Raw genomic sequence first — 65,103 nt, 5'->3', positions numbered from 1 at the left:
ATTATTCAAATAGGTCTGAACTGCACAAACAGAGTAGTTTATGCGGCCTCTATCCTCCATGCTTTTCATCATGGCTAGAAGCAGGAATAACCAAGGAGTGTAGTCTAAGCTGGGTTTAAGCTTCTGTGTGCAGTTTTCCAGTTATCCAGAGAGGGTTAATGGAAGGACAAAGTGTTGCCTTGTTATCACCTACTTATTGTAAACTTCAGGCTCAAACACTTCTAGCTCCTATCATTGTAGGGCACAACCAGTTCAAAATTTGCTTCTTCTTTGCCAGAAATCTCATTCATTTTCAAAACAGGTTACTCATAAAACCTGTTTTACAGCAATCGTTTTGGAGACCACTCACCGTTCTTGAGTATAAAAGTGTATTTTTAAGTCTCATGGAACCAAGCATTTTTCTTGCCAGCTTTGTGCTTGTCTCTAGGTTCAGGACTGGAACTGCAGATAAAGAGACTGGGCACCAGGTATGCACAAATACCACAGTGTCAGGTTTAATAGTAAAACAGAGCTTGCATTAACAACAATGACAACGTCCATAATATGGGATTAAGTTACATCAGAATGTAACACATCTGAAATTTTCTCTCCTCTACATTTTTTTCCCCATATCCTTTTGGGTCTCTGTGTATATAGTTTTCCTCTCTTAGAAGGGAAATACTTGCCCACTTCCTGTCTGCTTCCAAACTACAAGATGGCTTACTGTCTCTGGCTGCTCCAGCACCTCTTTTCAATGGCAACCTCAACAGTCACTGCAGTAATAATCAGAATAATGATCACTAAAAGGGCTGCCTTCCTTTTCTTAGGGCTGCCTGCCCTTACACAAAAATCTATATCTGCAGGAGCATCACCCAGCCCACTCACAGGGTGGGTTGAAAGTATCAGTGCCAGAAATGTGCAAATTTTTTTGCATGGGGCTACCAGGATTTTCTCAGACCTGGGAGCAATTCCTTCTCATATGTCTGTCCAGTTGCTGGCACTGGAGACAAGCAGGAGCCCTGGATGGTGTACACCAGCATAATTTTCTATTTGGACAGTGATATCAATGTCATGGTGCACATACTATACAAAGAGAGTTAAAAAGAGTAATTGAAAGATTAAGTGTGAAGCCATTGAAAGCTGTATTTTAAAGTTCCAGTATTACTATTAGTATTAAAATGTAAACTGACAGAGGCCCAATTATGAACAGTTATTTTATTATATAAAATTACTTTTTTTGGCCTTTGTAAAGCCCTCATTTCTGCTTTGCCACAGGATCTGTCTTCATGGCTTCTGGTGTCAGCAGGATCCTGAGCCTCCTGATGAGGAATGGATGAAAAGAGCAGAAAGGCTTGAAGCCTAATGGGGAATGGCAAAGCAGACTCTGCCAAGTGGTCTAGCCTGCTCTTGTGGTAATATTAGACAAAGCTTCAGTAACTGAAAGAGACTCCAAACCTGCCTTTGAAACTGAAAGTGGCATCTGGGGACCGAGAAGACAGTGAGTACATTTTTAGGAAGATAAAAAAGGATGGGTGAGACAGGAGAACTTTTCTGACAGACAGGTGAGTTAATAATTCTTGTATTTGCTTTCTTCACAGTTTTGATGCAAAAATTTGCTGGTTGTTTACACAATAAACCTTAGCATTCAGTATACCTCATAAGACTGTCTAGTCAAATAAAAAAAAAATCTTCTGTACATTTATTTGGCTGGTAGTACATGGACTACTTCAGACCAATACGTTATACCATCTTTAAAACCTCATGAACAATGTGCTTGCATTGGTATATTGGTATATTTTCATTGCATTGGTATATATTGGTATTTTTGTATATTACCAAAATATTGGTATGTTTTCCTTAATGTCTGGCATGATGAGATGCCATGAAGGCCTGAGCTTTCTCATGAGAAGGAAGGTACTGCTTTCTGGGAACAGGGAAAATTTTAATACAGAATGTCTTTGATTTCCAAAAGTGAAAGTGGCATTTGGCCCACAGGTAGCAGAACTGTAGTCTAAAAATTCAGGAAAGTAGACCTGTCCTGATATCAGCCAGACCATTCAATGTGCAACAATTCATTTCAGTTTGATTTTTTTCACATTATCAACGTAATTCCAGATGCAGAACAATGAATTTAGTTTTCAGATGAGATTAGTGACACCTGAATAATGTGGAAAATCCCTAATAAATGCCCAGGTAGAAGGGAAATCAGAACACTCTTTTCAAATCTGACAGAATCAATTATTTCTCCTTACAAGTGACCTCATAATATTAGCGTATTTTTCCTAGTCACCTGTCAAGCAGCTGTACATAAGACCATGACATATCATTCTCACCTTCAGCAACGTTGCTGAAGGAATATGAGATACTTTCCATACACTGATCATCATCAGCCCAAACAGTTTTCATTTTTAATCCCACATTTAATCAAAATGGAAGTGATCAGAAGAAAATATCAGAGAAATTGTTCAGACCACACTTGAGAACATTCACCAAGAGGGGTGTAAAGTAAAGGTAAAAAGATGTTCTCTTTGAAAGTACTTCTGGGGCAGGGCAGAAAATGATTCCAAGAGCAGAAGATACAAATACACCTTACCAGCTCACTCTTTTTGATGGTCGTAAGTATCTGTGTTACAAAAGAAAGCTACAAAACAGTGCAAGGAGACAAACTAGTGATGCAGTCAAACTTTTACCTGCCTACTCCCCAGAGTAGAAATGAAACCTATCAGTGGAAAAGGTTTTTGATTTTCAACTTTTGGCCATTGTCAGCAGTTGCTTTCTGTTATACTGGCAAGCTCAGTATTTGGTGTTCATGCACTGCTTTAAATATTTGAAGTGGGACACTGTGCAGCAGCTAGAGGACAGCATCCCTCTGTGCTCAGTATTGTACAAATACAGGATCAACACATCAAGACATCTCTTTGTCTAGGAGATTACAATGCAGGGAACTGACCGGAGATATTTCATTGTCCAGTTAAGGCCCAATTGGCAGTGATGCTAAACCCTAGAGAAAAAATTAATCACGTATGTCACTCCAGCTGTACCTGTATGCTTATATCAATATGTATGTTGCTCTGAGCTTGACCTGGCCTGGGCTGGCCTTGCACATGAAGGAAAGAATCACCATATGTCAAAAAGGTTGCTCCCAGTACCATCCTTGCAGCTGTCTGGATACTGGGCCTAAGTAACCTTTGGGATTCAGCCCAAAGCTTTCCTGCAAAAACAGGTGAAGGCTGGGCCTAAAAAAAGGCTATTTAATGTTGATTTAGCAATAATGGTGAAATCATTCAAGGAGGGACCCATGATCTGTGCAGATGGACAAAGCAATGCGCAAAGCTGTGATCTGCTGTCAGACTGAAAGAAAAAGAATTCTCTTATGCACTGTAGATACTCTTCACCTGATTTAATTTTTAATAGAAATGTTCCTCTTCAAGTGCTATGAGCAATACAAGTTTAATGTGAACTTAGAGGACCATGCAACACAAGTATAATTGACTCACTATGATCACTCTTTAGATATTTTTTCCTTTTTCTTAAGTCTTAATATTTCATTCTTGATGGAATCAGAAAATTACAGAGAGCTGGAATGTGACATAGCTGTAAACTAGTGTGAATTCAACCCAGTAGCCAATACTGAAATTGGATTTGAATTACTGCACAAGTAATTGCAGATTATAAAACTGGAATCAAAGAGCCATGGTAAGACATAAACCACCTGCAGGTCATAGGCAAAGGAAACCAGAAATGGTGTTTACAGAGGTCAAAGGTTTACATTTTAAAGTATCACTGTATAGAGGAACAGAGGTCACTTTTTATGTTTGTGGCATTGCTCTGTAAAATTTGAGTTTGTTTTACATGCAGGTTTGGTATCTTTCCACTAAGTAGTCTTACAACTGAAAAACCAAATGAACATTATTTACATTGAACATCTGAACTGTTGGCCTGATACCGACACTCTTTTTAAGCACAAAGTAGCTTACTTTCATCTTCTTTCTCTGCTTGTGCTGCTTTACCCCATCAGTAGTAAACAATGAGGAAAGCTGCAACATCCTGTAGTGACTATAACACATCCTCCCCTTAATTACAGGTTTATGTGGTCAAAGCCCATCATCTGAACGGGTAAGATTGAATTCCATGACTGCTGAATTGGACATACTTTGAACTGAAATAAAAGTGGTGAGGTGTCTGTGCTTATTAGGGCTCCTAGTAGAAGTCTTGGTGTCTTATGGAAAGGCAGTGTTACTGTCGTCTGTGGTGTTTTCTGGAGGTTAAAACTGTGAAAACAGATGAGAAACAATACTTGCTCTATCAAGCAGACTAAAGTTCATAAATCTAATGTACTGGGAAAAGAACATCACAATTTAAAAAATGTGGCCCAGTCCCAGTTTTAGGGAGTAGATCAGGGGAGATGAAGTCATCACATCCTCACACAGGAAAATGAACAATGTTATATATTGCATATAAAGATTCAAAACAGATTATTTTTCTCTTAAAAAGATATCAGACCCAGAAGCTCTCCTATCTCTTTGAACTTGTAATTTCTCTTTCTGATAAAAATTTTTAGTCAGAAAAGACAGAACAAACTTAGTATTTTTTACATCTTTTTGCAAAGAAGGATGGCTTCACAGCTGTTTCTTGATCCTGCAAACAGGTCTGATTAAATGCATAGGAAGAGTATAACTTCGTAATTTTGGGTATTAGTCCTTACCCACAACAGTGTGAAACAGAAAAGTGCTTAGTCACAGTCTGGATCTGTTGTTCTATTTTCAGCTTTAGTAACAACATTTTGTTATTCTTGATAATGACATTAATTTTTTTTCTGTATTTCAGTGTATTCACCTTGAAACAATTATAGTAATTTTCCATTACAGAACAATGTTAGAAATACTGACTTATGCAAAGTGTTTTGAGATGCTCTTAGGAAAGGAGGTATAGAAATCTGTACAAGAAGATAGCTGGCAAGAAACACCAGCTTATGTTACCACCACCACCTGTGATGCCATCATCTCACAGTACACTCTTTTCTCCTTTCAATTAACACATCTTAGCTTATACCTTATCAAAATATTTGCACAGATGCAAACGTGAACATGGCCCTCAGAACTTTCTTCAAGGAAAAATGTTTCCTTGTGGAGAAAACTTATTAACAGTCAAAGCAATGATGGAATCAGCACTTGGGGTAACTCCAAAACCACCTACTCAAACTCACAAGGAAGAGAGTTAGACACAGATCCTGGTGGCATAATTAGTATTTCCTCTGGCTTGGCTCTTGTTATTTCCGTTCACATCTATTGAAAGAAAAAAAAAAGTTTTAAAGCTTTGATTGTATTCCCCAGCAAAGCTGATTTCCATTTTGCAGGAGATTTTAATTTCTTTTATATCCACTACCAGGCTGACAAAATCAAATGACAGCTTCTAATTCCTATTTCCCTCTGTTGACATCACCAGCAGATACAAATTTGGGAAAGCTGCTTACATCATTCAATTCAATTGATATGCTGGTGCTGTCCCTGGGCTGAAGAATGTGTGTAACTATGTATGTTTGCTTCTCACTGTCCTTTCAGCAAAGGAAGTGGAAAGGAGACTGGAAAGAAAGGTAATTTTTAACCTATTCATCTACTTCCTTCTTTCTGTGCAGTTTTTTCTGCCTGATATATAGAAAACTAGGGTGTGTTCCAGTTAACACCTTTGTGAGTAATAAGAAGGTCTGTATATAGGAGATAAGCAGGTGGACACTAATCATGTTTTGAGTTTATGTTTTGTGTATGCTTCTTCTTGGCCCTACTCCTCCCTTCATTCTTTAATTTATAGAAGCATGTAACATACAAAAAGCACTCACACAGCCAGGCTCCCAGTGCATATGGTAGAAAAGAATGAAGGACTAACCATTAAACCACCTTTCATTTAGTAGTGTCTACATTAGGAATACCTTGTTAGGCACATTGACAACAACATTATCAGGCACAAAAAAACTTACACAAATCCACTTCAGTTTGGCCCTAATTTCTGAGCATTGTGTGTATTAAAGACTCAAAAAGTCCTCCCTTAAACTTAATTGAGAAAGGACACAAGACACACTTTTATAAATATAAACATATGTTGTTTCTGATGAACTGATTTTGAATTTTGCATATTTGATTTGCATCAAAAAAGAGGAAGAGACACATGCTGCTGTGTGACTTTCATTGTAGCATTGGTATCATACCCTCCACTTCTCCAGATATAAAAGGTAGTTTAGGCTGCTTTTTGTAAATATATAGGTGGGCAGTATTTGTGCTGATATTTTGGTGTATGACTGAATTACATGAGGGGCAGCTCCTAGCTGCTGATGGGGCAGTGCTGTGTATGCCAGCTCTATCTGTGCATGGCTCTAACGGGAGGAAGCAAGAAGCAGCAGAGGGTCTCTGAACAGAAAACTAGGAATGGGAGCATCCTTGCTCAATGCGTTTAAGGGGATTTAGTAGTCTGGCCTGAGCTTTTATCACAAACTTCATCATATATCTTGGTAGTATCAGGCCCTTGTTTTATTGCAATAGTGGAAACTTGCAAAAAGTAAATTGTCAGATACAGTGAAAGTATGACAGAACTGTCCATAGACACCCAACTGAAGGTAGCACTGAGACTGCAACCATACACTGCAAGATGGACACACAATGGGCAAAAGGAAAGAAAAGTTCTTCATCTCTCACCCTCTCAACCCACTGCCCTGCATAACCTCCCATAATTTGAAGCAAGACAAGAAAGTCAGCATTTTGCACTCTCCAACAGCTTTGACATGACAGGTATGGTGTTTTCTTACCCACAGGATTGCCAAGGAAATCCGCCCTAGCAAAAGTGCAGAAGTTTTCAGTATAAGGAGGTGGGGTGCAAAAAATGGCTCCTAGGCAAAGTTTGAAATGACTCAAGCTGAAACAAAATGTAAAGCAATTACTGCCTGGAAAAAAAAAAAGATCATGCTGACATTTAGAGGCCACAGTGATAGTATCTGTCCCTTCCCAGGCTGACAGAAGAAGCCTTGATTTCATCACAAAATTATTTTATTTTTGTTTGTTTGATATTTAGTATATCCTTTACTTAGACGTGGGGGGTAGTAGGATGGATTGTCTTTTCTTCAGCTTTTATGCTGAGAAATAATTGCTACTCCAGAAAGGTAATTACATACGCCATTGTTTATACGCATAATAAGCCTGGAAAAGCATGTTCTACAGAAAGAAAAAAAAGAGAAAATCCTGCTTTCACATCATGGTGGAACACTATGCAAAGTGACAGATTGCCACAAATAGCATTCAAACACTTGCACAGTAGTGGTTGATTTTTCTTCTGGGGAAGAGGGGGAAGGGATGAAGGCTATGGAATAGGTTGGAAAAGGGAAAAAAAAGGAAGACAATTTTGTCCAACAGCCATAGTAACATTCACAGTGGTTTTTTACTGTCTTGATTGCTGCTAAATGAACCTGATCTTTAAGTTGTTTTTAAAGTCACTGCCTCAAAGGGACATTTTCTGTTGCCATCTTGTGCAAATACCACTTCTCCTAAAGTGGTCTTAATTTGAATTGCTTTGAAAGCAGACCAGATAATCTGCTAGAATATATTGTGGCATGATGCATCTCCTCTTTGTGTCCTTAGTACCACATAGAAAGTGAATTTAGCTCAGAAAAAGACAACTAGTCTCTTTCCCCCCTTCCCATCGTAATACAGTGAAAGAATAAAACAAACAGTGTGCTCTGATGTCAAACACATTTCAAATTTTTTTTAATGCAAAATATATATTTCTTCAAAATATTGAAAGTTTCAGGGCTGAACAAAGAAAAGAAATGCATATGTATTTTGATATTGAACCAAGCATTGTTAGATGCTGAAGCAATTCATAGCAAGGCTATTCTCTGTGGCAGTGTCCAGCAAATTGCATGAGCTGCTTGTTAGGCTTGACAACAGTGTTTTACCTAACAAAGGCCTCAACAGCTCAGAGAAGCAGAGGAATGTCAAAATGAGCACATTTCACACACAGATGTGTGACCATTATAGTCTATAAGGAGATGCATGGGGTGGAGGGAAGAGGCTGGATGCTGGGAAGGCTAACAGTTAGCAGAAGGGACATGGCCCTGCTGACCACATTTAATCAACCTTTCTGTAAACAATTCAACATTTTCATTGTTCTCTGAAAACTAATAAAGAGAAACAAGCACTTTTCATTCATCTTGAAGTAATTTTCTGTCAGGTTTGAGCCCCTTGTGGCTTACAGCTTGTGCACTGCTAGCTGTGTGATACAACAACTATTTCAATTTATTTTACAAACTCTGGCCATTCACATGTCAGTTAGTGCTCACCAAGCCAGCATCTGAAATTGTGCAGTTAACGAGTTTTACAACATTTCTATCAAGAGAAACTGTTTAGCATAACTGACTCTTAAGGAGTTATTATACCTCTAAAAATCCATTTTAAGGGGCATTATTTAAATAAAATAGAAAAACGGTTCACTGCCTTTTAAAGGGGCTACAAAAAAAGTCCATCAGATCCAGTGCAGTAATCCTCAGCTTAAAGTACTCTTGAGAGCACTTCTGGGAATTATCAGCATAATGAAATGTTTTGTGAAATGTCCAGATAGATTCCTCTACTCAACAATTTTACTGCACTATATTTATTTTCCCTCTAGTTTTTAAAGAAGTTAATTTTGAGGTGATGGTTCTACATTGTGTAGATTAACTGAATGTATTTTTGTCAAGGCTGTAGTATAACCGAGGGGTTCAGTCTGTGTACAATCTATATACATTTGCACAGCAAAAAAAAGGGTCAAGCCCTTTATGTTATTATCAGCTCTAAAAGGGTTAAATCACAATGAGGCTTATGCAGATTTGCATTTCTCTTGTAGCACATTTTTCTTATACTTAACAACTTTCTTATCCAGTGGCACCTACAAAATACTATATTGAAAATAAGTCTTAAATTGCTCAAAAGAGCTCATAAAAATAAAATTCATTCTGAACTGCTCTGAAAAGGAGAAATTTATTAATTTTAACTTAAATAATAGATACCTTTTAACTGTAGCAACTAATGATCCAGAACTGCTAATACCTGGAGTTCACAATGGTAGAAACACTGCAGCATTTATGTGCGTCAATCTCAGTATCTTAAACCACCCATGTTTATGATGTAAATTAATCACCATTCCTGCCTAGAATGAGCAGTGGTAAGAGAAAAATTATATTACGGTACAATTACAGATACAGTAGGCACAGTATGCAGGTGTACATATACAATATACAACACAATATACATATACAATATACAACACACAGATAGAAGCAACACATATGCAGGGTTTTACCTGGTGTTATTTCTTCAGTAGGACAACAAAAATGGTAAAGGGTTTTGAGGGGAAGCTGTATGAGGAGCAGCTGAGGTCACTGTGTCTGTTCAGCCTGGAGAAGAGACTGAGGGGAGACCTCATCTTGGTCTACAACTGCGTCAGGGCAAGAGGAGCAGCAGGCACTGATCTCTTCTCTATGATGACCTGGGGCAGGACCCAGGAAATCACCTGAAGTTGTGTCAGAGGAGGTTTAAGTTGGATATTAGAAAAAGGTTCTTTTTTATTAGAAGGTGACTGGAGACTGGAACAGGGTCCTCAGGGAAGTGTTCACAGCACTAAGCCTGACAGAGTTCAAATGGTCTCACAAAGTTCAAGAATGACAATCCTCTTGGGCACATGTTGTGACAATTGGGGATGGTCTTGTGCAGGACCAGAAGTAGGACTTAATGATCCTGATGGTCCCTTGCAACTCAATATATTCTGTGATTCTGGGATCAGTTGTATCTAGTTCTCCTAAAAGGCTCAGTATTATGTGTCAGCCAAAAAAAATTTGACTTGACTCTTCAGAGTTTTTACATTCATTCTAAGACAAAGAGACTAACACCATCACACCTTGAGATCTTTCAAAAGACACAGTAACTTTCATGCACAAGACACCTAGACAATAATTTGTGGTCTTGGTGCCCTCTCAGAGAAAAGGTATAACCTTTCCTGAAGGTATAAGCTTTTCACAATCACTGTAGGCAGTCCTACAGTAGTAGTGCCAAAGAAGCTGCCTTTCAGAATCTACTGAGACAGAAAGGCATGACTTCCAGACCAGCAAACCTACGATTGATCAACTATACTGAGACACTGGATGCTTTCCTAGCAGCTGAGTTTCAGCTCATTTCGTAAGATGTCAAACATTTGGGCATGTCTGTACATATTAAGTTTTAAACTGTCACTGACAGAGCTGGCTAAAGCAGTGGACTTTTTTATGACTGAAATCTTTATTGGAGTGGTGTCATGCTCCTTAGCACTCTGCTTAATGCCTTGGTACATCAAAACACATAAAGCAGGAGAAAAAGGAGAGGGTTTTAAAAATATGCTCAAATTTATGTTAGAATCAGTAAAAAACTTAACTACATTTAAAAAATGTAAATTAGTATGAGTGGTTGTACTACTGAAAGGTACAGAGAGATGAAAGCCATCAGCTTTCCAGATATTAAAGATTTTGACTCACTGTGTAAAAAAAAAAAAAAAAAAAAAAAGAGAGAAAACCAAGGAGGAACAGAGCAGAAGTGAATTTTTTAAGACTGATCACACGGGCAAAGCAACTGAAGGAACAAGAGAGTGAGCTGAACTTAATTCTAGTGACACTTTACAATTGTATACATTCATGCTTAGTTGTAAGCTTTCTGCATGGTCAACCAGTAGATGCTGCAGCAGGAGCACTAAAGGTCTGCTAGAAAGAGGCAGAAACAGGCCATTAGGATACTCTTCACAGTCCTCCCATATTTATAGGATGACTTCTCTTTACAAACCCCACTTCCTTCTGCTTCTTGGCCTGAAGAGAGTTTTGATAGGCAATTCAGAGCTGTATTATCAATCAAAGGCAACAGCAGGAGGCCTAAAATGAAAAAAAAAGAATGTGTAAGACCTTTTCTGCTGTGTGCTGGGGAGATGTGTAAGAGGCAAACTATTAAGTGGATAGGAGGTGGCATGACTGCAGTCATGTATTTTAGCACAGTTAATTACTGTCATGTATTTCCTATGAGTTTAACTAGTATGGCAGCAGGATTTCTTTGTGACCTCATTATTTATACATAATGTTGACCAAAATGGAAGCAAATATTTTTTGACCATGCACAGAGATTTTTTGTTCTGGAGTGAGGGTCTTTTGCTTTTGGGGAAACATCTAAGTAAAATAACAATAAAAAGAAAAAAAAAAAAGATGAGTTTTAGGTATGATAGATTAATTTGTGACAAATGAAAAGTCTGTAACTGATTTTTTGTGCGACCAAAGACTTGATGTAAGACTCCACTGATTTTTCATTTGTTCATATGGGTTCAACTTTTTGCACAGGAGTTGTTTCATTTTTCTCTTTTCCAAAAGGACTTGTTTTGCCCCTGCAATAACATACACATTAATTTACAGGACACTCTAATAGGTCTTGGAGATATACAGGCTTGAAAGGGTCTAAGCTGGGATGCAGACAACCTTTGACTATACCTTCCTGCATGCCTGTGTGGGGTAAAGTCCCTACATATGAGCTGTGGGTGGGAAGCACCTGGTTCATTAATTATTTTACTGAGAACTAGCTTGGCTATCCTTCAGCCCACACTGAAGTGTACTAAAGTTTGGACATCTCAAAGCTCTAAAATATGAGAGAATATTATTATTTTAATTCTGTATCTATAGGAGCAGCCAGTCTTTTGGTCCATATTCCTCTGCACAGCTGGGCTAGCTGTTTTCTGTTCTATTCCCAGAAAAACACTTCCATTATAAAGAGGCATGGTTAATCAGGGAGCATGGTCAGTAGAAAGCTGCATAAGTGTGTTCCTACCTCTCTAGGAAAATTGTTGTCCTTGTTAAGCCTTTTCCCCTTCAGAGAAGGCTTGTGAATGTTTTGCAACACCATGACTGAATCAAAAGAATAATGTTAATGGCAAGCAGAATTATTGAGACACCATAATTTAGACTTAGGTAGACAAGTCTACAAACTATTTTAAAACAGTAAATATCACAGAGAAATAACTCAAATCTGAACATATGCAACAAAGATGAAGTGAAGAAGACATTTATATTCACAGTTTCTGTCCCTAAGTTGGTGACAATCTAAACGCCAAATTCCCTCACATTAAGCGGAGCTATGTATCAGGATAATGAGATGCAAGCCCACATCAGTGTGGTACCATGACTAATAATATCAACAAGCTTTGTTTTAAATAATTCTGACCTTTGATAGGGAGAAGTAAAACATGATGAAGAAAAAGTGGAAAAATTGCATTTAAAAAAATCAAATGCTTTCTTTCAGCTAGTCTTTTATATAATGTCAGATGACTGAGGCTGGATTTCCCTGACCTTTTGGGCCATGATGATACCGTTTTTGCCATGAATCCAAAATTTCATTCACAGACTTTTAACACAGCTTCTCCAGCCTGTGTATTTAAGTCTGATTGATATAATAATCTCTGTAAGAGCTGGACATGCAGCCTACCTCTATTACTCCCACAGATGCATATAAAAATTAAGACGTTACAGCAAGACTAGCCTTTTTTTTTTTTTTTTTTTTTTTTTTACCCTGGCTTCCAAGAAACAGAGCTTTTTTTGGCCATGGAAAGATTATGGACATATCCAAGTAAATTTGAACTCATTAGTTAATTGCAGCTGATTTTCTAAGGGAATGGAAAGGATTGTGAATCTAACAGCAGAGCAAGAAACTCTGCATCATATCTCAACAGTGATATATTCAAATGACATATATGGCAGGTTCTTTCCTATCATATTGATTTATTAATATCTATGTCAATTGCCAGGTATTCTCCCATTTGTTTCTGAATAATTTCAACATCAGTCATTTTGCCCATGGTCCCTTTACCTTCTCTTCCTCTCTTCAGCCAAGTCAAGCACAACTCAACAAAAAGACTAGTTTCAGCCTCATGCTATCAGTTGCTGTAAAATGCAAGATTAAGCTTGAATTCACAAAGAATCTTGCTACTTCATAGGCATGGTGATCTGCTTACTTTTAAAAGGATGAGATAAAAGGATATATAACTCCCATACTTCTGTAACCAGTTGCACCAATCACAGACAGCAGAAATTATGTGTGATTGCCACTCAATAAAAAAAAGTTCATGAACACAACCTACCACAACAGCTGTTGGAACCTGTTGAAAATGCCCTATAAAAATACAAAAAAAAAAAAAAAAAAGCACAGTGGATTCTACATTACAGAATGAAGAGGTGGGTGAGTGGAAGAAAAGAAGAAGAAGAAGAAGAAGAAGAAGAAGAAGAAGAAGAAGGAGGAGGAAGAGGAGGAGGAGGAGGAGGAGGAGGAGGAGGAGGAGGAGGAGAAGAAGAAAAAGAAGAAAAAGAAAAAGAAGAAGCAGCAGCATTGGAATCTACCTTGAGAACCTGGAAGCTGGAACTTGGGAAAAGATCAACACCTCAGTTAACACAAAATGCGCAGACAAATGTTAGGGAAACTTCTCTGAGATGCAATGATGCCTAGTACAAACCCTCTGCCATCAACTGCTTTTGGGTGATTTGCCAGTGGATTGGACATCCATGGGGCAGTCCTGGAGTGGAGTCAGCCCTGCAAGAACTGTCAGAAATGGAACTGGGTGGAGGAGCAAAATTGAGGATTACAAGTCATGCTTTAATAGATTTCTGTCATCAAAATCATCCTGGTGTGTGAGAAGCTTTTGACAGCACACTGACAAGGAGACTGAGCCACACATTTCTGGGCTAGACCAAAGCCTTTCTCACCTCAACTGGCATTGAAACTGTTGAGATACATTTCCTCAGGCAGGGAAACACCCTGTTTGTTTGGATACGGCCATTTTCTTCAACTAAACTAGTATTTCTGCTTTCACTGAGTGCAGGATTCACATGCTTTCATCTCTCTGTGGGAATTTTCTTCATATGAATTACAATGGCATGACTGATAAAGTGATTTTCTTGGGAAGGTTTGCAAGTCAGACAGAAGCCTTAGCTAGCAATCACTTGAGTAACATTAATGTCCTAGAATGCTAGTTCTTGGTATTTCAGGAGTAGCTTTTATTAACATTCTGTATGTCACCTACGTACCTCAGATGACAGTGTTAGCTGTTCTATTCAGATTAATTGCAAAACTCAAAGTCTTGAACTTCAAACACATAGTTTTGCATTGTGAAATCCACAGTATCTTCAAAGTAAGAAGAGACTGCGGACACTTATTTGACATTGCTCCCATCTTATAGTCAGTCAAAGCCTATAATCATAGTCACATTGTGCTATTGCTCATTGACAAATTCTGTTCTCTGGGACCTATCTAAAGCTGGGAAGGTATCTATTCCTCTGCTCCTGAAGAAGGCATGATTTGAGGAGTATCAACAGGAAGTACAAGGGGCTCTAGGATCTACTACTCACTGCCCAGTTACAGAAGTTCACACTAAATAATCAGATGAACTGACGGAGATGTCTCAAGTGCTCTGACCACACTGAGGCAGGCACATATTGACTTCAGTGGTCTTGGACCAAATTCCTTCTTCTCTGTCAGTGGAAATATGAAAATGGGTGATTTAGTAGCCTCCTAATTACCTTTGATCTTTAGTGTTCTCAGACAGGGGAGAGAAAAGGGGAGTAGAAAGATTTCCTGCAAATTGCTTGTAAGCGTGTTGTCTTCACTCTAACAAGTCCTTGCAGTACTTCATGTGCTTTGGCACTACTTCAGCTGAAGGCAAAACGTGTGTTTGGAAGATGCATCTATGGCCTACAAACATGTGAACTGAATCTATGTGTTAGAGCTTGAGCAGAAGGTCGAATTCAGGTTTCAACATTTCATAGATAGGTACTTCACAGAGGTAACCACAACAAAAAATGTCAGGAAAACACCAAGAACCAGACAAAATCAAATAGTGATTTGTCTGTTAAAACAAGTGTAAGCAACTTGTATTATGCTTTTTTGGGTTTTTTTTTGGCGCAATTCCTTTTGAAAGACCAAATATTAGGCCTTTCAAAAATAGGGAAAAAATTGCCCCTTCAAATGGTAGTACATACATCTGTGACACAGGGCTTTCTTAAAAGTGATCTGCCCAGCTGTACATTGAACTACTCACAGATGCAAGATATGCTACTAATTTATCACACCACATGGTTCTGTGATGCTGTAAGTACTTTTTAATGAAAGTTGTTCTAAATGACGTCTCAAAGAAATAGGACTAACTTTCTTAAACATCTTGATGCTTTACACAAATACTGTAGTGCTGCCTATGTATAAAGTGTGCATCAATTTGCCTGACTTATTTTACATTTATTTTATTAAAATGATGTGAATGCTTCATGTAGACTCTTAAATAAATATATTGTCCTTATACTAATTTATAAACTTGATTAATAGATTAAATTTTGCTAGATTTTTATATATGCGCTCTTATTAAGCTTATAAAATGATAAATTAATTTTAAAATGGCAGTGTTTTGTTCAACTTAAGACAGTGCACAAGATAGTATACATCTAAAAAGTCAAGGGGTAGCAACCAAACATGTATCGATTACTGAAGTAATCCTTTTTGAAAATCACAGCTGGCTTTATAATTGTCTCTGTGTTAGATGCTAGATATTGTTAAATATTGTTTACCACAAAATAGGTCCACTCAGGGTGTAAAAGGTGAATGTGTGGCTTTCTCAAAGTCCTGTGCAACAATTCCTATACAAACTCTGAAAACGGAACTGATAATATATCAATGATTACAATACAAATAAGTTAAATATTACAGCTAATTTTCTCACTGAAATATAATCCAGGGATTAGCAACAATGGCAAATCTGTTTTATTTGCATTTAATTTGTACCTTCACACTATTATCTCCCATGTTTTAGTTTCAGGAAATGTGGTTCAGGCTATTATAACCACATTTCATGGTGCAGTTGCACTGTTATTTGAGCTCTATGCTAGGAAATGACTTACTGAAAAAATAAAGCCAGCATACTTTAATTATTTTAGAGCTGTGTCTGAGTACAAAAAAATAGTACAGCATATATTTAATATGGAGCATGGATTAACAATTTTATGAGACATAAAATCTATTTATATCATTTTCTATTTACAAATCAGTTATATATCTTTCAACAAAAGAAATGCCTATAGTGTAAAAATGAATAAGGAGAACATCAAACTAGCAATCATGTAAGCAGTAAATAACATCTTAATTGGCCTGGAATGCTGGAGCTTGATTTTTTTGAAACTAGGTTTTATTTATTGATCTATATGGCATATTTATCTTTCCAGTGATTTGTACAAGTCTATACCCTTTTCTAAATATTAGATCCATGTATGGCTTTATACTGCAAATGCCATTTTGGGAAATAGCTAAGTAGGAGAATTGTTGCTTCTAGAAAAGCCATCCATTTAAAAACTTTCACTGAGGCAAGAATAACTTCACAGTTTTTACACTTTGTCTCCTGATAAAAAGAAGGGGGCAGAGGGAAGGGGAAGAAATGTTGCTATTATGCAGTTGCCACCCAGTGAATGCTTCAACAATCCTTTAGTCTTTGCTGGTTTGGCAGTGACAAGAAAACAAGGAAGGATCCCATGTGCACTGGGAACTGCCTTTTAAATGCTCCTGCCTATGTTCCTTTCACCAGGAAGACTAGCAGGCAGAAATGGGTATGGTGGGCTTTATACATGGTTTGCAATCTCTGGATTTGGTTCTTCTCTTTTGGAGCTCTTCAGGAGCTTTTGTGCAGATTTGTCCTTAATATCCACACCATATTTCAAGTCACACAGCACTTCACCCCACGCTTCACACAACACCATACAGCTGAGAACTGGCAAATTCAAACTTCCTCCACCACGGTATCTGCTGGGGAATTCTTCTTCTTGCTGAAACATAGGTGTCTGCTGCTAAGTCAATACACTAGAGGAAGAGGGAAATTTATCAATGATTCTCTTCTTTCTTATAAAAATGTAGCTGAAAATGTCACTGTGGAGATACTGCTCTGTTGCTTTGCTTAGGATTTCAAAACTCTCGTCCTTAAAACTGCTTCTGCTGTTGATGGTGGAAAAAATATTTACAAACAGCAATTTTGCACTTGCCCATCTTCTGTGTTTATGAAAAGTGGTGATATAAACATGGAAAAGATTGTGCTCCGATAGCTGTCATTGCTCTAGTATAACCTTAGCTGTCTGGAAATAGCTAATTAAATTTTTTGGTCTGTCTTTTAGAGAATACATTTGCATTTGACATAATTAGTGGTAGGCAGATCCAGCTATATCCAGGGGGAATCTCAAGACAACTGCTTTGCTGACTATTAGTGCTTAATTTCTGAATGTCAAATCCCGCACATCTTAATTTCTAGAGAATAAGCTCAATTGAACTTGCTCCCCAGTTATGCAAAAACCGTTCAGATAAAACCAAGTGGACACGAATGTAATGAATGTGGTTATTAAATTGTTTCAATTGAAAGAACCCTATTCTTATACCATCATAATGGGAACAATTTATCCCCACTGATCAGCCTGTCTCTTTTTTCTGAGCTCTCTTTGATCTTGAAGCATATTGCAGTGGTGTGTCCTATTGAAAAGCAAAACTGGGGCAATTTTAATGCTTTTGTACCTTACCAGTGCTCTATTTTTTCGCTGTTTAAAAATAGCTGTTAATTATAAGTGCAGTTTAAATGTCTCAAGTGACCCAGAAATGCAGGTTGGAATGAGACAGATTGTGTGTCTCATATAAAACAGATGTACTTTCACAGAGCATCCTGAATTCAACCCTCAATATGTAACCTTCTCTAAGGTTATTTCAGTCAGGTATTGAGCTTGTCTAGCTTTTAGATATAAAATCCCACACATTTTGAACAATGAAAACAAAACTTCATCTGTATTTACCTCAAGAAGAAAAAGCCTCTTTTACTGTGTGAGTGTATTTTGCTAGTGGTGGCTGATGGGATGAGGGTATTTCCCTTCGACTCCAGAGACTCAGGAGATTGTATACCTCATTTAATGTCCAACTCTTCTGCCTCTTAATGTAATAAACCTCATGCCCTTAAAGAACATTGAGTGGTAATAAATTTTCAGGAGATCATCTTATTTTGACTGGATTAAGCACTGTACAAGTACCAGCAACACCTTGCAGATAAAAAATTTCAAGCTTCTCTGTTTTAAGGCACTCAAAGTAATTTTTTATTTTCTCTTCTGCCAATGTTGCTTTTAATTTCTGTCTGCGATTACGTTCATCAAGACAAGTCTGAAAAGTAGGGTGTAAATAAATTAAGGCAAGACAATGTTTTACTGGAGGGCCAGAACATATCAGTTATTTAGATGTCTATTTATTTATATATTGTTAGGCAGCAATTTACAGACATTTCAATTCACTGACAGGACTTGGTTTCAACTTTTTGATTAGAATAGGCTGTCAAGTGTAATGAGTTTTCTGAGCTCTCCTATATCCCTGAAGATTAGTGGTACACATTTCAAAGCCACCACCACTTCATGAAACTGAATGGGTTAATGGTGAAGGAAGCCAAGGATCAACCAAGCTTGGATTGTACATTGAGATTTCAGTCATTAGGAGAGACTGACATCAAGCTAAGGGTTGGAAACTGCAGGAATAATTAGTCTTTGAGTGTGGAAGAACTTACCCACTGGAGATGAGCAGCAAACCTGATCCACAAGAACATTTTAAACCTTTTTCCTCTCTTTTTGACTATTAAGTATGATATACATTTTTTTCTTCATGTCAGCTAAGAATAAGGGGGGAAAAAAAACCCAAAGAAAAAGGAGATAATAATCCTTCAGGAGATCAAATTTCTTTGGCTAATAAAGCTTTTTCTTAAAAGACCCAGAATTTTATGGGTATGTTCAGACACATCCTCACATTATCAGATATACACATGATGAATAGAGAAAAATCCTCATTTGATAGTGGGAACAAGTATACTACTTTGTTTTCCACTCTCTGGGAAATAATTTTCAATTCAATACTTGGAAAACGTCTCCTGAATCTCAGAGGATGTTAAAAAAATATAATATATTGCAATACTGTGAGTTCAAGAGAAGCCACAGACCTCACTGTTTTCTAACATCAGTCCCTCAAAGACCTCATTGATCATATCTGCCCTTTGAAACTTTCTATAAGTTTTTTTTATGGAAACGAGAGTGCTTCCTTTAATTATTCCCACTTTTAGCACTTCATGCTATCACAATTGAAAACAACAGATTTGATAGTAGCTGGAATGATAGCACATGTATATTGGAAATAAGAAAATTGACATTTGGAAAAATTATCAGTTGTCACTATCTTTCCACCTTTTGTGGACAATATTTTGATGCATAAAGGATTATCAAGGCAGAGATGTCAAGAGAAAAATTTCTATGAAAACTCCATGGGCTTTGTTTTAGCCTCTAAATTTTCATATTATTATTTTGTGAAGCACAAGGCAAGGACTGAGCCTCAGTTCAAACACCTGCATGAGTTAACCATCCTATTGACAAAGCACTGCAAACTCAGACTCAAGCATATACTTATTGAGTACTATCCTGATGTGGAATGGATACACACTTCCAAGTTCTCCAGCAGTGAGAACCTTAATTTGAATTTAAGTGAAAGTATTTTAACTGGACTCAATACCTTCTAAAGTGAGTTAAGCAGGGACAACTGTACTGCTGGAACTGTGCTCATTTCAAGAAAGCTTTATTTCAAGGTGATTTGGGCCAACATTAGTTTTTGTGCTTTAATTTTAAATTTCCACTCTCTAAAGGCTGACAGTGACAATATTACTATACTAAAATGAATGCAGTTTGATATATGAAGTGACAACTGTTATGTGGCACTTCCCCACCATCCCCAGTCTTCCCCTCCCCCACCCCTGCACACACAGGATATGCAATCAGCTTAGGAAAGGTTTTCAAGTTTTGCTTTTCATAGAAATTGGCAAACCAGAAAATTTGGTGAAAGAATAACTTTATAGAAGTTGAGTGGATCACAACATGTGAGGAAAAATCATGGAGCAACAACTCTCTAAGGAGGCAGAAGTCACAAAAACTTTTCAGAAATCCACAGGAAAGACTGTACAGGTGATCTAAATAATAAACAGATAACAAAAGAAAGCAGACGGAAAGGTTAACAGGTAGCAGTGATAGAGGACTCTGCTTCTTTACATCTACTTTCAGTCCTAAACTGGTCTCCATTTGTTGGGATCTGTGATATTTAAATGATCCCAAGATTGTAAAAATCTCTGTCTTTCAGCCCTGCTGCCAAAGGAGAAGTCGTAACTCGTCTGTGCTGGTTTTCAAGATTGTTTATTTCTTCTTATCTAAAATATTTTCTCTCTGACCTGCAGCAGGTCTGTCTTGCACTGCAGCATGTGGGGCTTTGCCTCTCAGTGGGATGTTACAGACATTATATACTAGAAACTACATGCGTATGTTCACAATAATGTGCCTATCACCCTATCACCCATGTTCAACAGTGTGTCCCCAGCCTAAACCAATAGGAAAATGCCAACAACACAGTGAAACATGGAGGGCATGAAGAAGAAAAAGGACAAGGCACACCCAATTTCCTCCATCTTGCCCCCTTTGAACCCCGTATCTAGAATCCTAAAATTCTACTTTTGCACCCGTGCCACATTAATTACTACTTATATCAAACACTCAGAGCTTGTAATTCATCCTGTAAGATTGAAAACTCTTTTTCATGGATAGAGATCAGAGACAGGGTCTCTTGGGGCTCTGTACAGGGGGTCTCCTGACCCCCTGCCAGGGTCCCAGACCTTCCAGGGCAGCCAGAGAGGGATGCCCTGGATTCCCACATCCATTGAACTAATGAGCTGGTTTTCTGGACTAGTAGTTCTATTCAGATTTGGAAAAGTTCATGCAAATATACTGAGTTTTTGTGTTGGTAAAATTAATTAAACTTTTTAAAATCTGATAAAATTTTTTTCAATAAATTCCTATTTGTCAGGTAAAAAATCCCACTGTGTCATTTTGCTTGCTGGGAATAGAACTGTTATGTTTTCTCCCCTTAGTTCAGACATAAAACAGTGCAGCTGTATGTTGCACATCAGACAGAACATATACATGCATATAAATGCTTTCTATATTCAGTCTTTGCATTTGCTTACATGAACTGCAATGAGTGAACTTAAAATATCCCTCAGATTCAGAGAGGGATTCAATGACTTAAACAACTATGATCCCTCCAATTAAGCCATTTTTCCACTCAGGATTAATAAAGCTTTTCCTGTCATTCTTTGTCTTATTTCAGACACTATGTGACTGAGGGCCTTTGGAGGAGGTCCAGAGGAGTGGAGCAAGAACAAGGTCAGGGAAACATGATCCATGAAGAAATCCCAAAAGAGCCTGATCAGCCTCTAGAAGTGAAGACTGTCAAGAGATATGGTCACACCAGCTGAAAATTCTGGTGCCAAAGAGCAGAGAGATTTGTCCTCCCTAAACTGAAAAATTTGTAGAAAAATTTCCTGCTTGAGCTGCAGGAAAGTGCAATCAGGTTGGATGATGCAGTTTTATGGGGGGGATGGTTATGGGAAGACACTACAGCTAAAACATGGTGAGGTGTTAAAGGCAGCTTACACAGAAATAGCTTGGGAATGCATTTGAAGTGTTTACAAACCCTTTGAATTTTTTATCTAACTAGTCATTACATTTCCCTTCTCAGTAACTCATTGCATTTCTTCCTACTCTAGGACTTCCAAATAAAGGTTTATTGTCTTCCACAAAACTGCATTTATCAGTGTGCTGCTCCTTTCCTCTCCTTCTCCTTCCCTTGTGCTGTTTTTATCTCTTTGTTGCAGCTAACCATGCAGAGCTAATCAACAAACCAAAATAAGCTGAAAAACTATAATGTAAGGAGATAAATGTGATTTTTGGTGGACCAAGAGCCTGTCTCTCTATGTGTGTTTATAAGTCTCTCACAATGTCAATTTTTACTTTTACATTCTGTGCTAAAACCCAAACTTAATGATTCTAAAACTGATGTGAAAGTTTTAGCTGAAGCTATATTCATATGAGTTTTGTAGTTGAAACTGTTTTATGCTATATTTTCCTAATGAGACTACTATTTTGCTTTTATTTTTTGTCCATAAGTTTCTTGATGTGCAGTGATGAGAAGCTTGGAGCCAATTTCATGCTTGTGTTATGGTAATTCCAAAACTGTTTCATGAACAAACTCTCCTTACAGGAGGTACAGAAATAGGATCCTTTCCAGAAAGTGTCATAATGGGCAAACTTCTTTTGTCTGTAATTCCTACTCTTTGCTTTCCTTGTCATACTTTGCCTCTTAGTCTGTAGTTCAATGAATTTTATTCTTGGTGATGGACATGCTTCAATAAAAATCAAAGCAAATATTCTGAGTAAGGGTTTGCATAGTAGATAAGGCTTTTTTCTTTTTTTTTTTCAAGGAAGAGGTCTTTCAGTACAAGATGTAGAAGATAGATATCAGATGGGGTAGGCTTCCCATCACCAAGCCATTGCAGAAACAGGAGGGAAAACCACCTCTCCATTGGCCCTGGAAAGAATGAACACACATTACACACATTGATTGGTATAAGCTGTTTGTTTGTTTGGCTTACTTTTTTAAAATTTAGATGCATGACTGAAATACTGGTGATACTAACTCACATCCATTGAAATTTAAGGAACTGTAGCTGGAGCAAATACCTTTTAGGAGAAATCAAGTCAATGATTATGTTACAGTGCTCAAACACTGTTGCCTCAGGCGCAGCGTGGAGACCAAGTCAATGGACCTGTGACATGCTCTAATACTGGACCATACTGAACAACTGGGCTTTGATTAAAAAATATTTAGTTACATACATATTTTAAAATTCTTATACGAAGTAGATTTATCACACACTGCATAGTCCAATTTCCCAGGGCTTGTGCCTTGTGCTCCCACTTGTTGCATCCTATGGCTACTGCCAGCACTGGTACCCAATTCAGTGCTATCATCCACAGATTTATCAGGTGGCATTTGTCATCATGAAGACAGCTGTAGGCAGAACTGCCAGGAGGATACTGTTTATTACATCTTCTGTTGTATTGGCTCTATTTGAGAGCAAAAGTACAGAATAACACCTTCAATAAGCTGCATAATTCTCCTGTATATTACATTCCATTCAAAATAGCCAGGAATTTTTTGCTGCCCATATTTTGTGCCATTTGAGACAAACTGGTGTAAAGCTCAGGATATTTTCCTAGGTGCTAAATCCACAGTAGTCACTGAGGAGGTAGGAAAGAAGACATTCTTTCTGAATTTCTGTGATTCCTGGCCCTTTACTTCAAATCCCTTAATACACAGGGATTTGGCACGATTGGACCTGCTGGTAACCAATTAATTGACTGACTCTGTAGCTGGTGATAGGGAAAATTATTCCACTACAATTCAAATATTTCATAATATTCTGTCCCAAGTCAACATTATATATATTTTCTAAATTTCAAGATAGAAAATACATTTTCAGTCAAAAGACAAAAGCTTTGTGTATAGAAAATTGTAATATGGTCCTTTATATTTTTATGTAAACTGAACTTAGAAGACAGTTTTCTTCTGTCACAATTCCTTGCTGCCACAAGGGAAAATTTGCTTACTTGGTGGCAGGAAAAATAGTCCACTCTCAGAGGTCAGTTTAATTAATACATCATTATAAATTAATTTAGTTTAGTATGTTTGTTAGTTGTGAATTTTATTAAAAAAGTGTGTGTGTAAAGATGCAAGAAACAGTCTTGTTTCTAAAGCAATAGAGAAAATGTGATACAGTGAATTTCTTTCAATTTGATTTGCTGACTTGCACAGAAACTTTGGATCAGTCATGTAACTCTTCTGCACTCGACCTTTTCTTCTTTAGAATTATAATTAAAGCTCAGAATATCTTGTAAAGAGGTTTAGACAGATATAGTAAATAAAAACAAAATGATAGTAGTTCCAAATAACCAGTTGAGCTTGGATTACTGAACTCTCATAAGATATAAATGAGATTTTTTTTTTTTTTACTCCTAATCATAACTAACTGCAACAAGGCTGTGATGAAAATAATGGAAAGTTTAGGAAGATTTGATGTGAGAGTGTGAGAGGAGACTGAAAAGATCAAATAGATTAGAGGGAAAATGGAATTAAAACTTGATCTTGTTCTCCTTGGAGTCAATGGCAAAATTCTCATTGACTTCATGAAGTACAAATACCCAGATTCAGAGGATGACCAAACAATATAAACTTATATATATAAATAAATGGTCTGGATGCAGTCAATTCCTTAATGTAAAGAAGTGTCCTATCAGTGAAATTACAGTGGAGGCTCTTTAGAGCAAGCAGAGAAATCCCTGTCCTTATGCAAAATTTCTGACAATTTGGCACTGTACAAAGCTGAACAGATCAAAAAAGGCAGAAAAATTTTAAAAGATACCTACAACAACATAAAAAGAATTCCTAAAAGCTAAGAAAATCGGCATATTATAGGACATAGCTGAAACCTAGAACTGTGTAGAAATTAAACCTAGAATTCTGTAGAAACTATGCCCAAGGTAAATTTTCTATCTTGTGATTTTATGCAGTTTTGGCTGTCTTTCCACTGTCAAGGCCTGAGAAGACAATTTCACCTATCTTCTGTTCTCATGCATCCATCATCAGGCAGTATTCTTCTTTTCTGTTCTTCTTTTCAGACAAGTTAAGTATAATGGATTTATTCCAATTGTTGAGAGCAGGAGGTATGGCAGATATAATTGTTAAACATGTAATAAAAAGAGTTACTATTTAATTGTTTCTTATGCATCACTGTTTGGCTCCTACGTAAATTTTTCATTTCCAGACTAACTCTTGGAAGCTGCTGGTTTGTGTTGGTGTCATGGAAACTTGGATCTTCCATATGGAACTGCTTGAAGTGTGTGGGATTGCCACACAAACAGGTATTTCCATAAAACCACTGTTATAACTTCTGTCAGCCACAGGGATAATAACAACTGAATCAGATGCTTCAATCAGAGCACAGGAAACAGATGTGTCCTCCAAAACATTATATTAGTGTCATTGGATTTTTCTCTTTTCCAATTGCTCAAAAAATGTAAAGTATTTTTTCCTAAGTATTTAACATCAAGAAATAGTTTTTTCCATGTAATTTGTACATTGAAGGATTTAAAAAAAGAGTTGTGTTTGGATGACACATAAAATGGTGGTGATAATGCTTTGGAATTATATTTTTTAAAATGTTACTGTGAAAGTTTTCAAATTGTTTGTGTGGGAGGAGAAAGGAAGAATAGTTAAACTAACTGTTAAATGGAAACTACTCAAGCATCTGAATTTTACAGTATTTATCTTTACCACAAAACTGTGGAACTCATTGTCACAGAGTATAATGCCAAAGATGTAACAGAAAACAGACAGAAATCAGATAAAATTTCTTGGGGATCAACTTGGTAATTGAAGGTTGAAATACGCAAGTCCAGATGATTCTGCAGTCTACATCATGTGTGCATGTGGTGAAGGATGTCCTGCTACACTCTTTTCACAGGAGACTGGCAGCTCTCAGGAAACAAAGAGCTTGAGTCAGTATGGACCTTGTGAATCACTTACACTGTGCTGACTTTAAGTCCACTGAAACCTGAATATTGCACAGGGAAGTAGGTGCAAAGATGTCTGGGGAGAGAGCAAGTGTGGAAAGTAATGACATGCTGAGGAATTTGGAGGAGGCAGCAGTCAATATTAACTTAAAGTGTGTGGTATCTCAGGTGAAGAAATAAGCTAGAAATGATAGAAGGGGCTTTAAATAACTTGTTTACTGATTTTGAACAAGGTGTCTCCTTCCCACTTCCTCACCACCAACTTACAGAATTTGATAAACTTTACAAGATAGGGGAGCAAATACTCAAGGGAATAAACGTGAAGTCTCTCTGAATAAAGCATGTCATGCAGAATTTTACAGATGAAATACAGCTGAAGACACACAAACATTTTTTAGCTGGAGAAAAACATCAGCATGCTTTAAGGGAGCTCATCCAGTCATAGGAAGTATAAGACAGAGGAAGGGCAACATTTTTCAGAGAGCTCTGTACAGCTGCCAGGACATTAGATCTGTGTACAATCAAAAAGTAAAGGTGGAAAATACCTTCACAGAACTGTCTCATTATAATTAGTCTTATATGAAATAATACTTATAGTCAGGAGGCTTTGACTGGTATAAGCAAATTACTGCCACTCAATCAGTAGTTTAGGAAGAGTGTTATCTTAGATCCTTCTAAATATGCTGACATAAGCACCCGAGCGTCCAAAAACACACATTTTGAAACTGAAGGCAGTGCTTAACTGTGAATTGTAGCATTTGGAATGCTAAATAATTTGTTTTATGGAACTCTGTTTATGAACAAAAAGAAAAAAGACCAAAACCTACCAAGAAATAATAGGAGATGGCAGGCATGAGGAGACTGATTTTTGCAGTGTTTGTGAAACCAGTTTCACCAAAGCCATGTGAATATGTTGAAGACTGCAATTCTGGGTTTGAAGGAAGAATCTGAAAAATAGTGTGAAATCCAGGTATAAATGGTCTTCAGTGCAATTCTCGGGCTAAAAAAATGATGGAAAAAAAATGTTTTTACAATGGTACCAGAGCTATTTTCTCGTTTAAAATTTAAACTGTGGCCTATCATGAATGTATCAGCTGGCCCACACAAACCTTCTCAACTTCTGTATACTCCAGTTGCTAACCATTAGACCTGACAAAGTCTCACATGCTTCATTACAGAAAATGTATGCGCCGAAACCTGACCCACCCAAAAACTGAGAATGTTTTCACATTCATAAATGAGAAGGATCTCTTCAAAACTGGGGGAAGAAAAAAACTTAAAAAGGTAATCCATGTTATTTCTGAATGACCAGGTAGTGAAACAAGAAGTCATTACTCATGAGAACACTTGTCATTCTGATGTGTCATTTCTCTCAATTAAAAAGAAGTTTGACTGGAATACAGATTCATACTCTGATGCACCTTGCAGCTGTACTGGTTTTAAAAGGCTGCAAGTCACCTGAGTTAGCCTAGGATCAAAGCTGGCCCCCTGACTTTTAATTTTCCTTTATCTATGAAAACAAGTTGTTTCCAACTTAGACTTAAACATTGTAAGATTTGATAAACAAGTTTCAACCAGAGGTCTCTTGCTAATTGGGACACTGAAACTTGTTGTTTCAGATAAAACAGATCTCTTCTGAAGTTATTTGGGGACTACGACTCATTCCAGGAAATATTAATTAATTCAGTGCCTAACTACTTGGAGGGTAGAGTCCACTGGCCATATGTTGGAAGTACAAAAACTCGTCTCATTAAACACTCTGTCATTTAGTATAATAGAGGCTGACTCAAACTCCAATGATTTTTTTTTTTTTAAACAGTACAGTTATTTACAAATTCTTCATACCATTCGAATGCTGCTATTGCTCAGAAACACTTCAGTTTAGAAGCACTGTATTCCATAAGAGCTCCTATATACAAGCTGGATCCGTGGTGGGATCCTACTGGATCTCCATTTTTACCCAACAGTAAATGGAAGAGTGAGAATTCCCTATCTTCACTGGGGAAGAAACAACTCAAATTAGACTGTATGTTATCCTGAACAAATACATGGTTGTAAATTCGTGATTGTTGCATTTGAAGTTCACTGAGAAATCTGTAATCTGATAATTTGTTCATACACTCAGATCTTCAGCTGTTGGTATTCTGAAGATCAAAATAATTTAAAGCTGTAAGCATCTCAGTCAAGTTAAAAGTGCATTTTGTAAGATCCTTGCTTTATATTGCTTATTTACCTAGTTACTTTCACTAAGTATTAAGTAAATGATCAGATTTAAATTAATAGAGAAGGAGATAAATGCTTTCAGTGAGACATTAATTTAAACAAAAGACTCACAACTAGAAATCAGAAAAAAACATTACTTTCTTTTATTCCTTTTTAGGAAGTTTTAATTCCTTTTGGCCATTCAAATTTAAGCCAAAACAGAACTGCTTAAAACAATACAAAGCAGAGCAAATACAAAATTTTTTAAAGCTATACTCTTTCAAGGATAATATCTGTTAGTTCTCTCTATGAAGAATCCTCCACTTCAGAGATCTTTCCTATTTTTTTACAGAAGAGTTGAACTTATTTCTAAGTGACCTGTAACTTTGTTAAGGATATGAAGGTAATTGGATAATACATTTACCATTTAATAAATTGAGAAATGTATTTTAGTAGTGCAAGTATAGCTTACTCAGCACTTCCCTCCCCAGCTTAATAGCCTTTTCACTTTCAATAAAAACAGAGAAGCCCTGTTTTCATATTATACTACAACACACTTCTTGCAACTGATTTGAAAACATGAGCAAGACAGATATTGCCAGAAGTGATGAGCATAACCAGCCCTGGTCTCACTGTCGTGAAGGAAGCAGGAAGGCAGGAATGGCAACCAATCAGTGAATATGATTTACAGAGCAAGACCTGTCTCAAATTGCTGGCCAGATGAAACACATATAGAAGCCTGCCCACTGAAGAGACAGGCATGGGCATTATTTAATGCCAGAGGTTTTTTTGGGAAAACATCTCCTGTGGGACGAAATGTGAGAGGAAATTGCATGTTACACAGAAAAAGTGAGAGAGAATTAAGTTGTGAAGGTGAGGATATGTCTGGCAAGGAGAAGAAGGTTTGTGTGCAATATATGGAAAGGAAAAGAGCTGTTAGAGTAGCATGTATCAACAAGCCAGCACAAATAAGGAGGAAGCAAAGCCTGTGTAGACGGTAAACAGGTCATGATTGAAAAGTGGAGCCTTGCCAAGAATAATTTACAGATAATTAAAGAAAAAACAGTTAGCATAAATATGGGAAGAACTATAAAAGGCTCAAAGCAGACTTAAAAATCTCCATTAACCTCATGATTTAGTGCATTACAGTTGACAGTAACCAAGAAGAAGAAAGACAGACATTACATAATTAAGTTCCAGACAATCTACTGTTTAGCAAGTGTTATCAGTCAAATTTTTATGTTAACTTGGGCAGTAGAAGTTGAACCAGTACTATGTTACAAATTCAGTGTTTGAAACTGCTACTTGTCAAGAAAAGTTGCTGAATACTACTAGTTCCACCTGCAGTATTCATGGAAAGGACTTTAAAACTCTCACATTTTTATGTAAAGATTCCACAAGAGACAAAAGTATTACAGAAAGACAAATCTTGCATTAAAATATGTCTTCCAGGTCAATATTAAAACACTGTAAGGAAGCTTCTAATATTGTACCAGATCTGCAGATGAACCTAGTAATGAATCCCTGGAATGCCATCTCAAATACTTTAAATTGCATAAATTGGTAGTAGGAAAAAAGATGTTTTTATCAAAACAATTTCAAACATGGCAGGAATGCCAGGAAGTAACCAAGAGAGCTTTGTATATTTCTATGCCATGTAATAGCTGCTTTACAGTAAAAAAAAACTAAGTAGCAAGTGGCATAAAACATGGTACTCTGACTTCTCTCCACCTCTCTATGACTGTTCAGTGGCAAAATCCTTTTGCATCTAGAAAGTCTCCCAGAAGAAATAAATGTTATTATGCATGATTCCCTTAGGATGTTAACATAATTAAACTGAATTGCTCTCCTTTCCAGGATGAGACTTTTGTTTTTCACTAAAATACTGGGAGAATGAGCATCCTTACAGTATCTTAACAGGAAATAATGACAGAGACAATTTCTCTTAATATTTCAACGTACCACAGAGCAACAAAAATATGCAAGGTTTGAGCAGTTGAATATATACATACATTTTTTAAACACAACTTTTGACATGGAAAATACACTATTAGTAAATGGATCCTTCTTCCTACACATTCAGATTTCGTTGCTGCTTAAAGGAAGGTTTAATTCATTTATATCTGGAGGATGAGGATAAAACCACTTTCTGACACACACGTCATTTTTTTGTGACATCTTAAAGAAATGTAGAGATGAAAATGTGAGAATGTGGGCATGTCACTGTCTTACCTAACATGTCCCAACCCTAAACGTAATCGATAATTTCTTATTAAAATGATATATTAAAACAGCTTATTTTATTGTGTGTGTTGCAGAGGGAAGGTTTGCTTATATTAATGCTTATGGTTAATATAACCATAAGCATGCTTGAGTTGCTTCACAGCCCTTTTGCCTATTCACTAGGGTGATAGCTAGAGGCAATCAAATGGTGGCCAGTTGTACAATGCTCCTTTAAACAAGGTTTCACAGAAATGACATCTGTTGTGCATGCAACCCATCTTCTAAGAACTAAGAGAGGTGTTACTAACATTTCACTTCCTCATGCAAATCTCTAGGTTCCTTAAATTCCATATGTATTCCATCATAAATAGTACAGTTTTCTTTGTGAAGACACATAGCTTGATTTGGGTATTAAGAACATCTTGAAATTCATGCATCTGGACTGGATGAGGGATTTTTTCATCTCTAGGGCCTAAATAAATATTGTTCTAGGGGAGAATCATCTGAATCAGCAATTGAGAAAATGGAGTCTGCTGAAGGCAAATGTATTTCTTATTTCTTGGCTACAATATTTGTAGGTAAGGTGTCAAATTTTCACCTTAATGACATGGTATTTGTAAGAAAGTTAAAGCAAAACATTTGTGCTACGTTCCGCTCATTTTACTCACTCCATTAGTCCTACCACCTTTAAAGATTAGTCCTGTGTACACAGCAAGTGGGATTTTGATCTTTGTTGTATTTCAGCCTGCTGCAGTTTGGTTTTAATGACAGACCAGAGAGATATGCATTCTGTAAGTTTAAATGGCATTGACTTTCCCTAGGTCTAACTGCTGTTAATCTTCAAGTTGGTGCTGAAGTCTTGTACAGCAGTTTTGTATCTACAGCTGAGGCTGGTGTTCTGTTCCCAAAATCCACTGAGAGTGGAGAAGTCCCATTTTCCAACCTGCTTTGAATTTACCTTGTTACCTACCTGAAGACAAAACATGACTGTCTCATTTTCTGCAGCATCAGTGGTAAGATGATATTATGGCAATATTAAGGAGTTTGCAGGCAAAACTAGACAGCACTGCTGCAAGAGAAATCAGAAAAGCATTTAAATAAGCAGGAGGGAAATGGTTGAATCTATACACAGTCTGGTATTGACAGAGAAATGTGTGTTTATAAATGTAATGAGACCAGTGGCCACTCCATTATTCCCACTGCTAAAAAGCACCTGATACCAACACAACCTTGTGTAGTAGAAAGGTCAGTGTTGTGGAGACTGAATGCACTTCTGAGGATCGGATTCTTGCCTCAGAAAAGCTACAGCCTTCTCATTAAATAATAATTTACAAAAGATTTTAACCCCTGTGGGTTTCTACAGCACTTCTACATAAGTTGTCAAAGATTTATTTTATAATGCGCTTTCCAATATTAATCTACTTAGTCAATATCTTCTGCATATGTATCTGACGGTTTCTAATTTCAGCTTTAAATATGTATAAAATTGATTCTGACTTTCCTATTACAGTGCTCCTCTCTTCAATTTTCAGCAGAGTGACTGCAGTGGGTGACTATTGCTGGGGCACACTGAGATAAGAACAACTACTCCTGAGCTTTTCAGTAGCAAGTGCCTCTAAGCCAGAGCTGTACTGTGCAGCAGCTTGGACAGGCCAAGGCAGCTGACTCAGACAACAAAACTTGAAAGATCATTATAATAAATGAATTCAGACCTTGAGTGGGCTGACAGTGCTGGATTTAAAAATCTCTTCTAAAACACACAGGACTGATGTTGTACTTTAATTAGCCACATGGTTGATTTACAGCTTCCAAAAGTAGACACTGTAGCATGCAGAGATGCTGAACAGCACATTTGCAAGAGCCACTCCTCAGGCTGTGAAACCACTTCAGGTTTCCAGGTTGGCTCGTTGTCTGGCCTACAGTATTTGGTAGCTTCTGGTAATGAATTTTTTTTCTTTTTTTTTAATAAAGAGTTTCATTCAAAGCTTTAAAGAACCTTGGCCACACTTAAGTAAGCACAGCTCACAGTGTAAAATGAAAGTTAGTGCAATAAATGCTCAGGGTGTGCCAACAACCTGCAGTTTTGGAGGTTTCAAAGCTCCAAGGTGATAAATCAGTTAGTTCACTAATAAATAATTCTGCACACCTAATCTGAACGCTGTATACTGAAATGTTAATGTGCTTTTGAGTCTGATGAGCTCACAAGAGTGATGCCAGCATTGTGCCAGCAGTACCTACACTATGATTTTCACATACACGTCAAGGGCAAAGAAAAGAAAAAAAAAAAAAAAGAAGACACAGCAAAAAAAATGAAGATGGCAAAAAAAAGGAAGACGGCAAAAAAAAGGAAGACAAAAACAACTTTTTTTTTTTTAACAAGAATAGACTGTACTAAAAGTCTATAGGCACATGAATTATCTTTCTCCTCTTTTTCATTGTGAACTTTATTAATACTCATCTCCTTTGCTCCTTCAGCTGGCTGAGCACGTGCACTCTAAGCAGAATGCAGACCCTATTAGGTCTCCTCCTTCTCCTACTAGACACCCTGTCTCCAAAGCCTTGGAGCCTTTGAAAAATACAAGTTTGATACAAGCTTGGGTTTTCGATACTTGTCAAAATACACATAATGATTAAAAGTGCACCATAATTGGAACAAAAATACAAACTCACTTTGAATTAGTGATCATCACTGTTTTCTAGATCAAGTGTTTCGTGGTTAGGACAAAAGAAAGATGACAGAAAAATCGTGAAGAGGATCTGCAAAGTGGATATTGCTTAACAAATCATATTGAATGCTGATTGTCCTCTCACTTAAACACTGCTAGAACCATTGACAGGAACACATATAACACATACCAACAGGTTCTCCTATCACCAGGGGAACAATGAACTTAGAATACAGTATATGTAGTGGCCCATCCATTTCTGTACCTTGAGTTTGCTTCTTGCAAACACTGCTGTACCAGAAGCGTCCCTTTGGAACTTTGCAGAATGAACAGTGGACAGTGGAACAGGAACTTTTTCCAGAAAACCTTCTTTCTTAAGATGTACCCACAGTCCCTGACAGGATGATATGCTCCCCCCTAAACAGCATTTGCATTGCATAAGCTCTTTCAACAGTTTTTAAACAGGGAGGGAAACACAGTCTGCTTGTCAAACACCAACTGGAGACATATAAAATACAGTAGTCACTGTATTTTATAAAGGAATTAGTTTCACAGTCTCTATGGGGTCAGAAAGAAACATCAAAAGAGAACACTCCTTCTGGGATCATGTCTTCTACATTGAGGATTATCACACAGGCAAATAGTGGGTGATGCATATATGCTGTTTTTTGACTCTGGGTTAAACTTGGAACATAAATTATGTCAATCTGCTGATATAAATCTTCCAGAAATCATGGCTGTCTTGAGTTACATGGAACACTATTTTCCCTAACTGCAGGTACATTTGAATTCAAGTAGGTTGTCAAATAAATATTTAAAGGTGGAATGTACAAATGAATGTACACTAAGTGCTAATGTGATGCATCATATTTAATCAAATATTTTTCATATTGTAAGAGCCAGAAAATTGTCATGCAAATATATAAGGGTGTTTTCAGTAAAAATAACATGTTACCATTAGTGTCTTGAGCTGTGAATAAAGATCTCTCATTTGAAGAAATTATGGTTTAAAAATATAAAATATTTTCAGTTAAAGACTGTTTCCAGGCCAGGATTAGATCTCTATTTTTCAGGATATTATAATGCCAGAAGAGGCATAAGAATTAGGAATCAATTAATTATTAATAAATTGTAATAATATTTGATGACTCTAGAATACAGAAGGTATGTAACAAGAATTGTCTAGGAATAAAGATGAAGAAGAAATTGGTTTTGGGGCTGTTTCTTTTGTGCTTTTTGATCATAGGCTAAGTTACAGCCATCTGTCTGTTTCTGCATCTATCTAAATATGTGCCTGAATATATTTTTGGAGGTTATGTCTATTTTCTGGGCCAGCAGAAAGCTATCTTCACTCTAGATTCATTAACTTGTTAAAACTTCAGATAAAGAGGTCAAGGTCATAAATATACCAGCTTCTAGAACAGGAACTGTATCATAGTTACTTTCCTATGTTGAGAAATGTAGGCACGAGTTTTTCTCTATGATTCATTTATTTTTAAGTACATTCAGTTCCATCTCTCATGCTTGAGAATATTTTTAAGGTATCCCTTTGTTTTAGATCTTCCTTTGCACAAATTTTTGTCAAGTGCCAAGAAAGCAAGAGTGCCAAGAAAGCAAGAAGAGGTTTAAAATGCCGCTTAAAATTTGAGTGCCTTGTACTGTATTTCAGATGGCTCAGGGGAAAATTCTCTCAATGGGTTACTGGGATTAGAATCAGTCCAATCACAAATAAAACTTGATTTTTTAAAAAGGAAGAATAACTCTTAATGAATTACATTAAACAAGGATTTTTGAAATTTCAAGTTCCACCTATCTTGCAGAATTAAATTTTGCTTGGTAGCCAAATTGTTCTCTTTGGTATAAAATAAGGATCAATTCTCTATTCATAACCTGCCCTGTTCAAAACCAGTCATTTAGTATTAAAGCCTTTTATCACCATAGATGAAGTACTGAAGTTAACATGTTGCAAGCTTTGTCTTTAATTTAGTTGTGTATATCAAACACATTTGAAATTAGAAAAATAATTATGGAGATTAAAATTTCAGTTTTTTTGAAGCCCACCAGTTGGAAACCCTCATGGCTTAGGTATCCAAACCTAAGGAAATTAGGTTTTCCATTAAAGAAAATGCTAACACTAGCAAGCAAAAGCCGTAACTGACATTGCATTCAAAGTTCTTAATGACTGAGGCATAGCAGAAGTGAGAATTTAATTAGTAAGGCATTCTTCCTCTACAGTGCCAAGCAGACCACTGAGAATCAATAAAATTGTTTCTGACTTCAAAGGAGCATACTATAAAGGACTGGGCACTAGAGGGTCATAGGACATACAAGACACACAATTAGGTGAATTTACAGTGCGCTTACAATGCATTGTGCAGTGCTATGTGAAACTTGTGCAATACAGTTGCTTGCAAAATCCACAGCTTAGTGGCAGCTAAGCCCACCAAAATGACACTATTTGCCTGTGCTAAACATGCCGAAGAAAGTGTGTTTCAGTGCCAAACCTCACAAAAGAAGAAGCTCCAAGAAAACACATTCTGTGGTGTATGTGATTATTTTGCTATACAATTTCAAATGATTTGCCAGTCAGATTTAGGCATAAGCAGACCAATGGTTTTTAAAACTTCAGTTCAGGGCTGGTAGAAGTGCATGTTAAAATGAGGTAGATAATAAGCTGCTTATCTGCAAAGCTTTTTGTTCACTCACGTCTACATAACAGCTTCCTTTCTTGAACGAAATCATAGCATCTGAAAGTTAGATACTATTTTTATTTTGCAAAATGAAGCATAATTATTTAGAACATTTGCTACAAGAGCACTTTCCAACCTAAGAAAAATATATTGCATATATATGTACTGACATAATATCTGCAGATATTATCTCATTTGGAGTAGCACTGTCTCTGTATATATTCAAAATAACATGTAGTTCCTTGGAAATAATTACTGCTTTTATTTGCTAAATTGGGAAGAATGCCAAATCATGCGTGTAACAACCCAGAACATTTAAATGCTAAGGGTGTCACCAAAAATTCCTTTCCTGTGGGTCAGTGCATGGGAGAAATATCAATCAGATATTCTCAAGAGGTCAAAATTATGCAAAACTTTACTGGCAAAGTACAGAAAATCAAGGAACTTGGTGAAGGATCTAATACAACATCCAATTCAACATCAAATAATTTTCAAAGCATTAACATAGTTCATTAAACCTAGAAACCTTTAAGGCTGTCTGGTGCCACTTTATTAAAAATGTTCCACGAAAAGCGAACTGGAAGGAGAAAAAAGAGAGAAAGATAGAAAATATATAGAAAAACACACACATACCTACCAGTTCCTGGGTTCCAGGGAGAATGAGGCACAAACTACGTGAGGGTCAAGGATAGGGTCAAGGCCACATGTCTCCCTCATGGTCACATTTAAGTCCCAGGGCCTCTGTGGGCCCTCCTCCCAGGTGCTTCGCTTGGCCAATCAGAAGCTGTGTTAGGCTAGACTGCCAATGATTGACCGGCGCTGCGGGGCTGGAGGCCTGGGGGAAAGGCAGTGCTCCTCGCTGCCTGCCTGCATCCCTGCCTGCCTGCATCCCTGCCTCCCTCTCTCCCTGCCTCCCTGCCTCCCTCCCTCCCTCCCTCCCTCCCTGCCTGCCTCCCTCCCTGCCTGCCTCCCTCCCTGCCTGCCTCCCTGCCTTCTTTCCTGCCTTCATGTGGCAGTTGTTTCGTAAGTACAGCCTTGGCCTGGATTCACTGCTTATATTTACAGTCTGTGTATCACAGTGTATGCTGTTACTTCAACATTTTATTCAGCAAAATAGAAATAGAGGTACAAATTAAAGCACCAAATGTGAAGTATAGCTGGAAGGTTTCAACAGAAATAACAGCAGGGCTACTTAATCTTTACAGCATTTGAGTTGGTGACATTGCAATTGACAAGGTTTCTGCTTTGAGCATTTAATTTTGTAATTTAAAGTACAATTCAATACAACATAAAAGGAGGGAATGTCCACACATGAATCTAAAAATTTAAAGTGGTATGAACTGTATTACATCATATTTTTCGTTTGAATATATTAGATGCATACCTGCTCCATGCATGTAAAAATAGTGGTACTCAGGCAATAATATATTTTGAAGATGTCTGAAAATTAACTAATATTTCATAACACATTTTTTTTAGTTGACAGAATGTGATAAATTTTTAAATTCATGTCAATTTCATTACTTATACTGAAATTCAGAAACTGATCTAGGCATATGAGTACAATTCCAAAATAATTCAGAAATAACTGAAAAATCTATTTGGTTGAGGAATCTTTGTCCCGTATATTATGATATTCAGCTTCACACATTAGATTATACCCCACAGAAGGAGATATTAAATTAGTTAAGCCAAATATGTGAATTAAGAGGTCAAAATTTTTGAGTGAACCATGACCTTTTTATTGTTATCCGTTTCTCTTCAGAATACAATTTGTCACATTAACTTTTGATTAGTTGCACATGTTGTGGAAAAATATTATTCTCAAGCAACATCATAATCCCCACCTCCTTGTTAAAGACAATATTATTACTACATGTGGTTTCATTTATGAACTCTGATGATGTAGAACCTGCTATAAAACCAAAATGCCTGGACAGTCTTGAAAGGTTTGTGTGCCTTCTATTATGAATAGAGAGAGAGATGATTTACTGTAAATAACAAGGCAATAACTTCATGGCAATAATGAAAGAAGAGAATGAGGTATTATTCCTAGCCTTCTACACCTCATGGTGTCTCCAGTGAGATCTAATCTCCCTGTCTGACCAGATCTATTGTAATATCACTTTAAAAAATCAGAATAATTGGAGTTAATCTTTGATGAAGCTAGTATATAATAAAATCCAAATTACAGAGGGGCTATTTAGTGAAGATTCAACTGACCTACCAGCAGTATGAACTTCATAGGTGGAGATGTCCTGGCTGTCTTACTCTGTTGCTCCTATGTAACAGAGTATCTGGACAGTGCCTGCGCCGGAGCTATAGGGGATAAATTAATGTGCCAGAGGTGAATTAACTATCAACTGGCTACAGCTACTTTGTGTCCGCTGCTCTGTCTGTGGGAGTTTGTTATCCAAAAATCCACCACCTCTCTGATATGGGAAGTAGGTATGGTCATGTTCAGTTTGATCCTAAAAGGGATACTTAGAAATACATGGCAACTTGTAAAACAATATTGCTTTAAAGTATTGAATGAAAATGCTTGGGACTGTTTACCTTAGACAGGGGATGTATGAGAAGAGACACTATGCAAACATACAATGCAATACATGCTCTGGAGCACACAGATCCATGTATTTCTGCTCTGTCGTCAGTGTTAGAGGACACTTAATAACACCAAAAGGTGGAAATGAAAGAATTAAAAAAATTCTTTCACACGAGATATATAAAAACTTTGTAACTATATTACAGGGGCTATTGGAGGACAGGAAAGTAATAGGATTAAAAAAGGATTAGACATTTTTATCCATATCTGGAAGAGTAAGGGCTATAATTTAAGATACAAAGCATTTTGGAAGGGCTATTAAGCCTTGCATTCAAGCCTTATACTGTCCTCTATTAATAAACATATTTCTGCACAGACTTTTGCAGGCAGAGATGCCTGGGTCTGATGGTACCCTGATGACACTAGAAATGAAACAGCTTCTTCCACTTCAAGCCAGTTAGAACATCATGGAACTGAGCAAGGGAAATTGAACAGAGCTGCTAGCTTACAAAAAAAGTGCAAAATATAGAGATCTGACACTTTGGACCACCTGAGAGTGGTACCAAGACCCTGGGTCTGAATTGCTTTTGTAATGGTGATGTTCCTGAATGCTAGTGTTCCTCTTTCCAGTTACATCTTTTCACAGACATCATTTCCATGACATTTGGCTTTAGCATCTCTACAATGTAGTGTAAAACAGGGCTATCCCAAAATTTAAGAAAACACTCAAAAGGCAAATTCTGCTGCATTATATTTACTTTTCTTTCTGATAGCTAGAAAATTTGTTCATGCCCCTTTTTCATGCTGCTGCAAAGGAAAACAGCTGCTACAGAAAACACTACATTTTCAAAACTTGGCTTAAATTTCTCAAAAATAAAATGTTTAGTTGCTTCTGTAATTTATTCTCACTGGGGTTTTCCCAGAGTATTTTATAGACAACAAGAATTTTTTCTCTCTCCAGATTGTTATAGCAACTTGCCTGACAGAAAGGAGGAAATACAGTCACACAGACATGAAAATTAGTAATGTATAACTTGTTTTCTAGGTTTGATACCCTTTCCATCTCACTATTCTTACTGTATAGAGGATGGACACTCTTTTTCTCTTTAGGTGGTAAAGATTCTTTGCACAATCTGCATCTCATCACTGGAACTCAACACAGGAAATGACTGACCTGGGACCAGGCTGAACCATGCTTTTTCCTGCAATCCTGTTATAGGTGTGAATGTAGAAGGAACAAACATACTGTGATGTTCAGTTGTTGGCTTAGGAGTCTAAGCAAGACAACTGATTTTCAAAGGATACAAGTGTTTCACCATGCTCTTTGACATATCCATATATTTTCTCTAAAGCACCTATAAAATACCTCTTAATTATATTTTCAAAAGCAATTGGAAAAATTGGGATCTTATCTTCCCTAATCATCTCTATCAATATTAAAAAGTCATGAAATTGTAAAGGTTGGAAAAGACCTTTCAGATCTTCCAGTCTAGCCATAAGCTTTAGGCTTCTACACTGTCTTGGTTCCTTTGCAAGAGGACCTGACCTGTGTGCTTCATACTGTCATTAGAATGTTATCAACTCCCCATTTAAGTTAACTTTGACATACTCAAGCAAACAAAAGTAATTTTACTTTTCGGATATTACCCTGGCCTTAGATCTACTGCACTATGTTAACAGCACATGGCATTGTACTGTTAACTGATCACATTGTTTCTTCATAATTTCTGTATTGCAGAATTAGATAATTTCATTTGATTCTTATAGATATAATACATGCATGATGATAAAAGTGATATTTAAGAATTATATCACAACTAGGCATTGGGGTAGATAAGGCTTTTAATATGGATGCCTTATATACAAAGGAAGTAATAAAACATAAGGGCTTCTTCAGTGAATACTGTTTTTGTAGATGATAAACCAGAGTCACAATAATAAATAAGTGTGATATATGCAATTTTTCAGTCTATAATGCATTCAGATCAAGCTTCCAGCTTTAACCTGTCAGGGTTAGGATAGTCCAATGGTTAAAATACTAAAGTATTCCTTGGATTCTGTTCCTGCAATTGTTTCAATTTCTGTGATTAAACTGGGGCAAATATTTTAACTCTTCAGTGTTTAATTTCTCCATCTAGAAGATAAGAGTAGTAAAACCTTTTTACTTCACAATGCTGAAGTAAATATAATATATATTATATAAATGTCTGTGTATGATTTGAACAACATAGTAACTGGGAACAAACAAGATACAGGAGACATATTTACTCAAATCTGCAGTAGCCTTGGCAAAAGCCATGATAGGGAAACAGTCAGCAAGGTCTGAATAACTCAACACAGAAATAACCCAGAAAAAAAAGAGACCATGATAGCAGAAGAAAACAAGGGATTTTCTCCCTGCAAACTAGATAGTATTTAAATGCAATTCAAGAGAACATCAGAGCTGCATTAGTACAAATTTGGGTAGTGTTGACCTACTGGTGGATCATCTGTGCCACGTGGAGGATCTCAATCATCAGAGCTACCAAAGAGGAAACCTTTCATAACTGTTTTTATATGGGCACATTTGGCACATATGTTCAGGCAGTACCTCCGGTGTGGATGTGATGAAATACCTTGCTTGTATTCAGACTGCTGTTCACAGCATATTCAGAGCGTGTTCACAGTAAATGTCCTCAGTTTTCTTTCAGTTACCAGACCAGACTTACTTATATTCACGGGTACTGATTAGGACAGATTAGAATGTCTTGATGCTTTATTGATTATAACACAAATATAAGAAATAGTGGTCTAATTTCAAGTTTTACTGTGGCCTCTGCAGCTTGGTGAAAACAAAGAGGTGTTTAGAAGACCATGGAAGAGATTTGTACCACATATGTAAATATCCCACCTGGACATAAATAACAGTTTCCACTGTGCATTTGGCCACAGAATAAAGCTTTATGGCAAAGCCCACAGTTTCCATCTACCTACTTCTTTCATATAAGTGTATAACTACCGGAGGTGCCTGTGCAGGTAAGGTGCTTGCAGAGCAGTAAATACTGTCAAAAAACTGTTAAGACTAAGGGAAGCCTTCGTGACAACTACCTTGTGGGGGGTCTGAGCTTCTTTTTTCTCCAAGTGTACTGCCAGAATTCATAGGAAATTCTTGAAAATAGCAATAGGCAATCTTTTGATATATAGGGAGGGAGTTCCAGTTTACAAGTGAAAAAGGACAGAAAAAACCAGAAAACCTTCAGTTTGGTTACAAAGCCCCTGTTCCCCTCTTCTGAGTACTTATTGCTTCCTCAGAGATTAGTGCTTTTCTTCCTACTGATGCTGAAAGCAGGTAAGACTTCTTGGTGCAGACTCTGAAACTCACTCTGCTGGTGAACTAACCCATGGATTTTACTTTACACAAGATTATAACAAATTGCCTGATTTTTACACACCTCTGGCCAAGTACCACCTCAGTGACCCCAATACAAGTCCCAAATATTACCCTTTATGTTGATGAATACGGCATAGAATTTGCAAAGCCATTTCAGGGTGGCAACATAGCAGTAAACTGAGTTAGCTACTCTAACACCATATTTGAAAATGAACTTGTTTTCTATTGATACCTGTGTTTCTGTTGCCTTCTATAGCATGTCATAAGTAACAGAAATGTTTCTATACTGTCTTTAATAAACATTCAATAAGCAGGTCTTGCACATTATAGCTTCAGTTATGTAAACTTAAATCTGTCATCAGCCAAAACTATTATATCAAATTATTGCATAATATTAAAATCTTTTCCTGATAATTTAAATTTACTTATTTCTTCTCATATTAAATGCAAGCAAGAGTTGTTGCAGTTTTGTGGTTGTAAGACTGTGTGCAGGTCAGTATTGGGAAAGGTTACAAGAACCTGGTGTTTTAATGAGACTGGCAGATATGTATTCCTCTGATTGTGTGTGATAGAAATAATGCACATCCAAGGTACATCTATGTCAGATGCAAATGGATCATATTAAAACAAAGACACTGCTTTTCAAATGTGAAAGGATTTACTTCCCAATTTTGCACTGATCAAAACTTCTATGAGAGTAAGACAGGGGATCTGAACAAAAGAAACCCACATAAATGTAAATCTAGCAGAGAGAATATGTAAAAAAAAAGACCCTTAGTTGAGTACAGTTTTCCAAAATAGGTTAAAGGATCAGGTCACCTAGTTCCTCAGGACAGCTTCTAAAATCCACTGTCAGTAAATGTCTTGATGGAAGCTTCTTAAAAAAGGGGAACCCTAACTAATCAATCCCTCTGGAAAAGTACATAAAAGTCACAGAAACAGTTTAAAAAATAGTAATAGAAGAATAGGTTATTTACAAGTCAGTCTTTGACCAAAGGCCAAATCTCCATCTGCTGATGTGGAGTGGCAGTTCTTTAAACCTTAGGCTAACATGTAAACTCTGAAGCTTTAAATAATTTTCCTTTGAAATGGGGAGTTTAAAACCCTTAGTAAAGCATGCACATGCAGCCTTCACACTGAAATCTAAATCAGTATTGCTTGGTCTGCAAAGAATTTTGTATTGCACACTGGGGTGTAACATACACTAAAGGCTCTATGTGATTCACCTTACCTCCCTACATAACCTTGCATTTTTTAAATCTTTTCATTTAGCAAGAACAGAAAGATGACTTGTAAAGATAACAGGGAAAAAAGACAGAATCTATAAAATGGCATTTTTTTGCTTTAGGAGTAAACACAGGATGGCTAAATCTGATTGTTTATCTCCAATTTTATAGCAGCTTTGCCATCGGCCTGTTTACAGATCTTCTCTCCTGTCATTGGCATGAATCAAAAAGTCTCCATTAGAACGAGCATATGTCCCAGTAACAAGTTCTAGGGGTTCCCAGTGCACGTAATGTCTCAGCCCCTGTAAATGAGACTAAATGGCAAAAATGACTGATGCAAACCGTGAAAAGTAAAATATTAAATATAAACATGGAGAATAGGATGGGCAGTTTACTATACAGACATCTATTATCCTTTTCCAGCTTAGGGTTCATGTTCTTTCAGAAAACCCTGTTGATGTACAATTCTGTTTGAATATACATGTATAGTTTTATATATGGTCTTCTTTGCATATGAATATGGTCTCTTCTTTGCATTCCAGAGCAAATTTATTTGGCAACTAATGGACTGCTAATACAAAGGTCCCTTCCAGTCCAGTAATTATCAAGTAAAAAAATAATAGGACTTTATTTTTCAATTGATGGGAAATATCCAGATAGATCACCTTTTATCACTAGAAGAATATGTTATCACCTTAGAGGTGATAGGTTGTTCCTCATCTTCACTTCAAGTATAAACTGCAGGTTTACTCAGCCTATAGCTCTTCTTAGATCAGATCACAAAGCTGACAAGAGAAGGGACAGTTATTGTCCAGTTGCAACTGCACCCAGTGCTGCTGAGCTGTGCTGTGTTAGAACAACTTCATGCTGATTGTGCAACAGCGGCAAATAAATAAGTGAAGCCAGACCTAATATCACCATCCTGCATTTAACCCTGTTTCCAATTACAGAACTCACCACATGAGCTCAGCTCATGTACAGTGCAATATTATAGAAGCTTTGCGTGTGTGATGCATGTGGGTGGGTGAATACCAGAAATTCAGTCCAGGTTATTTTGATTTCAGTCCAGGTTATTTTGCCTATGGCATCCTTTGCTAATGGTGCAGAAGCTGTCCTACTGTTGGCAGCACCAGAGTTGGGAATACTCCCTGTGCCCAGTATTGCTGCATAAAAAATTAAGGATTGAATAAAAAAAAAAAAAGTCAGGAAAGGGGCTTTATACCTCTTGGCATTCCCTCCAATGGGTGACAAATTAGTTTAAAAAGAAGAGCCATGAGAAAAAAGATCAAAACCAGCGACAGGCTGCAACTGACTGGAATTCAGCAAGGCTCAGGGGTAAGAATGAGATAGCTGTAAACTACCTTTGCTGCTCTCTTAATTTAGTGCTGATCTTGTTCCAGTTTAAATTGGAGAATCCTGGCGGCTGCTCTGAGTTATAGGGTTTGCCAGCATTCTCAGGAGGTTTTCTTCTTTCTGCTGTTTGTGAAGTGAAAGCCACGCAAGGAAAGTACCTTGTGTCAATCACAGGCTGGGATTTCTTTGATGCTGGCATTTACTGAAAATTCTATACTGTTTCAATATTTCACAGCTAACTTGTGACAGTGGCCATAGCAATTAAATTAAAGCACATAAAGTGTTTTCTTTAGATGTACTTTATCAATCCCAGTCCATCTATACATCTCTTAACAATTTTGCCATTGAAATGCCAAAGACATGATTAAATAAAGGTGTCTGGCAAAACTCTTTATGCTGATGAATTTGATCCTGAGGACTCTATTTCTATTCAGAACAAATGCTAAGCAATTAATTCTTAGCCATAACTTATGCCACTTGCAATTAAAACAGGGTCTTGCACAAGAATTTTTGAGAATAGCAAAATGCAATGTCTAGCAAAGTGTTACCACATTATGCTACTTTTGATCCAATAAAAATAGGAACTATATAAGTGAAATGGATGAAGAAGGGAAAGAATAGCAGATATGAAGGTAAAGGTTGGTCATCACATTCTTCTGTTGACCTCTGTCTAATTTTTTTCTGATAACTTACAGTCTGCCTACTCATTGCCCTGCAACACATAGAGTGCTACTTTGATTATCATTGGTACATGCAGATGAAATACAGCTTTCCCTTTGCTTATTTAATCCTTTGCCTTGTTTTAGCAATGAAATCAGTTCATTATCCAGTTTCAGGATTATTCTCTAATTCAAAAAATCAGTGAAGCATACGGAAGGGTCCTAAAACCTCTGTGGTTTTTGGTGTGTTCAAAAGGCAGGGATTTTGGTGTGGCTTAAATATGTGGTTCAGTGTGTTTCAATATCAAGGATATTTGTCAGGAGACTGACAGGATCCATATGTTATAGATTTGATGCTGCAGTTTGAGTAGTTATACATCAGCATATCCTCTATCAGCTTTCAGTTGTAGCTTCTCGACTTCCAACAGCAAGGAAGATGTGTTGTCTGGTTGTTGGCATAAAAATTGAATTAGAGGATTTATCTTTGATGCTACTTGTAATTCCCACATCTAAAATTTTGGGCCTTTTTTAAAAATTAAAGATATGGATTTTGTAAAATCATAGGAAACATTGGTTTTTAATTATTTCACAGGATTGTTTGTGAAAGCAGGATGATATGGGAATCACTTCTTTATTTGTGTGGTTGTTTTCTTTTAGAGATGAAAAAAAGTGCACTTAATTCATCAAACTCTTGTGAAAGGCTCTAAGAGAGTCAGTCTTCTGGATTTTCTGCTTGAGTTTATTATAGAAATAATTATCCTCTACGCTTATATAGCACCATGTATGTGAGGAAGTAAAAAAATGAAAAGAAAAGCAGATTCTTGAGATTTTGACAGAAGAAACCATAGGAATTCTCAAGGGATTCTGAGAGTTGCTGAGCAGGGATAGAAAATAAAAAGAGTGAGAAGATATTTTTTCAGGTTCTGCATCTTAGCGAAAAGAGGAGTTCTCTGGGGGCCTTCTCTGAAACTTGTCGCAAAACTGAGATCTAGCCATCCTAGGCTAATGACAGTCATCAATGGAAGTTGATTTTCTTTCAACTGGCAGGTTGAAGAAATAGCTAAAAGCAAGAGTGGAAAGATATCTTATTTTTTATTTTCAGATTTTTGGTTTGCTCTTACCCGATGATGATAATTTTGCAGAAAGTATCCAATTGATGCTATATAAGAGAGTTTGCAAGGGTGAGCAATCTGTTATGATTATGATAGGTCCAGGCAAATCTATGAGACTGAACAAAGAAATGATAGTTTTTAGGATTCCCACTTACATGGTAAGGAAATTTATGGTTTCTTGGATATTCTACCTCTCTTTTGATGCCATTACAAACACAATTTCTATATTGACATAAGAAAAATTTTCCCTTTCCTAAAATTTCTAAGTATAATTTCAGTTAATTTCTAAGTATAATTTCAGTCATACCTCAGCTTTTACAGTAAAAATAATTCAAACAACAGACATTGGAAAATTCCATTTTCATTGGAAAATGCAATTGGAAATTGCATTATTTCAAAACAATTCAGTTTGTGTATGCTACAACGGGTTTCAGATTTTTTAAACATAGTGACTGCTATCACAAGTATAACAAATTTAATTTCCTCACTTAACCATCACTCAAAAAATTTACCATTCCTAGCAGTATTCTATTTTAACTCCACTCATTTTTAACAGTTTTCACAATGCAGAAGAGTTTGATAAACAAGTAAAATGAGCAATTTAAATCTGAACATTATTCTGAAGCACCTGGTTGTAAAGTAATATTCATGTACAAATGTGTATTTAATTTAAAAATATTGTCACATTTAGTGACACATTTAGTGTCATATAATAATCAAATTAACAACCTAAGTTTGGTTTATGAGACAATTAAAAAAAAAGAAGTTAAAAGGAACTATTCCAGCTATTCCACAACTGGCTGTATATAATACAAAACATATGGTGCCTTAAAAGCATCAAAAAACCTTCACCTGCAAAATACATACTGCTTGATTTTTCCACGGTTAGCACTGCCCCAACTGATGAAGAGCTAAATCAAGATGTGAAATCAGACTGTAGGTTTGGGTTGAGAGCTTTCCAAAAATGAGAAATTTTGTGTTTGAGACATCAGCATCCTTATCCAGTATCACTAAGGAGGACTTTGATCTGTCCAGTCTACCTGATGTGGTGTGAATTCTCTCCAGTACACCACTTCTGGGGATAAACACTGAGTTCTGAAGTAGTTATTTTTGACATGCTTTGATGAATTACCCCTCCTTTTTTTCGTTTGTGCACAAGTATGTGAGACTTGAGTAAGAACCTCAAGGATATTACTTTATTAGGCATGTGCACCTTTACCTTCTACAACACTGGAAGAAAGCAGGCATGCAGACCTCCAGTGAGAAGTAATGCACGCTTGCCTCAAAAACCTAAATGTCCATAATTTCTTCACTGTCTTTTTTTCATTTTTGCCATTTTAGCAAGCTGCCCCTCTTAATTCCTTTATTTCTTTTCCTAATACCAAACTCAACCATCAGCAAGAGAAAATTATCCAGTCAGTCAAGGGAATTGGCTTTCGGCTCCACTGAAATGCCTAACCTTCTCACCCATTTCTGCTGGGCTTTTTTGGCCTCTGAAGGTGTGAGCTGTCATGGGATGGAAAGGCTGACATGATCGTAGGCTTTACTGATGGTCTGTTGGAGAGAACCAAGCAAATTTTCACACATACTACATCATGTTGATATGTGTAAGAAATAGAGGGTCATTTACCTCTCCACCACTGTTGCCTCTTCCAGTTTCTTTGCTCCTGGTCCTGTCCTTTGATGGGTTCAGATCCTCAGCCTGCTTGCATGTGTGTCTCTGTTTCTTTCCGTGTTTAACTTCATTGCATGATGGCATTTTCCTAGGGCTGTGAAGAAGGACATCAATGTTGATGTTGGTCACTACCACACTACCAAAAAAAGCAGATCTCAGCATTCCTGTCCTTTTGCTCCATATATAAATGAACTAATGTTTTGAGAACTGCCATAGCAAAATGGGTTTTGCTGATATCTGACATTTATCTTAATGCAAATGATGACCTGTTTAGTATGGAAACCCAAATGAAATTTTGAGGTGCCTGAGTACCTGTGACTCCAAATAGCAATAGGAGATAGTAATTAACAACAGTACAACAAAACTCATCCCTTTTATACCCTTTTTTTCCTATTCCTTAGAGCACTGTAGGTGCATGGGTTTAACGATCAAAATGTCAGCAGCACACTGCTCTTACCTGGCCATGATTTGGCTGTGAAAAGTCAGGACAAAGTACAGCCCTGACATGATCAGCTTAATGAGTCATAGGAGTTGAGGAGAACTTTCTGACACTGATATGCTGGAGAGAGGGACAAGTGTGGTGAGGAAATACTGAGACAATAGCATGCTGGATTATGCAATAGTATGCTATGATTTAGGGGTGATAAACACAAGTGTTCCATTTCTATGCAAATGAGGTTGAAACATGGTCAACACTGAGCTTCAAAAAAGCATTGAATTGTTTTAAGGGCAGGCAGTGCCTCTTTTCTGTGTGCAGATACCCTGGCTCTGAGCATGAGCTCTTCATCTCACATCAGGCAGACACTTCCTGGGTGTTATTAATTCCCACGGATTCTTTTGGGTCTCCTATTTTACAGTCTGCATGTCTCTTTCACCTCACCACATGTAGTGTTTCAAAACCTGGTGTCTCAGAACTGGAAGTGTTATGTCAATATTATTTCACCAGCACTTCAGCATCATTACTGGAACCCATTTCATAGGCTTGGGTGTTTCTGGAATTAATATGTACCATGCAGAAGTTATATAAAGCATTCAGGTCTGCAATCTGAACAGCAAGAAGCACAGAAGACCTTCAGATACACACATCTCAAAGGAAGCAGGAAAGTAATTTTCCAGTGTCATCTAGCAAATGTTCACCTTAGTGTTGTACTAGGGTCTTAAAGCTACATGACCTGAGGTCTTTTCCAGTGTCATCTAGCAAATGTTCACCTTAGTGTTGTACTAGGGTCTTAAAGCTACATGACCTGAGGTCTTCTTTCTAGTGACATGTTGCTCCAAAAGCAACAAAATCAGTAGTTTTCATCCTGTTCTCCAGATCACAGGAAGACTTATGGTTTGTCTCCCAGAGTTAGGAGAGAGATGTCAAATTTTCTGAAACTGACATTGGTTTTACAAAGCTAAACATACCCAAAATACTTGTGCAAACTCCAAACCACATAGAGGTACTCTTTCCTGCAGTTATAATCAACTGTTTAAGGCATGTTTAGAAGAGTGTTATTTTTCCTCCCATCACAGACATAAGAGATAGCAAGTGCATTTTGCAAGACCTGAACCGTTTCTACTGTGCATTCATAAACATGAGACACCTTTGAAAGAAATACTGCCTACTAGCAAGAGCCAACAAGAAAAAGGCATTTCTCAGGCATCAGACCAAAGAGAAGAAAAATATAACAGATTCCCTTTCAAAACTTGTCTGGAAACAAACAAATTTTTTTTTAATATGAATAAATATCTACTGAACCCAAAGTTGAAATGTAATTTTTAGATACCCTGAATAAAAGAAAAAGATCAGCTAAAAATTGATTTAAAAAAAAGAAAGAAAATTATACTAAAATATCTTTCAAAAGCTATATGAGTCCCTGACAAAAAGAACTGAATTAGTTAAAATTAATAATCTAATAAATAATACAGTGATGGTACCCCAAGGTTATCTGTTTAGCAGATTTCTATTGTATATTATCATTCTTCTCCCTATACCTCAGCAAATCTTTCTCAATGTTTTAAGCAATTTCTTTCAGCTGATAAGTGACTTCCCATTTTTCTATAGCCCAGTATTTCCTCATATTTCTGCCTTAACTTTTTAGTGCAACAGTCTGGAGTTAGAACAGCACATTGGAAATGTACAGGTTCCTTTCTAATTTTTAGAACTTTTTTCTAAAAAACAAAATTGAGATAATTTCAGGTCAGCAACAGTGAGTCTTTGAATGGCAAATTCAACAGCCAGATCTGTAAAAATGATGCACTTGACAAGAAAATCCATATATTGTTATTTTAAATGTATATATATTTAATAGTAACAACAACAACAACAACAACATATGTATTATTAAGCATTATGACATGTGTGTATCTGCATGACTGTTAATTCCTAGTTGCTTTTGCACCATGTGCATGTTGGTTTTATCCACATTGGAAAAACAGTCCGGAGTTATAAGGAGGTTGATGGCTCCAGCCCTGTCTGCCTGCACAAACCACCTGTTGGTTTTTACAGATGATGTGACCACATCCTGCTAGAGAATCTAATAATTTTTTTCTTCTCCTTGGGGTGACCATTGTCTCCAGCAGGTTTTATGCAGAATGAGCCATTAATTAAACCTGGATTCTTTGCTGGTGGCCTATTGCAGGGCTGTGGTCTATTCCTGCTTGTTCTTCTCCTGGATATAATATTTTGGGGGATTTCAGGCAATGTTATTTTTGTGATTTCACATTTTCTTCGCTTTTTCTTTCTTCTGCCAAAAGTATTCCTCTAGGAGACAGAAAGGGAAAGGCTGGGTGAAGAAAAACACAGCCACCTCCAAAGTGCTAAAACTGCAATAAACCCATCGTCTCTAACAACAGCGGCATGAAAAGATAAAACCCAGGCTACCAAGAATGTAGTAACCACCCATTCACTTTTAAATGCTCTCCACACTTCAATGCACAGACCTAATTACTTTTCTGTATTCCCAAATCCACTTTGCAGGGCTGCAATCAGAAACCTGGTGTTAAAATATTTTAGATTCTAAGGATCAAGACTAATTATGGGCCTAAGCTGCACCTCTTGGTTTCCTTATGAAGCAGTCTGCCCCCTCCCCCACCCACTCCACCCCCTTCCCTTCTTTTGGGATGTTTAAAAGCATGTTCCACTAGAAGAAAGGCTGTCCAGTCTCAGCCGGGGGTGAAGTAAAGAGAGAGTAAAACAAAAAGCTACTCAGTCCAATTCAGTAAGCTTCAATGAAGCTGGTATATTTAATGTGGGCCCAGGGTTTGCCTACAGAATTGTGACAGAATGCAATATTATCAACAAAAAAAGATGTGTTTAAAGTCAAGCAAGGCCCCATAAGGCTGTTGTTGGTGTTTAAACAGTACACCGAGGTATTTAGCTCTAAGGGTTTCTAAACATTCCAGCTGAGAATAAAACCACAGCTTTACAGTAGCTTCTTAAAGGTACTGGGGGCTGGGAATGTTCCCTCCCCCTTGCATTGAAAAGTCAATAAACAGTAGGAAAGATCATGTCATAACAAGGATGAAGCCACCTATTACAGGGTATAGTGATGGCTAATGGTGCTATCAGAAGGACTAATCCCATATAGTAAATGCTGTAATTATTAAAATTATATTATGATTATTATAATGTCCAGGCATGGGGCATTTTTCATTTTGTGCAGCATGAATCCACTGCCTATTCATTCACCCTTCCTATGGCTGGTGCCTGCTAAAATACAGAACTATTAGATAATGACATCAGCATTGCAGGTGGCAGACGGCACTCCAAACACTGTTCTGTTACATGTATTTTATATTTCCTGGCATTTACCAATTGCTTTAGGTCACTTTGTCTGGAGCTGCAGTCCTAAAAGCTTTTATTCATGATAAACTGTTATGTGCAAAAGTTGACACAAGTATTTTTCCTCCATGAAATACTTTTAGATCCACTTACTAAATAACAGTAATAATATCATCATCATCAATGACAACAACAGTAATAATAAACAGAGACTATTTACTTATTGCAATATTGATGGTGAGTCTCTTTCAAGGACCTTCATGGGAAAAAACACCAAGGCAATATTTATTTCTCTGACATCTCACTCTCTTACCTTTACACAATTCAGGATAGACTCAGATTGTTGCAAATCACATAGCTATGGGGACATAATTTTTTTAAATCCTGCTCCAGTTTAGGATAATCAAAATTAAATAGTCATCCTCAGCTACTGATACGAGGGAAAGGGTTAAAACAAAAGGACACTAAAAGGCAATAACTCACGTGAAGGTTTAAGAAAAATAATAAGGGAATTAGCAGAGACTATGCACATTGGTTTACAACTATCAATTAACCTTCCTTGTTAGACATGTAATTTAGTCCATTCAGTAGCATCAAATATAAGAGAAAACGGTGACCAAAACAATAATTATTGTCATGGAACTCAAAGGCTTAAACCCATAATTCCTAAGAAATAAAACCAGAGTTCTTTTCATAGTATATGCTTCACCTAAAGACTGCAATAAGAGCCAGGCCCTAGCTGTGACCCTTTACTCTTCAAGGTGAAAAAGTAGGTTAAAGAAAGTAATGGCAATAATCACAGGGCTTTTCTACATAAAACAACCTCTGAGTGGAGGTCAAAGATCAAACACTTGGGGCACTACCTGAGTCACACAAAGATCTCTTCCACAATAGAAATGAAGTACAAGACTGGCAGAAAACAGCAAGAAGACTAATCAATTCTAGAATTATTAGGAAAAAAGAGACAAAAAAGAAACAAAAAAAGCAGATTTGAAAAGTCTGGATGATATTAAAAAAAAGTGTGACCATTTTCTTCTCAATTTTTTTTGAAAAATAAGTCTGAAGATTTCCTACCCTTCACAGAGAGCTTCTATGATGAATGAATGTTAAATATTTCCATTTCATCTTCATCCCCACCTACCAGCTACATTCTTTTGCACTATCTGAAATGGTCCTTACATTCCTTTTTGTACCAGTTTGGGCACTTTTACAGAGAAATGAAGATGCTGTTCTCTCAGTATTATATTCTTATTTTTCATTATTGTTAAGGTTTTGGATGGTTTTTGCACCATAGTGAGTAAGATCCCCATTCTGAACTTGTGTGAGTTATAAGAAAAGATTTGACATTAAGAATCATCAAATGAAACACACTTCTGCCCTCCTTCACTTTGACTGTTTGAGAGTTCAAAGGTAGATTGCATTCAAGAACTCTCTGGACTTGCAGCATAAGCTGGGGGTATTTTTCAAAGATTTCACAATAAAGATATACCTTAGTTTTTACTTCAGAAGATTAAGGGGCAAATCCAGTTGCCCAACTGAAAGAATTCCTTGTTTTGCAACCAGTTTTAAGGCTACATTTTACATGCCAACACCACCCTGTTGACTTTACCAGTCAGGTAAAGACTTTCTGCCTTTCTTAAGGCTGGGCATATGTAAAGATTTTATTGGAATCAGAACACACTGCTCAGCAGTGAGCAGGATTCAGTGCCAGCAAAGCAGAGGGAACTGCTTCATGAATACACTGCATGCATGCACAATGAGGTTACTTGCCTGGCTTGCTTTTTTCCTTTGGTCTTTGAGTTACAGTTGTCTAGGTATGTATTCATTCTCCCCTGACAAATCTTGAGAAAGAATGGTGATGTTTATCTGCTCTACAAGCTGGGTGGTGGACCTCTACTTCATCCTTAAGCTAGGAGATATGAAACTGATGTGTAAAGAAATTCAAACAGCCTTCTCAAGTACAGAGGACTCACCATCAGCATGATACTGTGTGCTTTTGCTGAAAAGGTTACCACAAATATCACATTACAATGATAAATAAAAACTACATGTAACATTAATTGACCTGACTTCTCAATAGATAGCAGAAGGCAAAATTTAAAAAGTAAAATTTACCGATATAGATAATAATTTATTAATACTTCATTATCAATTTATTTAATAATTAATTGCCAATCAATCATTAATTATTAATACTTTCTGGCACTAGAGTGTGGCACTATTTTATGGGAAACTTTAAAAGACATGTATATTTCCTATTCTCTAAAATGAAACAAAAGAATAGGTGTATATTTTACACCTTTTTTTTTTTTTATTTCAGTGGTAGTAGTGACAAAGGACTTCTCTCATTCTTTGCTGCAACTAGGGAGCAGTCAAGAACTCCTTAGATGTCTGAACATTTTATATCATATAATCTAATAATTCACTGTAGCATCAGGTCACAGAAGGCTGATTCATCTATCTGACGCATTCAGCTATCTATAAGATACATACTAACTCTTATGCCCATACTGTATAGAGCACATTCTATAAAATCTGAAGGAAAATATGACTTGGCTTTATTTTTTCTAATGGATCAGAGAGGTTATGGGGGTGGAAGGCAGAACCATACGTGCATTGTTCTTCTAATATTTATTATGTTGGGTGATGAACTACTTCTCCAAGTTTTTTAAGATAGACCAAGAGGATCTGACACATGAAAATGTCTTCTTTTTTTTTTTGCAATATTGCTGTCTAAATTTTCATCATATACAGGTCTTAAATCATCCTCTAATATATGTCACCACAGAAATATCCCTTATTTTTAATTGCCTTTTATATGTTTAAGGCAAATATTTGCTTTCACTGTTAGATATCAGAATTCACTTCCTTGTGATGTAATTTCAGTTAGCAATTATTGTCTGATTGACTCCTCAGAAAAAAAAAAACAACCTCAGTAGCCATTGTGCTAGGAGTATAATGATGACTACATCAGCCTATTGTTTAAGATCTTGGTCAACTAGCAGAAGGTTACTGAGGCTCATACTATTGATGTGATCTGACTGAGCATGAAGTCAAAACTATAGTTGCACAATGATGATGGTGTTTTGAGTTGCAATGTTTGCAATTAGCCACAATGTGACCTTCCTGTTTTATCCCTTAAAAGAGGAGTTATGCTATTGATTATTATTCTTGGCATTGCTGTAGTTTATTAGTTTTGTCAGGTTTATTTTATATTTAGTTATTTGTCACATGAGGATTATGTGGCAAGTCATGAAGTATGTGCCACACATTTTTTATTGCAGCAGATGTTCCTGAAATAGATGTAAGCATCTCTGCAAAAAAGCAGCCCCTCTGTGCCAGATTCCAGCTTGTGCTAATGTGAGAATCCAGTAGAGAGAAAGAGTATAAAGAACCTTTATCCATCGCTGCTGCAATGACAGTTTCTGAGTTTGGAAAATGCACTATAGATTGCAGTGAGTTGCAAAGAGAACAGGGGTGGACAAGGCCAAATCTTCGGTTTGCCCCTCTCTCTGCCTAGGTATACTCCAGAGCTGGCACAACTGGTGCCACTTCGTTGTGCAGTGCAATCTCTTCCTGAATGTAACTTAACATTTTGTTAAATTTAAAAATTATATACTATAAAGTACTTTTGTCCAATATGCATAATCTTCAACAGGTGGCTGCATTTTCCTCTCAAACTGACTCTCTTGGGATGTGTTGAAAAGTACCTGGCTCTGGGAGCTCACATCTTCTCCTGCCATATTTCATTCTGTTATTCTCCTGCAGCCTGCGAGGTAATGAAAAACTTTAATTTTTTTATTCTCCCTCTGTATTGAAGATGCCACCAAAGCATCTGTAATCAGCACATACCATTTTTTTTCTCTAAACTTAAATGAGAGATTTTGGTAAGTTTGTTCCTAAGAAATAACCTTGGGAAACTTCAGTGACAACTTTTCGCCAAATTAATAATTTACTTTAAATCATTTTACTAGTTGAACTCAACAGAGATCAGTTTTTCTTGCACACCAGTCCCTGCCCCTCCAGCTTCACCAATGATTTTTACATGTCACACTATCAGATAGGTTATTGAAGTAATTTTGAAGGTTATTGCTAGTCATTTGTCTGATTTCTTTAGTCCAAGAGAGTCAGTTGACTTCTCCAAAAGATCTGTCTGGCATTAACTTCTTTTGGTTACTCAAACTACACACTTTTTCGTTCACACTTTTTCACACTTTTTTTTTCACTAGTTTGCTGGGAGGACTAGTAGAACTGGTATGACTAGTAGAATTGATAGGGCTAGTAGTTTAGTAGGCTTTGCTATAGCCACTTCGGACTGGGGAGGTAAAAAACTAGTTTGAAATTCAAGGGAAATTTTAGAGATGAAATCAAGCTCATTACCCTGAGCATATAATTCATTTGTCCCCCATGTTCTGTAAGTGAGAGCAGAAGCACAAACTTTTATAATTTTACATTCAGCTGTGCTCCCCTGGTTTTCAAGTTCTGCTGCTTTAGTGTATACTAGCTTTCTGGCAGGTTTTCAACATCTTCTGGGAAATTCTGTCTTTTCCTTTAATGATTTGAAAGTACTGCCCAATAGGACATGTTACTATTTTTAGGATATTTTTAGCTAGAGAAAACTTGAGGTTTTTGGACCAACAATGTAATCTTCTGGGCCTGTCTGAAAATACTGAGCATCCCAAATCAAACCACTGCTATCATTAACTCAAGGTGTGTGTCAAAGGTCAGGAGATGAACAGCAGGCTTAAACAGGCTTAAACTCCCACATACAATCCATATTTAACTTTTTTAAGAATCAGAGCTGATGTTGGACAAATTTTTATTTCATAGATCTCCAGTCAGGCATGACAGGCTGAAAAGGGAATGCAAGTGACTGTAAAATATAAAGTAAAAGGAGTAAATAGAGCAGGATATTATTCTGGGTAACTGTGGGATAAGATGTTTCACCAAGAGTTGGGCAATAGATCACAAGATGTTTTTGTAACCAATTACTTCTACGTAGAGCATTTATGGGTTTAAACAAATTTTAAATGGGCAACTGGATAAGCAGTGGCAGCCCATGTATATCCACAGTACATTATGTCAACAACAAATATTCTTCAAAAAGAAAGCATTCCTACCAGAGACAAGTTGCACTTGCAGTATTACTAATCTCAGCAACAAAGGATGATATCTTTAGGATAGAAATTCTGCCAGTGAGACTCACAAGATCAAGAGGTAATAGGCCGTGTGTTGTGTGACAAACAAGCTCAGGTTGGAAAGCAGCAATGACACTACCCTCTTTGGCAGCATGGGAGGCAGAGAAATTACATTCCTCCTGTTATCACTTAAGCTTTTGCATTACTTATGTTTGCTAAACTTATGTTTACTTATGTTTGCTAACTGACAAGCCTATGTCAATTAAGACAAGTAGGTATTTTCTAAACTATTGTAGCATTTTCTAATGAGTTTAAGGATTTACTGCTAGTTCTCCAGTTATTGCTTAAGAGTACAGTGCATTTCATTTTTGACTGCTAAATTATTCAAGTGCACTTCCCACATCTACCACTGGCTTACGATATTTCTCTTTTGTCTTTGGATCAACAAGTTCCAGGCAGATGCTCCAGGTACATATGCATATAATTTTGCACAGGTTTGGTATTGCCATGCACAAAGAGCTACCTTTGCAAATGCCTTTCCTCTGCAACCTCAGTGAGGGAAAACTTTCAAACTACATTCAGAAAAATAATGAATTTCACCTTTTTAATTTCATTCAGATACTTGTATGTTGGGATTTAAAATCAATTGCAGTTGCTCAGCAGCTCTGAAAAAACAGGTAAATTATGGAGCATTGAATTACTGGAATTATAAAAGCTCCGAAGAGATGCTTGTAGATTGCTTGTGGAGCCAGTGACAAAACAATTGTTATAATGAAACCTTAAATAGAAAGGGATATTGTGTTTATTGTGTTAAATGAAACAAAGGCAGCAGACTGGAAGAAACCTCCTCTGGTATGCAATGCTCCATGAAAGTTACTACATCTGCACCCTGGTGTGTATTGCTTTTGAGAGCTGAGGACAACTTTCTGCAAGGTGCTCTCACTTGTAACTCTGTGCCACTTCAGTTGTTTACAGAAACCGTGTTGTCAAGTGACCCAGAGTGTTTCAGCGAGTCACTACAAGAAAAAGTGAAACTCTTCTCCAAGCTCATGCATGCTACCATTCTAACTCCCTTTGGAATACCATGGAGCCAGATCTTTCCAAATTTGGTTAGGAAGTAACAATATTTACCAAAGCAGGTCTGCCCGTCTAGAAAGAAAAAAAGTTCACCACCACATGCCACACTGTTTTCTAATTTCAAGACATATGGAGTCCTCAATTTTGCTGCTTAACCATGTCAGGCTGCAGCACCAAGCAACCTCATGAAAATAGAGGAATCCCATGCTGTCTTTAGGATGTTCAAAGTCAGCCCTGAGATAAACTGTTCTCATATGGCTTCCAGGAGCTCAGAAAACCCTAGTCCTAAAAGATCCTGGCCAAAACCTAACCCTTTCTCTGCTTAACATGAGAATGCTCAAGGGTAAATTGCTATGACAAATAATTCTGATTCAAATAATTCATCTTTGCTGATCTGGCTTACTTCAAAGGGTTTCCAGCCATAGTGGGCTGAGGATGCCTCTTGTCTCCACTGACATGGGCTGAAAGTGGCAGAAGCAGCATATTCATCACATCAGAGTGACTCTTTTCCCAGCCAGTGACTTATGGGAAATGTGCTGAGCTCCTGGGAAGGTGCTGAAGGACCTAGGTGCTCATTCAGCCTAGACTCAAAAGGGTGAAGGAGTTCAGCACCCTACAACTATTTTTTTTTCCTTAATTTTTGTTGTTGTTGTAATTTTCCGGATTAATTATTCATATCTGATAGTGGACAGGACAAAGAGCACTGGCCTTTAATTGCATTCATTTTTTATCTGATGGTTTGTAAAGGAAATGATGGTACAAGAGGGATTCCCTTGTGTTGAGACAATGCATTCTAACATAGGCTGGCAGCTATGTGCATAGAGACCTCGCCAGCCTTTCCATTTTCACACAGTTTTTAGGCTGATTTTCAAGAAGGGTGAGTATCACAAGTCTCATTTTTAGGTTTTTAAAATAAATTTTCTTACCTGCACAGAGGGGCTATTTGCAGAACAAGCACCCATCTCCTATATTTCATGTGCAATCTTGAGGGCTTCCAGCAAGGTAAGTCTCATGCTGGGATGAGCTATCTAGCACAAGATGCTATACCTGCTTCAATCCACTAGCAAATTGGCCTCTGCCTGCTGAAGACTGCCTAACTTGACTTCCCCATCAGCAGAAAGACTCATCACTGGGACAAAGGTGAATTGCCTGGAGACAAAGTTAGAATGAATTTTTTGACGTCCCATCGCACCAGGCATTCAAACCACTTTGCCCGGAGGAGAGAACACCTTTAATGGTCATATGTATATATGCTTTTAAAGCCAGAGCAGATTCTCCCTGCAAATCTGCTCCATGTGAATGTGTCAAATCAGGTAAACCAGAGTAAAGTGTTTTGTTTCTCCTACCTTTTATTCACTATCAACACAATCATCCAGATGAAGAAGAGGCATGGAACACCACTGAGGCAGTCTGGAGATGATGTTCCCCATGTCTGTTTGTCACCAGATGACACAAGGAAAAACGATGCACCACAGCTATGGTCATGATGAAGAGACTAATTTATTTCCTCTGACTCCAATCATTTATAGTTCTCAAAAGATGCCAGTGGATTGGAGGGTGAACGTGCCACCTCTCCAATGACACTGGACAAACTACCAGTACATCAAATTCCTCTGCCTCTATGAAGGAATGCAAAACAATAGGTTGTTTACAGAAAGTTGTGTGAGAAAGTTCTCTACAAGAAAGTCAACTCAGAAGGCTTTAGAAAAATCTTAAAAATCAGGGCGACATCTATTAGCCTCTATGGAGTCAAATGTGCATAGCATGATGTAATACATACTAAAGCATATTCAAATTCACATACAGCAGTAGGTTATGTGGGAAGAGTAAGAGGGGGAAGTAAAGAAATTTATGCTTGTATGTGGCTTCTGGTCCAGAACAACATCAAGATGCTTCCAGTCAGCGTCAGTTTTCATTTGAAGAGTTGCTTTGTATTTATAGTTTTCTTAATCCCTAAAGCAAAAGAGGGTAATATTAATTTAAACCAAAGAAACAATTAAAATCCCAAATTACAATTACAATCTAAAGAGCTAGATCTACAGAGCTACAGAGAAACTGCTCTAGCTTTATTTATAGCACACATAAATAATCATACTTCAATTAACATGTTCGCTTCTATGATTTCTTCCCAGATTAAGGTTGCCTCAAGACTGCTTGGTTTGGCTACTGTAAATATGACATGAATTCCTCCTAGGAAAATGTATTTTACATGCTGTTTTTGAAGTAAATTATTTTCTTCTAATATACCTACACAACTGTCACACGGAATTGCACTGCAGATTTAGTGATGTTAAGTGTCAATTGTAATTTCGTGACAACCATTTTATTGGCTATGCATATTGCTCTGTGAGGACCTACTTCTCAGTATGGAAGCCACCGTATCATTAAAACCCACTGATCCTTCACTGATGACATAATTTAACTGGCAGAGAGAGGAACAGTGAGGGGCTTGTTTCCACCTGTGTGGAATCTGCTGTGTGTCAGAGATGAATTTGCCTCAAATTAGAAACAGCATAGCAGACTGGTGCCTGTGATTTTGGTTGATTTCTTTTAAGGAGTTTTACTGGAATGAAACAGCTGATACGAATCTGTTTAAATATGTCAAATATATATACTATGCAACGTCTAATCTACTCAGATATTTTTAGCCACCAAGTTATCAGTGAAATACTTTCAGCTTAACTGAGACACATGCTTTTTCTCTCCTCCACCCCTCCTTTTGTGCTCTCATCCATCCATCCTTTGGTCTGCAAGCCTGCCTTTGCAATAGGCTCAGAGTATTAATTTTTTTGTGTTAAAAAAGGGGAAGAAATGTGTTAACATAAACCCCATGATTCAACAGATAAAAGAAGTCATACAAACTGTGTAAAAATATAGCATAAGAGCAGAACTACAATCATACATTCTGAAAATTTGTAAACTGACAATTCAAGTTATGTGTTTTATGCTAATGTATATAGTGGTAACTTCTAGCAAACTGTGATTCACACATAAAGAGTAGAAAAGTTGAAGGTATTATATATATAGTATTTATTTTTCACATGTATATCTTTATATATACATTATGTACTTATTCTGAGAAAGAGGAAATAGATTCAGAGACTTCCTTAGCAAATTTAAATCAATATAGCTCCCTTTCCATTGCCAGTATTTAATTTTTTTTTCCCATGGCACTGCAAGGAACAGAGCAAAGTATCTTAAAAGAAAGTGTATCCCTGGTAATTTCACCTAATTTCACACCTACTCGGTAGCTTTTCTTAGCCAATTGATTTCATTGAAAATGCTGCCAGTGTTTGCTTATTATTTCATTATTAGAATTGTCCTTATGCTAAGTTGTGCTTTCTCCTTTAGATTCACTTTATTAATTTTAAATGTAGAAGAGAAATCTTTTCATAAGACAAACAACATTCCTCCATATATACTTTTGTCCATCTCTTGTTTTCCCACAGTGCTTATTCTACCCTTTTTCTATGAAAAATCTTCATTGAACTGTAAACAGCATACATTATTTAGTCAGTTTCTGTCCAGTGGCATCAATAACACTCTAGCAGAAACGCTACTTATGACAAATGCTTTGTGTAAAAGAAATGTATCATTGAAGGTTTAATCAGCAGCTCTAAACATTTCAGATGTGCTCAATTTTGTTCTTGGAAAGAAGCACTCTTTGTTGCTCTATCTTCCAAAGTTTTGGGGAAGCGTTCATTTCCCCCATGAGAATAGGGAGGCCATTTTTACCCACTCCAAAAAGAGGATGGTGTTAGTAAAAGAGCAGTTTCCTTAAGAAAAATTTCTTGCTCTTGAAAGCTTATCTTATAGGAAAACTTAAATGTTTTAAATGCTTGCTATATGATAAACTGTTGAGACTTGTACACAGTCCCTTTTGAAAGCATAAACAAAATGTATAAAAACATAACTTTCTATGGGAAAAAAGTTTTTCTAAGAATTTGAAAAAAAAATACAAAATAAACTCCCCACCCTGACTATTCCTCTCCTGTTTTGCTGTGCGTTTAAAATAAGTCTGTTAGATTCTTGGCAACAATTGTCCTTTGTCTGGTTTAGAATCATGATTTTATAGAGCTTGTGAGAGTTGAATAACTGCTTTATTCAGAACCAAACTCTGGCTTTAAATATTAAATTGATTCTGATGAATTTTTAGCTCTTTTTTTTAGCTATTCTGGAAATTACTTTTGAAAGAAGATCTGCTTTGCTATTGGAATTGTCTTTTTCATGTCACTGATGTAGAAACCTGGAGTCTTATGAAATAGCTAGATTGTACCCATTATGTTCTCAAAAGTAGTATTTATACTCTAATAGGATGTCTTACATCAGGGATTTTATTTCAGCAGCATCTAAAATGTTGTCTGAGATTCTGGAATAAGGTGCAGCTTCTTGGTTGGCTATCTGTTACATAAAGAAGAAAAACATTTTTGAGTCAAATTTATTTAAAGCAGCCACCTGAAAAAATGATGGCATAACAGAAAGGTAGGAAGAGAATTAGAGATTAACTAGGGTCATCAGCACAGTGCAAAGCTTATGCTGTGTCTGAACACTACACAAACTATTAATAGTTTCCAACTAAAGAACAGAACATTTAAAACATGTAGGCATCCACCAAATAAACACAATCTGAGAGGTAACTGTATAAAGAGGTAAAACAGCTAACATGTCCTTTTAAAAGAAAGTTTTATTACTTTTATGTTCTGGCTGAAATGAAGATGTCTCAATAGAAAAGCACCATATGCAGAATGCATATGCCAGTTTTTGTTATTTTTGGTCATTCTAATCAGTACCAAATAAAAAGGGACATAAGTATTGACATCCTAAATGAAAGCTGCTATCTTCTGAGTCTCATAGACGATTTAGCATACGAAAAAGATGTGCTACTAGACATGTGGATAAGTCTGTAACATATTAGTGCTTCTTTTTGCTTCCTGAGAGTGCTGCCTTGTATAAATGTTGAGTTTGAGACAGTGTATTCATTCAACAAACATCTCTGGATTATAAATATTTGGATTATTAGGAGTCTTGTTTGCATGTACCCAGTCAGTCCTTTGTGAGCCTTGCAAGATGCTTGGTCTCAGAGGTATCATGCACTGAAACTTCAAAGCATCATCACAGAGCAAGAATTTCTCTTTATTAATTCACCTTACTTGTATTGCAAAAAAGAAATTCAAAAGCAGCACAAAGCTGCCATTATAAACCTACTGTCAGACACAAAAGACAAGACACATGCTTTTCTGCAGAAATGAATATTATTTCATTGCCACCCCCCCTTCTGTGCCCTGCCCCCCTCCCCCAAACAGAGAGAAAATGAAAAAATCTATGGGGAAACAGAGAGATTCTCTGACACATCTTGTTTCTAAATGAATGCTGCAGCTGGGTTAGAGCACACTCCTCTAATGTAAGAGGACTGTAAAGAAAAAGTGACATTTCCTCTTGACTGCTTAGTTGGTCATGCCAGCAGCCCATGGCTTTCTCCGTTAACTGTTTTGCAGAACAGGTCATTATCCTTTCCTAGTCCTGCAAAAATCACTACTGGAGCAAAGTGCTGCATGAGGGTTTAAATGTGGATGCAGCTGAATGAAGAGCCAAAAGGCTGGATCATGTGGTTTCCACTTTTGAAACATGTCTTGCAGAACACAATGTTTAAATCCCTCAAGTGTGAGCAATAATGTATGTCTCTAGCCATCACTGCTCATTCACTTAAATGCAATTTCCCCTCAGCTAAACATCCAGAATAGAGAGGGAAATACTAAGATTTCAAAATACTAAGGTTTGTAACCAGAACATTATTGTATATTTTTTGTGATTGGATCTGATTGGAAGGAAGGTAGCCATTTATCCTTCTCAGAGTGCTGTAACTCAGTCTTGAGTGCAAAGAATTAAGAGAAGGACTTTTTTTCCCTTTATATTTGACATGGATATAAGAATAACCTAGAAGATTATTGAAGTTGTTAATTGGTTCTCTATATAAAACTAAAAAGGACTGAATCCTAAGTGTAAAATAAGAGTCAAAGATTTTGGATACAGCTTTCAGATCTTTTAATAATATTTAATACCCTTTAGTTAATGGTAATGTCAAAGATAGTACTCTAAGCTAAAAAAAAACAGATGTAAAGAGGCCAAAAATTATGTGAAAGGGGTCAATCCCGATTTATTGAATATATTTTGTGTAGACTTTTACTCATATGCATGGATTGGTAAATGTGAGGTGCTTGAAGTGAAGACGACATTCAAATTAAAGTGAAAGCTTAATAAGGTGGCATTTCCTTGATTTTTTAAATTTTTTTTTTAATGTTTGTTCTTTTGGAATGCTTTGAAAATCTCTTCCAAGTAGATGAGTTCATGAAAGTCTGACAACTGTTAACATTAGGAAAGGCCAGGACATAGAAAGACATATAGTAGATTCCATGACATCAAACTGTCTGCAGGGTTAAAGCAAGTTCAAGCAGGGTCACACCTTTCTCCTGAAAAGGCTTAAAAAAAATCCACCCCGCACCATGCTACCAGAAACTGTCACAAAATCCACACCAATACATTATGTTTAATGAAAGCATCAATTCACAGTCTGAGATTCTTTGTAGCTTTCTCTTGAAACCTGAAACCGAATCCACAAAACCAGCTGCTAAGTTGGCATGACAGCTTGAGAAGAGCCAGAAGACCACAATCACATATTAATTCTGCTTTTCAAAAATTTGTTCAAGATATAGAATTTCTCCTGATTGTTGAATCATGACATAAGGTAAAGAAATAGTTTGGGATGGGTTTTTTTTTGGTTTTCTATTTTTGTTTTTGTGGTTTTTAAAATTTTTTATTTTAATTTCTTTTCCTAGAGTCTTGTCTATGAAGTAAGAAGCTACTTCTTGCAAATTCCACATTTGCCTCATTTTTCAGTGTTTTCTTAATTACAGCACTCCTCACCCCAGAAGATCCTAAACCACCTGCCAGATTAACACCCCTTGATATACAAATGACTGCATTTCTCATAAAAATAGCATCAGGTTTTAACTCCGTCTCATAACAGTCTTGACAAGGTAACTTTGCTCTTTAGCTAATGTCTTTAATTGGGCATGCAGTATTTGTTAGGATAGGATTAATTGTGAGCATATGAGCATTTATTTATTTATTGTTTTTTTTTTTTTGTTTTTTTTTTTTTTTTCTCAACCAGAGAGAATTTCAAGTCTTTTCTATGAGAAAATTCACACAAAGACTTGGCACTTACCTTGAATTTATAGAGGCCTAAGAACACTTAAAGGGGGATTACATTACAACAGTGTCTCTATGTGGCAGTCAAATTTGTGCAAGTTGTGTACTCCAGAAGACAGTAGTTTTGTATGACAACTGGACAAATATGAATCTTCATTCAACTCCAAGTGCTTGTAAAAAGAAGGTGGAAAAAAGAAAAATGTACTATAATAGTTAAGTTTTGTGAAAAGGAAGAACAACCTCTTGAAGGTTGATCTTTTTTTAAAGGTATGCCTGAAATTAGCCTTTTCATTACTGAGGAGATTTATCTCTCAAAGCTTTAATACTTGTTTAAATGCCACAGGGTAGGTCCGTAGGACAGAAGATCTACACCAAAAGAGAAGACCAATGTGACACCCCAGTGTCTGAGCTGTGATCAGCAAATGAGATATTAAAGTACTCCATGTATATGTATATGTATATGTATATGTATATGTATATGTATATGTAACGTAATAGTAATAGTATTTGGTGTGAAGATGTGACTAAAGGAAGGATGAGGGAGGTTTTGGTAAGACTGTTGAGCAGGACACTTCATAATCATTAATAGATAGTGTGCACAGAGATAAGAAAAGAGCTGTGAGGCAAGGAGGACAGCTGTGTTGCCTTTTGAAGATTG

At 36.9% G+C, this 65,103-nt stretch overlaps 2 long non-coding RNA genes across 4 annotated transcripts; one reads left to right on the top strand and one right to left on the bottom strand.

Annotated features, from left to right (window-relative positions):
• Positions 1–22,412: 22,412 nt before the first annotated feature.
• LOC128782222 (uncharacterized) lies at positions 22,413–36,048 on the bottom strand. 2 transcript variants are annotated; one of them, XR_008428705.1, is made up of 4 exons: positions 35,952–36,048; positions 30,933–31,031; positions 26,365–26,484; positions 22,413–22,493 (listed from the first exon to the last, which is right to left on the bottom strand). It is a non-coding gene; the product is annotated as an uncharacterized LOC128782222 (long non-coding RNA). The 2 variants fall into 2 exon arrangements; XR_008428706.1 differs by lacking the exon at positions 26,365–26,484 and having other exon boundaries at positions 22,449–22,493.
• Positions 36,049–36,175: 127 nt separating this feature from the next.
• LOC128782487 (uncharacterized) lies at positions 36,176–40,871 on the top strand. Of its 2 annotated transcripts, XR_008428808.1 has the most exons (4): positions 36,176–36,341; positions 38,825–38,890; positions 38,974–39,082; positions 40,685–40,871. It is a non-coding gene; the product is annotated as an uncharacterized LOC128782487 (long non-coding RNA). The 2 variants fall into 2 exon arrangements; XR_008428809.1 differs by lacking the exon at positions 38,825–38,890.
• The last annotated feature ends 24,232 nt before the right edge of the window (positions 40,872–65,103 follow it).

The sequence above is a fragment of the Vidua chalybeata genome, chromosome Z, assembly GCF_026979565.1.
Source record: "Vidua chalybeata isolate OUT-0048 chromosome Z, bVidCha1 merged haplotype, whole genome shotgun sequence".
In the NCBI taxonomy this organism is placed as follows: Eukaryota; Metazoa; Chordata; class Aves; order Passeriformes; family Viduidae; genus Vidua; species Vidua chalybeata.
The sequence above is the reverse complement of the archived record's forward strand: the minus strand, read 5'-3'. Positions and strand labels throughout refer to the sequence as shown.